We start from the raw sequence: 72,089 nt of genomic DNA, 5'->3' as shown, positions 1-72,089 counted from the left end.
GACTTCAATGACCTGAACGCTAAGATGCTCGAAGTATGACTTAGGCGATCTAAGGAAGGTTTCAGGCGACCTTTGTCATATCTGATCAATTCATACAGGTGATTTCCTTGATGCTTAATTTCAACTGGGCTTTACTCGGGCAACGAACCTGACCACATATACAATGTTCTTAGGATCAAAGAACCTTCATTAATTGCTTGCCAGCTGTACCTTGAACAAGACACTTGAGCTCATGTTTTTTAGGTATAACACTTTTTAATTCAGGTCCATGGCACCGATTAGCTCCTACCCAAGAAATGCACGATCGAGATGACATCCTGGCCAACTTAACTGGTGCTGAAAAGAGATGCAAGTACTTAGTTACTGTAGCAAATTTGTGTCTGGTCAGTCTTTAGCAGCCTCATCTGGTCCAAAAAGAATTAACTACTGAAAGTGCCACAGGGAAGGACACAGATGAACAGACATTCTCTGAGCATTCTAAGGTTGTATCTCAACTATCCAGGCCTTGAGCAACGGGTGTCAACATCCGGGAGCCTGGTGAGACCTAACGACTAGCTCCCCCTCCTCCATCCTATGGCAAAGGAAAATAGAAGATGACTGAGAGACCTGCTTGTGTGGACTATTCGTCTTCAAAATATGAAAATGTTATTACTAGCGTTTTAAATATTAGTAATAACCATTGTTCAAACAATACCTTGTTTAATTTTCCCCTATCCCTAGTTACTTGTTCTATAGGGATGGTAATCTTAATCTATTGACAAGTAACTGTGAAGTAAAGTTTTCTAAGGCAGGTGACTCTTATATTAATAATTGAAGTAGCTTAGATAATGTAGCTACTAGAGCATGTAGTTCGGGTATTACTGCTAGATAACTTATTTTTCTCATTTATTGATCTATCATTTGCTATCGTATTACTAACCCATTGTTTTGTGCAGATGTGTCTGACGTCTTTGTCATTTACACTTTCAGAGGAGTTGTTGCTAGGTCCAAATGACTAGCAAAGAAAGATGTGGATGGCTTGAGTAAGGTCTTCCTAGCAAAGAAATAGAGAATAGAGGAAACCACTTCTCCAACTAGGGAATCAACTCCCCTTCCAACTAGGGAATTAACACCTCCTCCATCTCACCCTCAGGTATCGACATCCGAGCAGGTAGACCCTACTAAGAATTCTGAGCTTCTAAAGAATGCTTCCAGTTAGACGACCGATAAGCTCAAAAATATGGACAAACATAGACTAACCAAACAAGTGTTTTCCACCTTGCCAGGTCTTGGCCTCGACGAGGTTCTTTGCCAAAGCTTCAACGAGTTTGTAATTGTAAATTAATTCCTCATTCTTTGTTAAATGAAATATCCTTCAAAAGATTATATTAAAATTAATATTCTTAAATTTTTCGATCGCAGGCTCTCCTCACTCTAAACAATGGTTGAAGATGAGTTGAAGGCCTAGTTGATGATAAAAAGAATTTGTTCGTGGAGAAAAATCAGGTTTCTAATGACCTCAAAAAAAGCCAAAGGATCATTGGAGTAGGCCAAATGCATTGACAAAGAGAACAAGGATGAAGCTTTAAAGTTGGAGAAGGATCTCACGAGAGTCGAGATGAGTTGAACAAGTTGGAGAAGAAAGTCTTCGAGATGGAACAATGAATAACGACCCTTGAGAAGGACAATCAATGCAACCTGGAGCGCTTCAAAGGGGCTCCATTTAATTTCTTTTATATGTTTGGAAGTGTAATCAGAATGCTGATTTTGACTATCTTCTAGAACATGTAAAGCAGGCCGAACTGGAGAAATGTGTTGATCGACATGCCGAGGAGAGTGGCCCTTCTGCTTCTCCGAATGAAGAGATCTATTTGGAAATGGGCTTCAATGCTGAGGATGAAGTTGACACGACTACCGACCAACATTCTCCTACTGATTAATTATTCTGTTTCTTTTTCTTGTAATAATTTTTTTGAAACATTCAAACAACATGTTCGTGATGTTAAGACAATAAGATGCTAATGCAGTTTTCCCTTTCAGTTTTTCAATACATTTGAGCAGTTTTGCTTGCAATGTAAAGGAAATCTCGTTTGAATTTTAACGTTTACAAAATATGCATATTAAAATTCCTACGCATATGACCGAACTTAGCGTAACACTCTATGTGATTTTACATGCTTTCACTCATTTTGCTCATGTATTTACATATTTTCATATGATTTTCTTGTGCCTTATATCTCGTGTGCCCCCAAGTGATCAAGGGGCTTAAGGTGCTCGGTCACTTGCCATTGACCTAACCTGGTCAAACATATTTTGATCGATAAAACTAACAAGAAACCTTATAATTTAGCAAAACAACACACCAAATAGGAAATACTTGTATATAAAATACAATAATTGGAAAGAAACAACTGGTCGTGCACAGTTCCTTTTATTAACTCGTAAAAAATTGACCAATCATATATGTACAATAAAATTTCATATGAATGACCATAATTGGTCTTACACCTATAAGTGACCAGACATAAAAATAAACAGCCCTTGTTCAAAACTTGTAAATAAGATGATGCACTTAAATACAAGCCACTCCTTTAAAAAGTGATGTTCATTGGTAGTACTTTCCTAGGTATTCCACGTTCTAGTACCGATGAATTAGATCACCATTTAACTGAGCAAGCTTGTAAGTTCTTGGTTGTAGAACTCTTCAACTTGTGTTTCGGGTACTCCAGCAGCCTGGTCGCAAGTATTCAGGAAAACGCATCGTAGCATTAAGCCTCCAACAACAAAATTTCTTTCTCGGACTGTGGAATTAAATTATTGAACTACCTTTTGTTGGTGGGCAGCTACTCGTAGTTGGGCTTGTCCTCTTTGTTCCTCGATCAAGTCCAATAATTATGACAGTAGTTGGTGATTTAAACTCTGGTGGTATTATCCTCCGATGTGATGGAGGGTTTAATTTAACAATCAACATGGCTTCGTATCCATATGTTAGTGAGAATGGAGTTGTAGCGTCCAAAATTTGCTAATAAGGCTTAGGGCCTTAATTAGCGTGCCTGGAAGGCAATAATTGATTTAATTATGTAATATGTGAGTTTGATGATTTGTGATTAGAAATGCATGTTTAGGTGAATTAAATATGCATGTGGGCCCCATTTGGCTATCAGGGGCATCTTTGTAATTTTAGCCCATTGAGGGCATAAATGCAATATTTGTGTATATTATGATCAGTACCACGAGTGAGTAGTGATATATTTATGATGTGCGATCCGAGACGTTCCTAGGGAGCAGTTTAGCTAGAAAGTCACAACGGAGTCGAATACCCGGCTCGGGAGGAGCCTAGGGGTATTTTGGGAATGTTATATGTGTTTGGGATTTATCGAGTAATGGGTAGTAATTTATTAATGATTTGGATATGTCAGGATTAAACGTGGAATTATGGGAACACTCGAGGAGTTAGCGGAATATGGAAAATGGCATAATTTCCCTTGAGGTTAGTATAGGAGTTTAATTAGAAGGAGGGGCAAAGTGGTAATTTGGCCTTAAGAGTGGATAGACTTAGGCAGCTGGGGTTACCCTTAGTCTCTAACACATTCTGGAAGGGAAAGAAAAAAGCTAAATTAGATAGTCTCTCTTAGCTCTCTCTCTCTCTCTTTCGGTTCACACTTTCTCTCTTGGGAGCTTGGGAATTTTGGAGAAAACTTGAGGGCTTGGGCTGAAGAATTGGTGGAGTCAAGCTTGAGGAGTTTAGGAATTAGTTCAGGGCGAAACTATCTCAAAGGTAAGAATCAGAACTGGTTTTCTGTTGAGTTTCCTTTGTTTTTTTTGAAGTTTTGGAGGTTGGAACCTTAGATGATGGAATTTGAGTTGTAGTAGGATTTTGTTTAGTTTGTTTAAGATTATGTGCTACTCTAAGTTTGGTATAAGTGATTTAGGGCTGAATTCTGGCTTTAGCATATGTTTGGGTTGATTTGCAGGGGATTTAGAAGTCTAAAAATGGAGGTGATTTCTAGGTTTCGAGCTTAAGCCGTGGCCCTGTTCATCGGGCGCCATGGCCCGCTTGAGTTTATAGGCCAGGGGACTTTGGAAAAAATTACCCAGGTGCCGCGGCCCGTGTCTCTCAGCAGAGAGGCATTTTGCCTCTGACTTGGGGCACGCCGTGGCCCTCAAGGGGTCTGGGCCGCGACCAAAATGCAGAATTTTTGCCTTTTGAAGGATTTTAGCTTGGGAACTCATACATTATGGCTCAGGAAGGTTTCTACTACCCAGTTTGGTAGAATCCAAGGTCCTGGAGGCTAGATTTATGTCTTGAAGCTATTTATTGGATTATAACTTGATGAATGGCTATTATAAATATGTTGTGAATAGGTTTTCAATGAGGCTTGTGTTAGAGGACTATGCTCGAGATAGCGGTGCTCAGATAGCTTGGGACACATGTAAGAAAATCGTTGTACCCATAGAGCAGGGCGTGGCCCTATTGCTTGTATTGTAGGGCATGGCCCTATGGATTGAATTACAGGGTGTATCCCTATTGTTTATGTTTAGTATATGGTTAAATAACTGTTGATATTATGTTGTGTGATACATATTTGTGAGTGAACGATGATGGCCGGGAACGGCGAAGGCCGAGAGCGGCAGGAAGCCGTGCACATCAAGGGGCCAGGAACAGTGTCGAGCATGTAGAGTGCAAGTCATTAGGGTGAGACCCTCCTTGGATGCTGGAGTCATCCTCTCGGTGAAGACTGCAAACCCAGGGCTTGGTAAAGCGCCCGAGACGGCATGACCATTATGTGTTTAGCCTGTTGGCTGCTTTGTTATATGCTGTTGATAGATATGCATATGCTAATTGTTTTGTGTTAAGTTTTCTTGCTAGGCTTATGCTCACGGGTGCTCTATGGTGCAAGTAAGGGCAAAGGAAAGGTCGACCAACCATGAGTATGGAGAGCGTGGAGCGACGGGTACATGTTCGACCTTCCTGGCTGCCTGGGCTAGGGTTATTTTGGGAAAATGTAAGGTATTGGTACACATTTGTCGCCTAAGTCGACCCTAAATGTATTTAGAGATGTAAAGTATTTTCTAAATAATATTATGGGACCCCAAATGTTCAACTCTTTATGTTATCAATGAATGACCACATTTTTATATTAAATGCCTTTAAACGATTTTCTTTTCATCACAATTTATCTACACTTTTAACCTAAAACCTTGATTAGCGAGTAAATGGCATGTTGTGAACTCACTTAGTAACGGCTCTAAGGAAGTAGGGCGCTACAACTTGGTGTCAGAGCAAGCCAAGGTTTATGGTTCCTGGAGATTGACCAAACATGTACGCTTGCTGCCAGTGACAATTTTAACTTAGGGTTGGTTGGTAATTGTTTAATTATGTGCTTGATTATTTGTTATAGTGCCCTGTTTGCCTGATTATTTTAATAGAGCATGATCAATGAGTTGACATATGCATGATGCTAGGGCATGGCCCCCTTGATTGTTGTATGTTGTCTGTTATGTGGATTTGCTGGTTGTGATTGGTTGATGTGAATTGGGAGGTGGTTTTGGATGTGGTTATCATGCCTGATGATCGCCGTCATTGATTGCAAGCATATTGTTGTGATGCCTCGACGATCATTCAGACTCTATGCAATAGGGCCGAGGATGACAATTAGGGTCAGGACCCTCCACCTGCCCCACCAAATTGGCGACCGTTATTTGCCGAGATGGAAGCTAGACTTCACTGAACAGAAGAAGAGATTCGACTATTGAGGCAACATGCCCCTCCTTAGGGCATTGGGTTGCAGGTTCCACAGGCTAGGGCACCAGTGCCAGCCCTGCATGTTGTAGAAAATAGATGGGAACCCTTGTATGAAAGGTTCACGAAGCAGCATCCTCCCACCTTCGAGGGTGGACCAGACCCATTGCGGGCAGAGTAGTAGATGAACATGATTTCTTCCATCCTGGATTTTATGAGGGTGGAAGGGAATGAGGGAGTAGCTTGTGCCAGCTACATGTTGAGAGAAGATGCCCACATCTGGTGGGATATTGTGTTGCAGAGAAGGATTGTTGTGGTTATGACCTAGGAAGAGTTCAAAAACATTTTCAATGAGAAGTATTACAGTGTCACAGTCCGAGCTGCGAAGGTTGATGAGTTTACCAACCTGACTCAAAATCGAATGACAGTTACTAAGTATGCTTTGATGTTTGACCGGTTGGCAAAGTTCGCTCCAGATCTGGTATCGACTGACATGGCACGAAGGGATTGGTTTATGCAGGGATTGAATGTCATGATTGCCCGTGATGTTAAGATAACCTTAGATTCGGGGACTACCACTTATACCCAGGTAGTGGATAAGGCCCTTACAACTGAGGGGGCCAAGGATCAGATATGGAGATAGGGCGCTTCTAGGCGTGATGCTCGGAGGAAGGTGCCTCCTTTTATTGGATCTGGTAGAGGTAGTGGCCCCAGTGAGCAAAAGAGAAAGGCCACATACTCTTTTGTTCCTCCCGGCTCAGATAGGAGGGCACGGGGTGCTTTCAGTGGCCATCAGGGCAGTGGAGACAACTGGAGGAGTTTCCCAGTGTGTCTTCAGTGGAGACGAAGACATTAGGGAGAGTGCAGGATCAGGGCCTGCTTTACTTGTGGATGTATTAGTCATTTGAGGAAGGACTACCCACAAGCCAAGAAGGAAGAGCCGAAGCAGAGCGACAGTCTCACTCCTGCCAGAGTGTTTAACTTGACTCAGATTGAGGCTGAGGCTAGCCCCTCCGTTGTGACAGGTCAGATCTCTAGTGCTGGTTCTTCTTTTGCTGCATTGACTGTTTCATGGGCTACTCATTCATTTATCTACGCTAGAGTGATAAATCAAATGTTTAGACCTAGTGAATTGTATGCTAGGGGATTTCAAACTTTGTTGCCAACTGGGGAACTAGTAGTCTCTAGGAGATGGGTTAGAGCATTGCCAGTAGAGATAGACAGTAGAGAGTTGTCTGTTGATCTGATTGAGTTAGCGATAGATTACTTAGATATGATCCTGGGGATGGATTGGTTATCGAAGTACGGGGCGACGATTGACTGCAAGCGCAGGATGGTGACCTTAGAACCGGAAGGGGAGGCACCATTTGTATTCGTGGGGACAGTGAGTGGACCGCGAGTACCTATGATTTCGGCCCCGTGGGCTAGAGACCTGATGTACGAGGGTTGCATAGGATTCCTATCAAACATTGTGGATACCGCTAGAGTTGTGTCAGTTGGGCCGAGTGAGGCCAAACTGGTATGTGAGTTTCCAGATTTGTTCCCTGCAGACTTGCCAGGGTTGGCACCACATCAGGAGATTGAGTTTGTTATAGAGTTTGCAACGGGGGCGGAGCTAGTATCTAGGACACCTTATAGAATGGCATCGTCAGAGTTGAAGGAACTGAAGATTCAGTTGCAAGAGTTACTAAATTTGGGATTCATCAGACCGAGTTTTTTTCCATGGGGTGCTCTAGTGTTGTTCGTCAAGAAGAAGGATGGACCCTTAAGGAGGTCTATTGACTACAAAGAACTAAACAAGTTGACTATTAAGAACAAGTACCCACTACCTAGGATCAACGACTTGTTTGAACAGCTACAGGGGAAGAGAGTGTTCTCTAAGATTTAACTTTGGTCAGGCTAACACTAGTTAAGGATTAAAGAGGAGGACATACCAAAGACCACTTTCTGCATGAGGTATGGACATTACGAATTCTTGGTTATGTCCTTTGGATTAACCAACGCCTCAGCAACCTTTATGGATTTGATGAATAGAGTGTTCAAGGACTATTTGGACAAGTTTGTGATCATGTTTATTGATGACATACTAGTGTACTCTCAGTCACAGATAGAGCACGAGCAGCATTTACGCTTGGTGTTACAATGGTTGAGAGAGCATAGATTGTATGCTAAGTTCAGCAAGTGTGAGTTCTGGCTACCACAAGTAACATTTTTGGGTCATATTGTTAGTAAGGACAGGATTCTGGTGGACCCAAGCAAGATTGAGGTAGTGAGAGATTGGCTTAGGCTGAACAGTGTATCGAAGGTTAGGAGCATTTTGTGATTGCCAGGGTACTATTGACGGTTCATCGGGGGATTCACTAGAATAGCCACACCATTGACCGAATTGACGTGGAAGAAGACTAAGTATGTATGGACAGATAGATGTGAAAACAGTTTTAAGGAATTGAAGCGGCGACTGATCACCGCTTCGGTTTTGAGTCTGCCTCTAGACAATGAGAAGTTTGTGGTTTATTGTGATTCTTATAGATAGGGTTTGGGGTGTGTACTGATGCAAGTCGAAAAGGTGACAACCTACGCATTGAGATAGCTGAAGGAGTATGAGCAGAGATATCCCATACATGATCTAGAATTGGCAGTGGTGGTATTTGCACTTAAGGTTTGGAGATATTATTTATATGGAGAGAAGTGCGAAATATACACTGACCATAAGAGTTTGAAGTACTTCTTTACTCGGAAGGATCTGAATATGCGCCAGAGAGGTTGGCTGGAATTAGTAAAGGATTATGATTGTGATATTCTGTATCATCCTGGGAAAGCCAATGTGGTGGCCGACGCACTGAGTCAGAAGGGCCCATTACAGTTTTCAGTTCAAGGCAGATATCTGATAAGTTAGCTGAATAGATGACTAGAGCGGGTATAGATTTGGTGGTTGGTTAGTTAGCCAACGTCACTCTTCAGTCTACGCTCCTTGAGAGGATCAAGGAGGCATAGGAGGAGGATCCCGAGTTGAGAGAGCGTCTCATCCGGAGTGGCTAAAAATTTCTCTATCTCAGAGATGGGACTACTGAAGTGGCAGATTTGTGTTTCGATGGACTCTGGTATTCAGCGAGAGATCTTGGACGAGTCTCATACCACTCCCTATTCTTTACATCCGGGTATGACAAAGATGTACCAAGATTTGAGAACTTTGTATTGGTGGTCGGGAATGAATAGGGATGTGGTGGATTATGTGGCCAAGTGTTTAACTTGTCAGCAGGTAAAGGTTGAACATCAGAGGCCAGCAGGGTTGTTGCAACCTCTAGGAATTCTAGAGTGGAAATGGGAGGATATCACCATGGACTTCGTGGTTGGGTTACCAAAGATCGTGGGACAACATGATTCAGTATGGGTGATTGTGGACATATATACTAAGTTCGCCCACTTTTTTCCTGTTAGGACAACTTATTCTGTGGAGCAGTATGCTGGGTTGTGTGTGAAGGAAATTGTATGACTTCATGGGGCTCCGAGGTTGATAGTGTTCAACAGGGGCTCCACCTTCACCTCCCAGTTTTGGGAGAGCCTGCAGAAGGCTATGGGCACGTAGTTGCGGTTTAGTACTGCTTATCATCCTCAGACGGATGGACAGTCTGAGAAGATGATTCAGATACTGGAGGATATGTTACGAGCCTATGTACTTGATTTTGGAGGATCTTGGAGTAAGTATCTCCCTTTGATTGAGTTTTTGTACAATAACAGTTATTAGGCGACTATCGGAGTGGCTCCGTATGAGATGCTATATGGGAGGAAGTGTAGATCACCTATCCATTGGGATGAGATGGGTGAGAGGAGATATATGGGTCCTGAGGTCATTCACACTGTAACGACCCAGATTCTCAAGACTCGATAATGCGAAAATATAAATGTTTTCATTTAACAAAATGTCTCAAAAACCCATAGAAAAAAAAAACTTTTTAAAAAGTCGTATGGCCATACTTAACATTTAGTTACAAACATGTTTTATAAAGATTAGAGTGAGCCTAGTTTAGGAAAATTACACAACATTTCCAAAAATAAAAAGGCTTCCCAAAAGGTCGGTCCACATGTACATTTGCAAGGAAGACTCCAGCGCTCACTGCTCTGCCTTGCCCTTGCTCTTACCTACAACATGAAACAACTAGGTAAGCGAAAACGCTTAGTAAGATCAACTTCCAAACAAAGCAGATAGAGAAATAGGGATCCGGACCCATCCGGACCCTACACAATCAATTTCAAGAACGCTAAAGCGTCCTGGCAAACTTATGGTCATGCCTGATAACCAATGATAAATTAATTCGTAACTAGATAAAAATCCTGCACTCAGAAAAATCCCAGAACAAGTAGATATATTATATCACAACTATATCTTATCAACAATTATATCCCTGCACTCAGAAAATCCCAGAGCAAGCAGATATATTATATCACAACTACATCTTATCAACAATTATATCCCTGCACTCAGAAAATCCCAGAGCAAGCAGATATATTATATCACAACTATATCTTATCAACAATTATATCCCTGCGCTCAGAAAATCCCAGAGCAAGCAGATATATTATATCACCACATAATTCGAGACCAACGCTCGACAATTTCCAACAATTCATGCGTAACGCGCCCTCCAACATAATTGCTAATCTGTAAAAGAGAACTGAGTCCCCACACTAAGATCTAGCCAATAAATATTCTCATCAAGGGTAACTATCGTGTTACCTAGGGCATCGCTACATATTCAAGAGTGTAATCCAATTTACACGATTTTTCAGAGACTTCTATGTTAATCAGTGGTGCTGGTGAGCAGCTGCCCCTAGGGTGTTCAACCTCACTCAATCTTGGCAACCCCTAGTATCTCTAGGCACTCTCATGGAATGGCCAATATTCACGGCTGCTATCCGGGAATAACTTATCAGAGCACTTGCTCGGATTCTAACCGTCCAATGATTAAGTAAGCATGAGGGCCCCTAGGTCCCATTTATCTTGGCGCCCCTAGGTTTAACCAGCTTATCCTCATCTCATGGCCACTCGTCACGGTAATGAATCGGACATAAATAAAATCAAGCAGTGTGACGGGGATCAACCGTCTAGGATATGACGGACTTCTACCGTTCATATTTTCTAAATCAGCACTCACTAGACTAACGTCTCTAAGCAACTTTCTATGACAGCCTATATATATGCATGTATCCCTATACTAACATACAAGACAATAATCATTTCATGTTGCAGCCATACAATATAAGTTGACTTACTTGGAGTCCTTAGCGCTCAGCAGGTTTTCACCCTCCAACGTTCAGTCCAGTTACGCTTAGCCAATACTGTAGTTATCCATACAGTATACTCGGATTAATTATGGCACTCATAATTCATTATTATTATTTTGGGCAGTTGGGTCATTTTAATAAAAGTCATTTGTAAGGATTTATAATCCTTATTTGGTTTTAAACCTATTAAGGAAAGTCATACAAAATATTCGAGACTAAACCCTAAGTCTCGGGGAGACCTATCCTAAGGTCTCGATACCTAGGCTCGGGTATCACAATGGTATTTCCCCACAACCCGCTAAAAATCTTACTCTTTCAAGGTATCACTATTAACCCGCACTTTCGACTAGTCGGTTAAAATATGTAAGATTTTAGTCGGTATTATATCCAGAAAATACAAATAAATTCCTTAATTATTTTTAAAGAAAATAAACTCTTTAAATTTTCCTTTTATTTTTCTTAAGGTTTTAATATCTAAAAACCGTTTTAAGAAAATTGCCTAATTTGTCTTAATTAGGAAAACCGTTATAAATTTCTCATCTTGACTAATTAATTTTCCCAAAAGCAATTAATCAATTTTACTTACTAGAAAAATAATTCATTTAAACTCAAAGGGGTAATTTTAGTGAAAATATGATTTCAAGACTTACCAATTTATATCTTGAAATAAACAAAATTTTACGTTTTACCTTATGTTCCAAAATCTCATTTTTACACTAAGTGTGAAAAACCTATTTTTCACATTTTTAACTACATACTTCGTTAGTTCATAACTTGAAATTTACTTACCCAATTGTTACCAAAATTTCCCAATTCCATTTTTGTTATGCCATTTAGGTCTTTGTAAAATCTTAGGTCAAAATGAGCATTTTTGATTGGTGAAATCATTTTCCAACAATGAGGTAAAAATGACCTTATTTTCAAGTCTTTATTTTTTCCAAACTTTGACAGTTAATAACATTCAAACCGTTCAATATTTTCTTACCAAATTTTACAGTGGACTAATAGGTTATGCCAGAAATATGTCCACAAAATTTTAGAAAAAACTGGGTTCATTTACCCTATACAGTGGCTGTCCAAACTTGGTTCCGAAAATGAGAATACGAAAAAACAGTTTTTTTACCTAAACTTTGAAATAGCATAACTTACTCATTTCTAAACATTTTTTTAGTGTTTCAAAAGCTCAATTTTATGTACTCAATCTCAACAACATAACAGTACAATTTAATTTTACAAAAACAATATACAGTGGCTACTTGACCCCTTGGAAGTCACAGCTTAAAACATGTTTTGTTTTAGGGTATCCTACAAAACCCTTGGGGGTTTTGGTTCCCATTTTCAAAAATCAATACACATGCATCATACAAATTATTAAACAACTACCATAACCTTATTACATCATCAACAAGAAACTCTAAGCATTAGATATACAAAATAATGCTTAAAACTAAAAACCCTACAACAAAATCATCAAAAGTAAACTTTTTACCTCTTTGGTGTTCTTGCTTAAGGTTTGGACCTTCCTATAAGCTTTGACTCCTTCAAAACCTTTCAAAAACCCTAACCAACTTCCTCCAACAACATAGGTAATTAGCTATTTGAAACTCTATGATTAAAACTTGACAAAAGTCTAGATTAATGAAACTTTACCTTAGGGAAAACCCTTCCTAGACCAAGACTTAGCTTCCAAGTTTCTTTGGTGTTCTTGGGGTTGAAAATGGAGAGAACACTTGAGAGAGTCTTCAAAAATCAAATGAGAGTGAATGAGGGAGGGAGAGTGGTCGGATTTGGGGGTTAGAATGGCTCACACAACTCTTCAAAATATCACAAAACACTTGAGTGCTTTTCTACCCACTTGCCCACTTGACTTCTTAATTAAATGGAATTTGAATTTTATAAAATTGGGTTCACACCACTCTAAAATAGAACATGGACAGCCACCATTTTCCATATATGTGACCATTAATTTTTTTTATTTTTTTTATAAAGGTTAATAAAGGTTTATAAGAAGAAAAGTCCAAATTGACTTTTGACACATTTTTTCACTCTTATTAAGTTTTAATCACCAAATTTAACATTAATTAATTAAATTAAATGTCTCTCACATTTAATTTAATTAATCACATAATAAAATTTAACCTAAGGTCCATTCATGGAATAAAATTCCCCATTTCGGCAAAATTAGGCATTTAACACAAAATGCCCTAAAATTTCCATTTTATTTTAGGTTTATTATTTTTGACCAAACTTTAACTTTTATGAATGTATTTTATGCCCAAAATATAATTGCCATGATTTTTCGTTTTATTTTCCGAGATTTTTACCCGATCAGGGTTTTTGTGTCGGTCCAGGACCGAAAGTCTTATCTTGACTTTTAAAATCACAAAATTCATATTTTGGCTAGCAATAACTCATGGAATACTTACAAACAAAATATAATATTATTTAAAATAATATTCTTAACCCGGGGGAAAAATATCGACCCGAGTCGTTTAAAGGTACCCGAAAACGTAGGACGTTACACACACTACAAGAAAATACTATATTAATAACATGGGATTTGGACATTATTAAAAAAATGCTATTATAAAAATTGACAATGGGGAAAAATGTTAAAAAAAAAGCGTCTAATCACGATTGAAAATAATAGCAGGAATGTGAAAAAAAGGCACACCTCTTTCTTTCTTGCCTCCCAAAATTTCCAGTTGTCCCCTCTCACTTCCTAACCTAGATCTCTCTCTCGCTCTCTACCTCTCTCGGTGTAAAGAAGACAAAGGAGACAACAAGGTGACCAATACGATGGAATGACTCTCTCTGTCGCGCTCTCTCTCTCTCTCCCTCTCTTGTTGTTGCAGGTGATGAGCATGGATGGGTAGTTTTCCGTCATGGCCGGCTTGCGTGGGTGGTGGTGTGACGGGGTTTGCGTGCTATGGGGCTTGCTTGTTACATGATTTATGCGAGCCATCTGATGTTTCAAATCTGTCGTCAACCTCATAGTCTCGTTGCTTGGCAGGAGTAAAAACCACCAGGTCTCAATCTTCCATCTCTGTATTTTTTTTCCTTTTGTTTCTCAAGAAAATTCTTGGGGAAATTTGTGTTTTTGCAAGTTTGTACATTATTTTTAATTATTTATAGGCTGTTACAATACTTCAGTAGTCTAATCCAAATTCTACATCCCAAAATCAGATACGATTTGGGGTTTGTAGATTGAAGTTGTTTCCGTGTCTTTGTGAAAGTCAGATATGATTTGGGGTTTGGGAATTGAATATTGAGGTATCTCATGGGTATTTCATTATGCTTTTTTAAATCTCTGATTTACACTCCCTTCAATTCGTTCTCAATGTAAAGTGGCTAGAAAATTTGTATAAGAAGATATATTATCATCTGATTATGTTTATTTTTGTAGGGTCCCTCAACACATGATCAGAGAGAGCTAGATATGTGATATGATATTGTTAAAGGTTTCTAAGATTAGCATTTTTACTTATGTGGGATCCCATTATGTTTTGTGAACAAATGTTTGAATAAAATATAGGAATTATGAATCTTGGTTTTTGACAAAAAAAAAAAATATATGATGATACTTTGTTCATTATGTTAGTTCATGTTTTTTTGTCATTTTCATTTCATGTTTTCTGTCATATGGGAATTAAGCTAAATACAAATTCCAGTAGAAACAAAGATGGATGTTTGGAGTGGGTTAAAAAAATTGTTCCAACTCATGGCATTTGTGTTTTATAGTGTGTTTATTTCTTACCATAAAGTGTGATGACTTTCTGGTTGACATGTGCAGTTATGTAGAATCGGCTCTTACATCATAGGGAAAAGAATTGAGAGTCTATGATATATATATATATAGAAAGTAAAAAAAACTGTTGTGTTGCTCAATTCAAAACTCTTTAAATCCCTGCTCTTTCTCTGTACCCCAAAGCCCATTCTCACAAAAAATCTCTCCCAAAACATTGTTACATCTAAATGAATGAGATTCTTTGGTATATATATATAGAAAGAGTAGTTGAACTAGAAAAATTGTTATGATAGTTAAAATATATGGTAGCTAGTTAGAGTTGGGTTTGAGCTGTTTCTGATCTTGTGTTGTTGCAGATTGTTGGGTAGGCATTTTGAGAATGATAAAATTTAGAACTTATATTATTCAATATAAAATCACTTACTTCTTACTGATGGTGAATTTGTTTTATTGATATATTGTTAGTGTCAAGAATCACACATTTGGCTCCAAATGCAGAATATTAGATTGGATTGGATCTGGTGAAATTATCGCAGAAGGCTATTTTGTTTCAAGTGACCCAAAGGATGAGGCTCACCATGTTCCTCTTGGGCCTAGTGCTATGAAAGTGGGGATAGATCTTGTGAGAAAGAATGACGCATTTTTGTGGAGGCCTTTAAGAGTTATGTCCACTATAGAAGATGCTATAGGTAGTATAATTGCATGGCCAGTTGAAGTAATAATTTTTTTTTATGTACTCTTTTAGTTTACTATTAACTTTAAGTTCAAGTATTAATTATTTAAATTATTATGTAGCTAAGCAAATCAACCCACAACAAAGACAAGTGCGCAATGGATGATGAATTGAAGGATGGAGCAAATTTCAGGGTTTACTTTTTGTGTATCTTGCTATGTTTTTGTTTTTCATTTTTGAAGTAAAAGATGTTCAAGATTATAGAACTTTATTATGTATGCTTTCAAACTTAAGTTAGAACTAAGATCTCATGAAGTAGCCACAGTCATGGTTTGAATCTTGTTTAATATAATACTTATGATTCATCAATCTATTTAATATTACATTTTGTGGTTAATTTTGATATTTTTTTTTTATCCAAATACGATAATAAAAAACCTTTTCATTTTAAAAGACATATAATTATCCTTACACAACACAATTAAAAATCTATTATCTAGACTAAAATAACAAAATTTTATTACTGGACCATTAATATGGCATTTATGGCTATTTTGGATACATATTATAAGTGTAATGACCCAACTATTTCTAAGACCTTGGACCATTAAAACTACTAGACATAGCTACTAATTTAACAAAACATAGATAAGAAATAATTATAACTTTATTAAAAACTCCAAAGAAAATATTGAAATACATAAATGAGCGGTATGGGATCCTATTATTTTAAAATAAAAATAACTTTAAATTAAATGAAGTTGTTTACAAAGGAAAATGCAAAAAATACATAAAAACATAATTTAAAGAGACTAAAGATAACGTCGTCCTCAAATCGACACACAGCCCATCCATTCCATTCATCCTCAAAACAAAAGCTAAGCCACCAAGAATCCTTCCGCCTCCGTATCTAATTTCCTGCATCACACTAAAAAAAATAAAGGAGTGAGCCTAATGCCCAGCAAGGAAAATCTACTAAACAATCATATAATATAAAACATAAACATAAGAATATATCAAAACATATACTATAAAACATATATCACAACTCTGACCCATGTGCATGGTAAACATTAGGGTTTGCTAGCTAAGCAACTATGAGCCTCAAAATACATTGAGGTTTGCTAGCTAAGCAACTATGAACCCTAGATAACATAAAAACATTGGGGTTTACTAGCTAAGCAACTATGAGCCTCAAAATATATTGAGGTTTGCTAGCTAAGCAACTATGAGCCCCAAGCAACATAAAAACATATTCATATATATCATAACATAACATATTATGACATAAACATATCATAACATATAAGCATATAGAAACTATCCTATTTTCCTTACCAACACCGGGATATTTGAGAACAAGGATGGGACTTGGAACACTCCTAAAACCAACAATAAGAATGGTGAGTATTTCTAAAGAAAAGAGATGAAAAGAAGAGAACTAAAACCACCAAGAAGAAGCTTACCGAAAAGAAACCTTATGTTCAAAGAACTTAAATACCTAACCAAGAATCGAAAACAACAAGATAGGATTTGAGTGAAAACTAAAGAAATGAACTTAAGAATAAGAATACCTTTTGATGTACTAGAACCGATCTACTCCTCAATATTGAAAACACACTATATCTCACTTCCCAAGTGTTTATAAAGCTTAAGATGATAAAGCTTTTTATCCCAAACCCAAGTGTATCACTCTATAGTAACCTTAGCAGCTTGAAGGCTCTGAACACAACTTGAAGAATGAGAGGAAATGGCTGGGTACTAGGTCCTATTTATAGAGTTCAAGGAGTGAAAATACCTCTTTTTTGGCTTGAATAAAATAATGAATATTAAATGAAAAATAATTGAATATTCGGTCAATAGATGCTTAAGACTCGGTCAAAGACGTTTAGAGGCATGTCAAGAGGTTAAGGGATGAATCAAGCTCGGATTCTATGATGTTTGAAATTATGGTCCTAGGGCCTAGGCGATATATTGCCTGGCCCTATGTCTTGAGTGATCATGGTTTCGTTCGTGCAATGTCAACGTGTTTTTCGTATCTCCCGTGCTGCGATATATCGCCTCCAAGGCTGCGATATGTCGGCATACGTAGATAATTTAAACGCATTTTTGCACGATTTTAGGATAATTAGAGTTGATTAATCAGGTTTGACTGAGTCATACATGATTCTAGCCAGTTTTGGAAGGGTATAGTGCTTCTAGAGACTTCTATTATTGAATTATCCATTTAAAATTCTTAAATCCTCAAATAAACAATATTGTGACAAGTGTCATGCTCTTAATGGTTCTGGAAGATTCTAGAACTTTCTATTATTTAAACTATAAATAAACATGATTATGACAAGTGCCATGCTCTTAATGTTTCTATCTAAACCTTAGGTTATAATTAAAATATTTCCATGACCAAAAATATTAATAAAACCTTATGTTATAATTAATATTTCTAAACTATAGGTTAAACTTATAAAATCCATAACTATTGCTACAGTGTCCTACTAAGTCCCGGTTTGAACCAAAATCCACAAAATCTAAAAAACTACAAACTATTACTAACTATCCAGCTAGCTAAGTAAACATTTTGGGATTCTACAATTCTCCCCTTCCACAAAGAATTTCGTCCTCGAAATTTACATACCAAAAAATTCCGGATACCGAGCTTGCATGTCCTCCTCCAACTCCCACGTTGCCTCTCGTTCAGAACTATTACCCCATAGGGCTTTGACTATCGAAAAACTCTTAGACCGTAATTCCTTCACCCCTCTATCTAGGATGCTAACCGGTCGTTCCTCGTAACTCAAGTCTTTCTGGAGTTCTATTGTATCATACTTGAGGACGTGAGATAGGTCTGACACATATTTACGCAACATTGAGATATGGAACACGTTGTGGCTATCTGCTAGAGTTGGCGGTAGGGATAATCAATATGCAATTGCCCCCACTTTGTCCAATATCTTAGAAGGACCTATAAACTGGGGACTAAGCTTGCTTTTCTTCCCAAACCCCTTCACACCTTTCATAGGAGATATCTTTAGGAAGACTTGATCTTTGACTTTGAATTCCACATCACACTGCTTGGCATTCGCATAGCTTTTCTGACGGCTCTGAGCAGCGAGCATACATTTTCTAATCAGCGTTACTGCTTCCTGAGCTTCTCAAACAGCTTCGGGGCAAAGAAGTTTCCTTTCTCCTACCTCATCCCAATGTAATGGTGATCGACACCTTCTTCCATAAAGTAACTCATAAGGTTCCATCCCGATCATTGCCTGGTAGCTATTGTTGTAGGAGAATTCTATCAGCGACAAGTACTTACTCCATGATCCTCCGAAATCAAGTACACAAGCGTGCAACATATCTTCTAAAATTTGTATGGTACGCTCGGACTGTCCATCAGTCTGAGGATGAAATGTTGTACTAAGACTTAACTTGGTACCCATGGCTTACTGCAAACTTCCCCAAAATCTCGATGTAAACATCGATCCTCTATCAGATACTATTGTCTTAGGGATTCCATGTAGTCGTACTATTTCTTGGACATAAACGTCGGCGTATTGATCTGCTGTGTACGTAGTCTTGATAGGCAAGAAATGACCTAACTTGGTTAGTCTATCTACTACTACCCAAGCCGAATCATGCGGATTATTTGTTCGTGGCAAACCCGTCACGAAATCCATGGCTATATCGTCCCATTTCCATTCTGGAATGCTAAGTTGTTGCAATAAACATGCAGGTCGCTGATGTTCTGCTTTTACTTGCTGGCATACTAAGCATTTAGACACATACTCCGCTACATCCTTCTTCATTCCTAGCCACCAATACAGTGCTTTAAGATCGTGAGTCATCTTGGTCAACCCTGGGAGAACTGAGTATCGGGTATTGTGCGCTTCTTCTAAAATCTTCATCTTAATCCCTTGATCATTCGGCACGCATACCCGATCCTTATATCTTAATAACCCCGGTCCTGATATCAAGAAATCTGTGGCCTTGCCTTCTTTAACTGCATCCATATGTGCTACTAATGTGTCATCATGTTCTTGCCCATTCCGTATATCTTCTAACAGACTTGACTAGATGGACAAGTTAGCTAGTTTACAAATAAATACTTCTATTATGGCATTGATCAGCTCCTGCTGTAGCGACTTTTCTATTCCAGCTAACGCTGCTAGACTTCCATAACTCTTCCTACTTAGCGCATCATCAACTACTTTTCCCTTCCCCGAGTGGTATAGGATTTCACAGTCATAATCCTTTACTAGCTCTAACCACCTACGCTGCCTCATGTTGAGCTCCTTCTGAGTGAAGAAATACTTTAATCTTTTGTGGTCCATATAAATCTCACACCGTTCTCCATAAAGATAATGGCGCCAGATCTTCAACACAAAGACCATCACTGCCAACTCCATATCGTATGTTGGATAGTGTTGCTCGTACTCCTTCAGCTGCCTTGATGCGTAAGCTATTACCTTGTCATTCTACAACAGTACACAACCCAAACCTTGCTTCGACGCATCGCAGTAGACTACAAACTTGTCGTTGGGTGTCAGTACACAAAGTATCGATGCTGAGCACAACTTATCCTTAAGCAACTAGAAGCTCTCTTCACATTTATCATTCCAGTTGAACCTCTGTTGTTTCTGAGTCAGGTTGGTGAGCAGAGTGGCTATCTTAGAAAATCCTTCTACGAACCTCCGATAATAGCCTGCAAGTCCCAGAAAACTTCTTACCTCTGATGCGTTCTTTGGTATTGGCCAATCCTTCATAGCTTCTACTTTAGATGGGCCTACTGCAACTCCATCTTTGGATAGAATGTGGCCGAGAAATGCTACTTGTGAAAGACAAAATTTGCACTTCTTGAACTTGGCATAAAGTTGATGGTCCTTCAGTCGCAACAAGATCAACCTTAAATGCTCCTCGTGCTCGTCTTCGTCCTTTGAGTACACCAAAATATCGTCGATGAACACTACGAAGAATTTATCCATGTAATCCTTAAAGACCTTATTCATTAAATCCATAAACGCGGCTGGATTTTTGGTAAGACCGAAAGACATAACTAGAAACTCGTAATGCCCATAACGAGTTCTAAAAGCTGTCTTAGGAATATCCTCTTCCCGTACCTTGAGCTGGTGATACTCGGACCGTAGATCAATCTTTGAGAACACAGTCGCTCCTCAGAGTTGATCAAACAAGTCGTCAATCTGGGGTAGCGGGTACTTATTCTCAATCGTCACCTTATTCTGCTCGTGGTAATCTATGCACATTCGCATGCTTCCGTCCTTTTTCTTCACAAATAGAACCGGTGCTCCCCATGGAAAATGGCTCAGTCTAATGAAACTTAAGTCTCTTGTAGCTGCGTCTTTAACTCCTTGAGTTCGGTAGGTTCCATTCGGTATGGTGCCTTGGAGATAGGCTTGGTGCCCAGTGCTAATTCGATTGTGAAGACAATTTCCCGAGTCGGCGGTAGCCTTGGTAAGTCGTCAGGAAATACTTATGGAAATTCCTTTACAATGTGGATGTCTCGAACCTTTAGTGGTGTTTCCTTTACCACATCCGTGACGCTGGCTAAAAACGCGTGACATCCTTTTTCTATCATCCTCTGAGCTTTGAGAGATGAAATAAGCGGTGTGCGTAGTCCTGAAACTTATCCCATAAAGCATAGTCTATGACCGTTAGGAGTCTCGAATATCACTTGCTTACATCTACAATTGATGGTTGCGCCATGCCTTGCTAGCCAATCCATTCCTAGTATCACGTCGAAGTCTTTAATATCCAGTTCTATCAGGTCTCCTTCTAGTTCTACGTCGTCAATTTTGATCGGTACGTCTCATACTATCCGTGATGATAGGACTACTTCACCCGAAGGCAACTCTGTTACAAACCTAGTTCTAAATCTTTTACAAGGTTTATCTAATTTCTCTATCATTCCTAACAAGATATACAAGTGAGTCGCTCCCGAATCAAATAATACAGAACATACATTATTGAGGATAGAAATTTGACCTGTGACTACTTTATTGCTAGCGTCAGCTTCTCCTTGGGATAAGGCAAATACCCTGGCAAGAACCATCTTGTCATCCCTTTTTCCCTCTGGCTTGAGCTGGGGACACTCTTTCTTTCGGTGACTTTCTTGACCATAATTGTAACATTCCTTGGTGTTTGCACAACACTCACTAGAATGTTTTTTTTGGCACTTAGAGCATCGCGGGTATTCTACATAACCCGACTTATTGCCTCTGTTGTTTGTCCGTGCTCTTTTATCGTTATCGGACTACTTGTTGTCATGGTTCTGTCTCTTCTGACCATTACTATTGTTGTTGGACTGATGGTTGTTGTGGTTGTTGTTTCGACCATTATAAGGTTGACTTTGTTGTTTAGGCTCAGGCTTACTGGCCTCCTCTTTACTAACATTCGCCTGAAGCCTTTCTACTTCTATTTCTGTTTCTAGAACATCGTCATAGGTAGTATTTCTCGGGTTTGCAAGCTTAACCCCTAGCTCAATCTTTGGTCGAAGTCTTCTAACAAACTTGGTCACCCTCAGAAAGTCCGTTGGAATCATTTCCAGTGCAAACTTGGCTAATCGGTCGAACTTCCGAGCATATTCTGCTACTGATAAGTTCCCATGCTTTAGACTAGCGAACTCCTCGACCTTTGTGGCAATGACTGCCGAATTGTATTACTTTTTGTGGAACAGCTCCACAAATCTGGTCCAAGTCATGGTGGCGACATTGTGAGTCTGTTGAACTAAGTCCCACCATATTCTAGCATCCTTCTTTAGTAGAGACGAAACGCAGGATATGCGGTCCACGTTGTCGAGATTCCTGTGTGCTAGGATCGACTCCACATTTCTAAGCCATTCTTCTGCCTCGAAAGGATCTGTTGTCCCTTCAAAGTTCAGAGCGTGTTGCTTACGAAACCGCTCATAAATTGGCTCCATGTGCTGAGCTGGGTATGGCGTATAGTTCGCCATTGGCCATCCCCCATATGGACCAACTTGTTGGGGTACTGGAGCCATTTGCTGAGGTTATGGTTGCAGCAGAGGCGGAGGCAGAGGCTGAGTCTGTTGTCGCTGTTGCTGCAGCAATTCCTCAACCTGCTGTCGAAGTCTGGCAATTTCTGCAGTGTTTTCAACCAGCGGTGGTGCATTTCGGTTGGCAGTAGATAACACTCCCCTTCTGCAAACTAGAGGGGATTCATTGCTCTCAGGAGCGGCATTGGAGGCATTGGTATTGGTGTGTGCAGACCTTTTGAGCGACATCTTCAGCTGAGTTCTAACAGTTGAGAAAAACATGTTAGAACTTACCCTAATAGGCTCTAAGGCAAAAACTTAATCTAAGCAAACATAACTCAAACCTATTAATTATGACTTCTTATGAAAAATTATATAAGCCTTCTTTGTCATTAGGGTGTGTTTCTATACTTAGAAAAAAAGCCATCTTTATTATTTTCTAAGTCTGTTTCTAATCATCCTATATTACTTAATTCTCAGGCTCGAAACTAGTCGTTGTTTCAAAGTTAACAATATTGAGGAAGGGCTGGGATTAGTAAAATCGTTCCCACTACTATGGCCCCCTATCTCTCAATATAGAACCCGGTTCATTGATTTGTATCCACCCTCACCAAACTTGGTCATTATTTATTAAATTTATTATTTATTATGATTGCAAAAGAAAAAAAAAATCAAACTCATACATGTCATCAAAATAACAATGATATTTATTTGGAAAAACAGTTTTCACTAAGTACAATCATAAATGCAAATATAATAAATAAAATAAATAAAGAAACTAATCTATTCTAAAAATCAGGATCTTCTACATTTGATCCTTCATCTAACATATCATCATCTATCTCCTCATAATCATCATTTTCATGAGCCTCAAAATGTCCTCTAGGAAGATTTGTAAAGATTCTATTATTTTGCTCTTTTGTGAATTGGAATTCCATCTTAGAGGTAAACCTAAGTATGAGAAAATAATATCTCATAGCTACTGGTAATTCATCTTCATCATCTATAGTCTCCCATATTTCTTCTAAAGTTGCAATTATAATAGGAAAATCTTTAAAAAGTCTAATCACTAAAACATATTGCTCAGTTTCTCTCATCATGATTTGTTTAGTTGTTTGGAGGTGACCTATCTCATTGTGGAATAAAAGTAATCTCTGAGTGATTCTTTCCAATACTCCTACTGTATTCCTTGGTTCTATAATTCTTTTCAAAGCCTTAATGGCTTGGATATCCCCATAGGTTACGACTCCATCCATTCTTAACTGAAAACATAAGGCTAAACTGTTAGCTAAACACATAAACAAAATAACTATAACATATTCACTTACCTTGACGGTTAGATTTGGAGCTTGAGCGTGTGTATCAAGGAGAACTTCATGCAAATGGACCATTGCTCTTATACCAACTTTAATGACCCAACTATTTCTAAGACCTTGGACCATTAAAACTACTGGACATAACTACTAATTTAAATAAAACATACATAAGAAATAATTAAAACTTTATCAAAAACTCTAAAGTAAATATTGAAATACATAAATGAGCGATATGGGATCCCATTGTTTTAAAATAAAACATAACTTTAAATTAAATGAAGTTGTTTACAGAGCTAAATGCAGAAAATACATAAAAACATAATTTAAAGAGACTAAAAATAACCTTGTCCTTAAATCGACACGCAACCCATCCATTCCATTCATCCTCACACACAAGCCAAGCCGCCAAGAATCCTTCCGCCTCTGTATATAATTTCCTGCATCACACTAAAAAAAATAAAGGAGTGAGCCTAATGCCCAGCAAGGAAAATCTACTAAACAATCATATAACATAAAACATAAACATAAGAATATATCAAAACATATACTATAAAACATATATCACAACTCTGACCCATGTACATGGTAAACATTAGGGTTTGCTAGCTAAGCAACTATGAGCCTCAAAATACATTGAGGTTTGCTAGCTAAGCAACTGTGAGCCCTAGATAACATAAAAACATTGGGGTTTACTAGCTAAGCAACTATGAGCCTCAAAATATATTGAGGTTTGCTAGCTAAGCAACTATGAGCCCCAAGCAACATAAAAACATATTCATATATATCATAACATAACATATTATGACATAAACATATCATAACATATAAGCATATAGAAACTATCCTATTTTCCTTACCAACACCGAGATATTTGAGAACAAGGATGGGACTTGGAACACTCCTAAAACCAACAATAAGATTGATGAGTATTTCTAAAGAAAAGAGATGAAAAGAAGAGAACTAAAACCACTAAGAAGAAACTTACCGAAAAGAAACCTTAAGTTCAAAGAACTTAAATACCTAACCAAGAATCGAAAACAACAAGTTAGGATTTGAGTGAAAACTAAAGAATCATATAGAAATGAACTTAAGAATAAGAATACCTTTGGATGTACTAGAACTGATCTACACCTCAATATTGAAAACACACTATATCTCACTTCCCAAGTGTTTATAAATCTTAAGATGATAAAGCTTTTTATCCCAAACCTAAGTGTATCACTCTATAGTAACCTTAGCAGCTTGAAGGCTCTGAACACAGCTTGAAGAATGAGAGGAAATGGCTGGGTACTAGGTCCTATTTATAGAGTTCAAGGAGTGAAAATATCTCCTTTTTGGCTTGAATAAAATAATGAATATTAAATGAAAAATAATTGAATATTCGGTCAACAGTTGCTTAAGACTCGGTCAAAGACGTTTAGAGGCAAGTCAAGAGGTTAAGGGATGAATCAAGCTCGGATTCTACGACATTTGAAATTATGGTCCTAGGGCCGATATATCGCCCACCCTGGGCGATATATCGCCTGGCCCTATGTCCTGAGTGATCGTGGTTTCATTCGTGCGACGTCAACGTGTTTTTTGTATCTCCTGTGCTGCGATATATCGCCTCCAACGCTGCGATATGTCGGCATACATAGATAATTTAAACGCATTTTTGCGCATATTTAGGATAATTAGAGTTGATTAATCAGGTTTGACTGAGTCATACATGATTCCGACAAGTTCTGGAAGGGTCTTGAGCTTCTATTATTGAATTATCCATTTAAAATGCTTAAATCCTCAAATAAACAAGATTGTGACAAGTGTCATGCTCTTAATGGTTATGGAAGATTCTAGAACTTTCTTTTATTTAAACTATAAATAAACATGATTATGACAAGTGTCATGCTCTTAATGGTTCTATCTAAACCTTAGGTTATTATTAAAATATTTCCATGACCAAAAATATTAATCAAACCTTATGCTATAATTAATATTTATAAACTATAGATTAAACTTATAAAATCCATAACTATTGCTACGAGTGTCCTACTAAGTTCCGGTTTGAACCAAAATCCACGAAATCTAAAATACTACAAACTATTACTAACTATCTAGCTAGCTAAGTAAAGATTCTGGGATTCTACAATAAGTGTAACAAAACATTATGATTTATATAATATAACAAACTAAAAACGCTATCAAAATAATCCATTATAACAGTTGAAAAGTGTTATGCAAAAAGTTTATGATTAAACTTCAAATTTATAACCAATTACTCTAACTAAACGTTATTATTTGAATATGATAGAAACAAAAAATGTGTTATTGAATACTTTATGATAACATCGAACATAACATTCAAAAACTGTTATAGAAAAGACGAGACTTTTAATAACATGGACTATGTTAGCGTTTTGAGAAGTGTTATGAATACTTCCGGTTAGCAGTTTTAAGTGTTATGAATATTGTTTTTTCTTGTAGTGTCAGAGGACCAGTGGGGCAATTGAAAATATTAGAACTCGAATGCTCACCTCCCAGAGTCACCAGAAGAGTTACTCAGACTTGCGACGTAGGAGCGTTGAGTTTCAAGTCGGTGATGATGTATTTCTCAGAGTTTCTCCCTTGAGAGGAGTGAAAAGGTTTGGTGTGTGGGGCAAGCTGAGCCCTAGGTTTATTGACCCCTTTGAGATTGTAAAACGGGTTGGAGAAGTAGCTTATAAACTGGCAATGCCTCCAGCTCTATTAGGGGTTCACAATGTGTTTCATGTATCCATGCTCCGGAAGTATGTATCAGATTCTACGCATGTGCCAAGTTATGAGAATTTGGAGCTGGATCATGGTTTATCGTACGAAGAGAAGGATAAAGTCTTGCGGAGCAAGACCATTGCCTTGGTGAAAGGTCTGCGGAGGAACAGTAATGTGGAAGAGGCGACTTGGGAACTTGAGATAGATATGCAGGATCGATATCCCGAGTTATTCAGGTTATTTCGAGGATGAAATTTCTGTAAGGAGGGGATAGTTGTAGTGTCCCAAATTTGCTTATAAGGCTTTGGGCCTTGATTAACGTGCCTGGAAAACAATAATTGATTTAATTATGTAATATGTGAATTTAATGATTATGTGATTAGAAATGCGTGTTTAGGTGAATTAAATATGCATGTGGGCCCTGTTTGGCTATTAAGGACATATTTGTAATTTTATCCCGTTGAGGGAATAAATGCAATATTTGTGTATATTGTGATTAGTACCACGAGTGAGTGGTGATATATTTGTGATGTGCGATCCGAGATGGTCTTAGGGAGCAGTTTAGCTAGAAAATCACAATGGGGTCGAATACCCGGCTCGGGAGGAGCCTAGGGGTATTTCGAGAATGCTATATGTGTTCGGGATTTATCGAGTAATGGGTAGTAATTTAGTAATGATTTGGATATGTTGGGATTAAACGGGGATTTATGGGAACACTCGAAGAGTTAACGGGATATGGAAAATGACGGCAATGCCCTTGAGGTTAGTATAGGAGTTTAATTAGAAGGAGGGGCAAAGTGGTAATTTGGCCTTAATAGTGGATAGACTTAGGCAGCTGGGGTTACCCTTAATCTATAACACATTCTAGAAAGGAAAGAAAGAAGCAAAATCAGATAGTCTCTCTTAGCTCTCTCTCTCTCTCTTTCGGTTCACACTTTCTTTCTTGGGAGCTTGGGAAATTTGGAGAATACTTGAGGGGTTGGGCTGAAGAATTGGTGGATTGCAAGCTTGAGGAGTTGAAGAATTAGTTCAGGCTAAAACTATCTCAAAGGTAAGAATCATAATTGGTTTTCTGTTGAGTTTCCTTGTTTTGTTGGAGTTTTGGGCATTGGAACCTTAGATGATGGAATTTGAGTTGTTGTAGGATTTTGTTTAGTTTCTTTAAGATTATGTGCTACTCTGAGTTTGGTATAAGTGATTTGGGGCTGAATTCTGGCGTTAGCATAGGTTTGGGTTGATTTGCAGGGGAATTAGAAGTCTAAAAATGGAGGTAAATTCTGGATATCAGGCTCGAGCTGCGGCCCTGTTCATCAGGCGCCGCGACCCGCTTGAGTTTATAGGCCAGGGGACTTCGGAAAAAATTGTCCAGGCGCCACGGCTCGTATCTCTCAACAGAGAGGCATTTTTCCTCTGACTTGGGGCACGCCGCGACCCTTAAGGGGTGCTGGGCCGCGACCCAAATGCAGAATTTTGGTTGTTTGAAGGTTTTTAGCTCGGGAACTCAAACGGTAAGGCTCAGGAAGGTTTCTACTACCCAGTTTGGTAGAATCCAAGGTCCCGGAGGCTAGATTTATCTCGAAGCTATTTATTGGATTAGAACTTGATGAATGGCTATTATATATATGTTGTGACTAGGTTTTCAATGAGACTCGTGTTAGAGGACTGTGCTCGGGATTGTGGTGCTCAGATAGCTTGGGACACAGGTAAGAAAACTGTTGTATTCGTAGAGTAGGGTGTGGCCCTATTGCTTGTATTGTAGGGCATGACCCTATAGATTGAATTGCAGGGTGTAGCCCTATTGTTATGTTTAGTATATGTTTTAAATAACTATTGATATTATGTTATATGATACATATTTGTGAGTGAACGACGAAGGTCGAGAGCAGTAGGAAGCCGAGCGCGGCAAGGGGTCTGGAACGACGTCGAGCACGCGGAGTGCAAGTCATTAGGGTGAGACCCTCCTAGGATGCTGGTGTCATCCTCTCAGTGAAGACCGAAAACCCAGGGCTTGGTAAAGCGCCTGGGATGGCATGACTGTTATGTGTTTAGCTTGTCGGCTGCTTTGTTATATGCTATTGATAGATATGCATATGTTAATTATTTTGTGTTGAGTTTTCTTTCTGGGCTTCGGCTCATGAGTGCTCTATGGTGCAGGTAAGGGCAAAGGAAATGTTGACCAACCATGAGAATGGAGAGCGTGGAGTAACATGTACATGTTCAGCCTTCCTGGCTGTCACGACCAAGGTTATTTTGGGAAAATGTAATGTGTTTGTACAGATTTTTTTCCTAAGTCGACCCTAAATGTATTTTGAGATGTAAAGTATTTTCTAAACCGTATTATGGGATCCCAAATGTTCAACTCTTTATGTTTTCAATAAATGACCACATTTTTATATTAAATGCCTTTAAACGATTTTTTTTTCATCACAGTTTAGCTACACTTTTAACCTAAAACCTCGATTAGCGAGTAAATGGCACGTTGTAAACTCACTTAGTTACGGCTCTAAGGAAGTAGGGTGTTACAGAAAGTATGGCCAATTGCTGTTCGGTGAGTTTTTCTGGCCATGCTCCTTTAGCTTGTTTGAGCCTTTTCTTGAGAGTATATTTTAGAGTCTTATTTACGACTTTGACTTGTCGATTTGCTTGTGGATGTGCAACTGAAGAGAAACTTTTAGCAATCCTATATCACTCACAAAATTCTATAAATAGGTTTCTATGAATTGCATTCCATTATCCAATACAATCTTTTTTGGCAGTCTATAGTGAAAAATATTTTTTTTTACCACAAAGTCAAGGACTTTCTTTAATGTGACTGTTGCCAGCGGTTCAAGTTCATTCCATTTTGTAAAGTAGTCGATAGCTATGACTGCATACTTGACTCCACATTTTCCTGTTGGTAAGGAACCGATCAGATCCCCAGACTGTGAATGGCCAAGGGCTTTGTGTAACGACCCTAAAAATATGCAAGACCAAATCATGTGGAAATTTAAAACTTTTTTAATTTTAACTCATTGTACCGAAAATCCATAAAAAAAACTTTTGAAAGATCGTGTGCACACACTTTTAGTTTAGCAAACAGAAATACAACTTATCTTCCATAGAGTTATAACAAAACAATTATCCCAAAAGAAATAACAAACTTCCAGCTTTTTCTTTTCAAAATGGTGATCCATCAAAAACCTCCCCAAGTCGGGCCACATGTACATATCCACAAGTAGACTCCATCGCTCACTACTCCACTTTGCTATTGGACTTACCTACAACATGAAATAACTAGGTAAACGAAAACGCTTAGTAAGAATAGCCTTGCACACAAATATACCCAGTAACAGGTTGCCCTATCACTACCGACCGTTAGGGTATTGGATAAATTCAAACCCTATCATACAATTCTCAAACAATAGCCAAATTAATAATCAAATACTTGATTGTACCTAACAAACAACATTACACATATCATGATAACCTGCACTAAGAAAATCCCAGAACATTTAAGATATATAACACATATCATAACTAATCAATAGATTAAAAGCAAGGGATTCATGTGTAGAGTCCAAGAACTTTACTTAGCTAAGATAGATAATAGTATGATAGTATTTATAGCATTATCTTTGTTATTGTGGATTTTTGGTTCAGACCGGGAATTATTTGGACACTCATAGTAGTACTTATAGATTTTCTAAGTTTAACCTATAGTTTAAGAATATTAAGTATAACCTAAGGTTTGATTAAAGTGACTGATATTAAGGATTATATTATTATATTATAAGGTTTAGACATCAACCAATAGGATTTTAAGCACATGTTTTGAATGGTAATTAAGGATTAAGATTTTTGAGGATTAAATATAATAAGGAGTAAAGTTTGAATGTTATAGGGTCAGTCAGCAGCTTTGAGTACGTTGAGGGCTTAGTCAAGGCTGTTTACTCCATTCAAACCTAGCTAAAAATGTGTAATTTCGTGTTTAAATATTCAGCGTATGCCGATATATCGCAGCTATAGGGGGCGATATGTCGCAGCACGTAGATACGGAAAACACGAAACGATGCACGGTCGCCTCGGGCATACTGGCCCAGGCGATATATCGCCTACAGGGGGCGATATATCGCCTCCTTCAGCATGGATTCAAACTCTTTTGAATTCATTTCCTTTCAGCCATTCAAACTCCTTCAACAGTCCAGCATCTTGTGAACGAGTCTTCAGCCTCTGCTGAACGATTATTCAAATGATTTTCACCTAAAAAGCCATTATTTTTATTCAAGTAAAATCAAGATATTTTCATTCCCAAACTCTATAAATAGGACCTAGTACCCAGCCATTATTCACCATTTGCTCTAAGTTCAGAGGCTGCTAGTGTTAAGTGAGTGAGAGAGTGTAAACACTTGGTTTGGGGAAAAACTATAAGCTTAAACATCATAAGCTTATCAAACACTTGGGAAGTAAGTGAGTGTTATAGTATTTCGGTGGATGTTAGATTGATCTTGCAATCTTTGAGGTAAACCCAAAACTCTAGTCCTTTCTGTATTCTATGTTATTTCTTTTCTCAAAACCTTCTACTCAGTCCCCTAACCTTATTCTTATTTTGGTTAGGGAATCCAAGCTCTTAAGCATATAAGTTGGTAAGTATGTTTTTATGGTTTAGTCTTTCCATCTCTTTCATTTCATCTCCTTTCTTTAGACTCACTCTTTCTTATGGTTTTAGGAGTGTTCCAAAAGTCCCAACTCCGTCCATAATCCCGGTAACTTTGGTAAGGAAAATAGGCTAGAATTAATATGTTATGTGCTTATGTTATCTATATGTTTATGTTATTAAAAGTGTTATGATATGTATATGTGTATGTAGGCTTGGGCATATGACCCATATGACTAACAAGACCCCAAATGGGTTATGGGCATATGACCTACTTAGCTAGTAGGACCCCATAAATCCCATGGGCATATGCTTGTTTAGTCTATGGGACCCCAAGTAATAATGGCCATTATAATAAGTGTATTATGTGTTATGATATGTCTTTACGTTATTATGAAATTGATGTGTATGACTATGTGTTAGATTTTTCCTTGCTGGGCATTAGGCTCATTCCTTTCTGTTTATGTGCAGGAAATAAGCTTTAGAGGCGGAAAGATTCGTGACGCTTAGAGGATGTGTATCGATGGTGAATGGAGTCAAGGGGCCGAGCGTTATTCGATTCGAGGATGTAGTCTTCTTTATGTTTTTTTTTATGGTTTTAAATGTATTTCCGCATTTTCTATGTAACTCTTTTTAGTTTTTAAGTTATTTTTGTTTTAAAGACAATGGGTACCCATATCCTACTTATTTTATGAAAGTAACCTTTGTTTCCATAAGTTTTCAATAAAATTATGGTATTTCCGCAAAAATGTAAGTTTTATGTATAGATTCGTTAATGGTCCAAGTAGTCTAGATTAGTGGGTCGTTACAGTTGGTATCAGAGCAAACGGTTCCTTCGCATGAACTTCTCTTCGATACACATGCTCAAAGCTCCGAATCGGACCGCCAAGTAAGTGTTTAAGTTACAAGTTACAAGTTACTTTGTCTATGTGTATAGCTAACGACTTTAGTGTTTATGTCTCAGTTAAGAATGAATGGAGCTTTAAGCAATGAGGATATCCGAGCCATTAAGGCTTTAAAAAGAATAAGGGAGCCAAGAAACACTGTAGGAGCACTAGAAAAGATCACTCGAAGATTGATCTTGTTCCACAAAGAGATAGGTCACCTTCAAGAGTTTAAGCAAATCATGATGAGAGCTGCAGAACAATATGTCCTAGTAATTAGGCTTTTAAAAGATTTTCCTTCAGCAATTTTAACTTTAGAAGAAATATGGGAGAATATAAATAATGATGATGACTTACAAGCAGCCCTAAGATATTATTCTCTCATACTTAAGTTCACCTATGATTTAGAGTTTCAATTCACTAATGAGCAACAACATAGGATCTTCTTGAATCTTCCCCGAGGAAATTTTGAGGCTCAAGACAATGATGATTATAAGGAGATAGATAATGATATGCTAGATGAAGGATCGGATGTAGAAGATCCCGATTTTTAAGAATAGCTAGTTTTTCATTGTTTGTTTTGTTTATTTCTTTATTTTATGATTGTAATAAGTGAAAATTATTTTTTTCCAAATTAATTTCATGTTATTTTATCATCATGTATGAGTTTGATTTTATTTTCGCAATCATCATAAGTAATAAATAAAATGAATAATGACTAAGTTCAGTGAAGGTGGATACAAATCAATGAACCAAGTTTCCTTATTGAGAGTTAGGGGGCCTTAGTAGTGGGAACGATTTTACTGATCCCAGCCCTCCCTCAATATTGTTAACTTTGGAACAAAGATAAGTTTCGAGCCTGAGAATTAAGTCATATAGGATGATTAGAAACACACTTAGAAAATAAAGATGACTTGTTTTTCTAAGTATAGAAACCCACTCTAATAATAAATAAAGACCTATATAATTTTTCATAAGAAGTCATAATAAATAGGTCCGAGATATGTTTGTTTTAGAATAAGTTTCTGCCTTAGAGCCTATTAGGGTAAGTTCTAACAAGTTCTCGACTGTTAGAACTTTTGGTGAAGATGTCGCTCCGAAGATCTGCACGCACCAACGGAAACGCCTCCAACGTTGTTCCAACGACCAATGATGCCCTCCAGTTCGCAGAAGAGGAGTGCGTACTACTACTAGCCGCAACGCGCCGACACCGTCAGCTGACAACACCGCGGAAATCGCTAGACTGCAACAACAAGTCGAGGAACTCTTGCAGCAACAACGTCAACAGGCGCAGACTCAGCCCCAGCCTCCGCCGCAACCGCAGCCGCAGCTACAACAAATGGCCCTAGCACCCCAACAAGTTGGTCCATATGGGGGATGGCCAGTGACGAACTACGCACCACATCCAGTACCGAATATGGAGTCAGTATATGAGAGGTTCCGCAAGCAGCACGCTCCAAACTTTAAAGGGACTATAGACCCCTTTGAGGCAGAAGAGTGGCTAAGGATGTGAAGCCAATTCTTACGCACATGAATTTCAGTAATGCAGACCGCATATCCTGCGTCTCGTCATTACTCAGGAAGGATGCCAGAATATGGTGGGACTTAGTTCAGCAGACTAACGATGTCACCACCATGATATGGACAAGATTTTTGGAGCCGTTCCACAAGAAGTATTACGCCTCGGCAGTCATCGCTAATGGTAGAAGAATATGCTCGTCAGTTCAACAGATTAGTCAAGTTTGCACCAGAGTTGGTCCCAACCGACTTTACGAGGTTGACCAAGTTCGTCAGAGGACTTAGACCAAAGATGGAATTAGGGGTTAAGCTAGCAGACCTGGGAACTACAACAAAAAGGATTCAGAGGAATGCTAAGAGGGATTAAACGATGGTTCCAGACCAAAGTCTTTGCATTGACCCAAGGAGGAACCCATGCTAGTAACAAGGATTTACAGGTCAGATCCTATCCTCGATAGTATATGTTCTAGTATTGCTTGATTGGTAGCTGTATACTCGTAGATCTCGTTAGGAATGATAGAAAAACTAGACAAACCTAGTGAAAGATTTAGAACTAGGTTTGTAACCGAGTTGCCTTCGGGCAAAGTAGTTCTATCATCACGAATAGTACGAGGCGTACCGATCAAGATTGAGGACATAGAACTAGAAGGAGACCTGATAGAGCTAGTGATCAAGGACTTCGACGTAATACTAAGCATGGATTGGCTAGCACGGCATGGCGCAACGATCGACAACAAACGCAAGAAGGTGATGTTCGAGACTCCTGACGGCCAGAGACGATGCTTCATGGGACAAGCTTCAGGACTACGCACACCGTTAGTGTCATCTCTCAAAGCTCAGAGAATGATGGAGAAAGGATGCCAAGCATTCTTAGCCAGCATCACGAATGTGGAGAAGGAGACATCACTCAAAGTTGGAGATGTTCGGGTTATACAAGAATTTCCAGAAGTTTTCCCCGATGACTTGCCAGGATTGCCGCCAAATCGAGAAATAGACTTCACGATAGAATTAGTACCCGGCACCGAGCCTATCTCTAAGGCACCATACCGGATGGCACCTACGGAACTCAAGGAGTTAAAGACACAGCTATAAGAACTCCTAGACTTGGGTTTCATTAGGCCAAGCCATTCACCATGGGGAGCTCCGGTACTATTCGTGAAGAAGAAGGACGGAAGTATGCGCATGTGCATAGACTACCGTGAGCTGAATAAAGTGAACAAATACCCGCTACTTCGGATTGATGATTTGTTTGATCAACTCCGAGGCGCGACTGTATTCAATTTACGGTCCGGGTATCATCAGCTCAAGGTAAAGGGAGAAGATATTCCTAAGACAACCTTTAGGACTCGTTATGGACGTTACGAGTTCTTGGTTATGTCTTTGGGTCTTACTAACGCACCAGCCGCGTTTATGGACTTAATGAATAGGGTCTTCAAAGACTATTTGGATAAATTCGTCGTTGTGTTCATCAACAATATCTTAGTATACTCCAAGGATGAAGTAGAGCACGAGGAACATTGAGGATGATTTTGACGCGATCGAACGAGCATCAACTTTGCGCCAAGTTCAAAGAAATGCGAATTTTGGCTTTCGCAAGTGGCGTTCCTCGGGCACATCATATCAAAAGACGGAGTTGCAGTAGATCCATCGAAGGTAGAGGCCATGAAGGATTGGCCTAGACCAAAGAACGCGTCAGAAGTAAGAAGCTTCTTAGGGCTAGCAGGTTACTATAGAAAGTTGTAGAGGGCTTTTTCTAAGATAGCCACTCCACTCACCAACCTGACCCGGAAGCAACAAAAGTTTAACTGGAACGATAAGTGTGAAGAAAGCTTCCAATTGCTTAAGGATAAGCTTTGCTCAACACCAGTACTTAGTGTCCCAACACCCAACGACAAGTTCGTTGTCTACTGTGATGCATCAAAGTTAGGATTGGGATGCGTACTGATGCAAAATGACAAGGTGATAGCCTACGCGTCACGTCAGTTAAAGGAGTATGAACAACGCTATCCAACTCACGATATGGAGTTGGCAGCGGTGGTCTTTGCGTTAAAAATCTGGCGCCATTATCTTTACGGAGAACGGTGCGAGATTTATACGGACCACAAAAGTTTAAAATACTTCTTTACTCAGAAGGAGCTTAACATGAGGCAGCGCCGGTGGTTGGAATTAGTAAAGGATTACGACTGCGAAATCCTATACCACCCGGGGAAGGCAAACGTAGTTGCCGATGCACTTAGCCGAAAAAGTTATGGGAACTTAGCAGCCTTATCCGGAATAGAAAAGCCACTGCAACAGGAGCTTATCAGTGCCGGAATAGAAGTGGTTGTAGGCAAGTTGGCTAAACTTGTCTATCCAATCGAATCTGCTAGAAGACATACGGAATGGTTAGAGACATGATGATTCACTAGCAACGCACATGGATGCAGTCAGAGAAGGCAAGACTACAGATTTCTCAATATCCAGTCAAGGTTTATTGAGATATAAGGATCGGGTATGCGTGCCAGACGATCAAAGTATTAAGAAGACAATCCTAGAAGAAGCGCACAACACCCCATACTCGGTTCATCCAGGGTCTACCAAGATGACTCATGACATCAAGGCAGTCTATTGGTGGCCAGGGATGAAGAAGGACATAGCGGAGTATGTATCTAAGTGTCTGGTATGCCATCAAGTGAAAGCAGAGCATCAGCGGCCTGCAGGTTTATTGCAACCGCTTAGCATACCAGAATGGAAGTGGGACGATATAGCCATGGACATCGTAATGGGTCTGCCAAAGACGAATAAGCAGCATGATTCCGCTTGGATAGTCATAGATAGACTAACCAAGTAGGCTCATTTCCTGCCTGTTAAAACTTCATGCACGGCAGACCAATATGCAGACATCTACATCCAAGAGATTGTACGATTGCATGGAATCCCCAAGACGTTAGTGTCAGATAGAGGATCACTATTTACGTCAAGATTTTGGAGAAGCTCACAGCAAGCTATGGGTACTAAGTTAAGCCTTAGTACAGCTTTCCATCCTCAGACAGATGGGCAGTCTGAGCGTACGATTCAGATCTTAGAGGTATGCTACGCGCGTGTATACTTGATTTTGGAGGATCGTGGAACAAGTACTTACCACTGATCAAGTTCTCGTACAACAACAACTACCAGTCGACGATCGGGATGGCACCTTATGAGTTGCTATATGGAAGAAGGTGCCGATCACCGTTGCACTAGGATGAGGTAGGAGAAAGGCAGCTTCTAAGGCCCGAAGCTATTAGACAAGCTCAAGAAGCAGTAACGCTTATTAGACAGCATATGCTGGCTGCTCGAAGCCGACAGAAAAGATATGCGGATACCAAGCGACGTGATGTGGAATTCTAAGTTGGAGATCAAGATATCTCCTATGAAAAGTGTCAAGCAGTTCGGAAAGAAAGGCAAGCTTAGTTCCCGATTCATAGGTCCTTTTAGATATTGGACAAAATGGGAACAGTTGCATATAGACTAGCCCTACCGCCAGCACTAGCTGATAGTCACAACGTCTTCCACATCTCAATGTTACGCAAATATGTGTCAGACCCATCTCACGTCCTCAAGTACGATACCATAGCGCTCCAGAAAGACTTAAGTTACGAGGAACGACCGATTAGCATCCTAGATAGATGGATGAAGTAGTTACGGTCTAAGAGCTTTCCTATAGTCAAAGTCCTATGGAGCAATAGTTCTGAATGCGAGGCAATGTGGGAGTTGGAGGAGGACATGCTAGGCCGGTATCCGGAGTTATGTGATAAGTAAATTTCGAGGACGAAATTCTTTTTAGTAGGGGAGAATTGTAGAGTCCAAGAACTTTACTTAGCTAAGATAGATAATAGTATGATAGTATTTATAGCATTATCTTTGTTATTGTGGATTTTTGGTTCAGACCGGGAATTATTTGGACACTCATAGTAGTACTTATAGATTTTCTAAGTTTAACCTATAGTTTAAGAATATTAAGTATAACCTAAGGTTTGATTAAAGTGACTGATATTAAGGATTATATTATTATATTATAAGGTTTAGACATCAACCAATAGGATTTTAAGCACATGTTTTGAATGGTAATTAAGGATTAAGATTTTTGAGGATTAAATATAATAAGGAGTAAAGTTTGAATGTTATAGGGTCAGTCAGCAGCTTTGAGTACGTTGAGGGCTTAGTCAAGGCTGTTTACTCCATTCAAACCTAGCTAAAAATGTGTAATTTCGTGTTTAAATATTCAGCGTATGCCGATATATCGCAGCTATAGGGGGCGATATGTCGCAGCACGTAGATACGGAAAACACGAAACGATGCACGGTCGCCTCGGGCATACTGGCCCAGGCGATATATCGCCTACAGGGGGCGATATATCGCCTCCTTCAGCATGGATTCAAACTCTTTTGAATTCATTTCCTTTCAGCCATTCAAACTCCTTCAACAGTCCAGCATCTTGTGAACGAGTCTTCAGCCTCTGCTGAACGATTATTCAAATGATTTTCACCTAAAAAGCCATTATTTTTATTCAAGTAAAATCAAGATATTTTCATTCCCAAACTCTATAAATAGGACCTAGTACCCAGCCATTATTCACCATTTGCTCTAAGTTCAGAGGCTGCTAGTGTTAAGTGAGTGAGAGAGTGTAAACACTTGGTTTGGGGAAAAACTATAAGCTTAAACATCATAAGCTTATCAAACACTTGGGAAGTAAGTGAGTGTTATAGTATTTCGGTGGATGTTAGATTGATCTTGCAATCTTTGAGGTAAACCCAAAACTCTAGTCCTTTCTGTATTCTATGTTATTTCTTTTCTCAAAACCTTCTACTCAGTCCCCTAACCTTATTCTTATTTTGGTTAGGGAATCCAAGCTCTTAAGCATATAAGTTGGTAAGTATGTTTTTATGGTTTAGTCTTTCCATCTCTTTCATTTCATCTCCTTTCTTTAGACTCACTCTTTCTTATGGTTTTAGGAGTGTTCCAAAAGTCCCAACTCCGTCCATAATCCCGGTAACTTTGGTAAGGAAAATAGGCTAGAATTAATATGTTATGTGCTTATGTTATCTATATGTTTATGTTATTAAAAGTGTTATGATATGTATATGTGTATGTAGGCTTGGGCATATGACCCATATGACTAACAAGACCCCAAATGGGTTATGGGCATATGACCTACTTAGCTAGTAGGACCCCATAAATCCCATGGGCATATGCTTGTTTAGTCTATGGGACCCCAAGTAATAATGGCCATTATAATAAGTGTATTATGTGTTATGATATGTCTTTACGTTATTATGAAATTGATGTGTATGACTATGTGTTAGATTTTTCCTTGCTGGGCATTAGGCTCATTCCTTTCTGTTTATGTGCAGGAAATAAGCTTTAGAGGCGGAAAGATTCGTGACGCTTAGAGGATGTGTATCGATGGTGAATGGAGTCAAGGGGCCGAGCGTTATTCGATTCGAGGATGTAGTCTTCTTTATGTTTTTTTTTATGGTTTTAAATGTATTTCCGCATTTTCTATGTAACTCTTTTTAGTTTTTAAGTTATTTTTGTTTTAAAGACAATGGGTACCCATATCCTACTTATTTTATGAAAGTAACCTTTGTTTCCATAAGTTTTCAATAAAATTATGGTATTTCCGCAAAAATGTAAGTTTTATGTATAGATTCGTTAATGGTCCAAGTAGTCTAGATTAGTGGGTCGTTACATCATGCCTAAACCCAGTTCCAGCATTTATGTCCTGGCTCCAACCCGGACTATAATTTTACCATGTCCTAGCTCCAACTCAGACCATATTACTATTGTCTTGGCTCCAACCTGGACTATATACTTACCATGTCCTGGCTCCACCACGAACTATTTTACGTTAAGGTTTTGGCTCCAACCTGAACCTACTTACCATCTAGACGCAGAATGAATACACATTGCAAAGGTAGGCATTAAGCATACCCTGGTCTTAACGGCCCAAACAAAACTAGTGTAATCTACTACTATAGGCACACACTAGTATATTCATGTTGTAGAAAAGAAAGAGAAAAGCTAACTTACTTGGAGTCCTTAGCTCCCAGCTGGATCTTTAACACTGCTATTCCTTTTCCTTTTTCGCGATTAATGTAATTAATACAGTGTACTCGGATTAAACTATGGCATACTCTTGTAGCTAGGATCTATTTTTACGTTATTTTTGAAAAGAAGGGAAATCGGACCCTTAACTTAAAAATGGTAAAAATAAATTTATAATTTAACTCAAACTGATTTGGAATTGGTTAAGTCTCCAGATCCTTAGTTATCTTTGCCAAATAATATTTCTTTTAATTTCTAAAACTCTACTTCCACTATTTAACTTAATGCGTAAAGTCTCCTTTTTAAAATTTTTCCCTAAGTTGAGTTTTTTGGAAAAATCCCTTAAACTATCGTTCACGTGTTTTGTGTCATAAGGATGGGAGCTAGGCAAAAGCCTCGCATCAAAACTTGTTTCAGGTTAAGAAAACTAACCTCTCAAAAATCATTTTTAGTTAATGTTTGAAATCACTATCATTCAAATTTTAGAAAAAATTCGAAATATTATTTCTCTTAAACCGTGATACATTTTTCTCTAAAATTTTACAGAAGTCCTTATACATATCTTAACTAATTCTCCTCAAAATTTTATAATTTTTGGGATGGCAAAACTTATTCAAATTTATAATGCAATCTGGACAGTGCCTGCTGCCTATAAGTTTTTCCCAGATATTAAGCTAACTTTGAAAATTCACTTCTCTTACACCATAGCCCAGTTCTTACTAAAATTTTACAAGAATATTTATAAATATCTAAATTAGCTTCCTTGAAAATTTCATAATTTTAGGAATAATAAAACTCATCAAATGTTTAAAGCAATCTGGGCAGTACTTGCTGCCCAGAACTTTTGTTTCCAAATTCTAGGGCAAACTTTGAAAAATCATATCTTTTATACCTTAACACATTCTCTACTAAAGTTTTACAGTGACCCTTATACATGTTTAAAATAACACCCTACCAAATTTCATAGCTTTTTTATTAGTAAAATTTTTTCAAAAGTCAAAAAAATTTGGGCAGTGCATGCAGCCTAGAAATTTTCTAAATTTACATCAAAATGGAAAAATATTCATAACTTAGGTTTAAAAATACATTTTTATGATTTTCCAAAGCCTATCATCAAGTACTCACAAGTAAATATGAAACTACACAAATATTTTTCACTGACAGAGGCAGTAGAGTGTGATTTGACCCGTTGGACGCCAGACCACATAATTTTGGCAGCATGCATTTTTACACAACCTAACATCAATAAGCATTGCTAGCATAACCCTAGCCACATGCATGTAGGAAAATCATCATACGACACTTAAATCTCAAACATAAGCATAAAATAAGCCCAAAAACTATTGAAACACCCTATACAATCAGATCTACAAGAATCACCACAATATATAAAGAACTCAACCATAGATTCTACTTTTCGAAGCCCTAGCTTGGAGATGTGTTCCTTAGCTCTTCAAGACCTTCCCTTAGTGCTCTAAACTCTCAAAACAAAGCCCCACATTCCACATGCATATTTTTAAGTAAAGGATTAGGGTAGAAAAATTAGATGAGGAAGAAAACATGCAAACTACCAAGATTCCTTGCTTCAACTAGATCACCAAAGTGCTATCTCCTTGAAGTACTACCCGTACAAGCCTCTCTTGAACCATAGAATGCAAGATCAAAGCCATGCATGGCTATTAGATCATATGCATGCAACATAAACCCTTAGGGTTTCTGGTTTGAAGAGGAAGAGAGGAGAAAAATATAGTAGGGTTCAAAACTTACTCTTCCTTAGTGTGCTCTTGAGCTTCTCCCCTTCTTCAATGGGGAAAGAGTGCTCTTGCTCTTGGAGAGAAAATGGCAGCAATGGAGAGTAGAGAGAGACTAGGGCTTCGGTTTTGGGGAGAGAGAATGGAGAGAGCTATTTTCTTGAGGAAAAAGAAAATTAAAAAAAATTAATGATTGGACGTGTAAGAGGGAAATGATTGGGGGTTTAGCCAATGGGTGGGTAAGACTTTTACTCTTCCTAGGGTAGGTTTCCTAGGATCTTGAGAGCCCTAGGCATAGCCCTTGCCACTCACCCCTTTGTCTCTCCTCCCTTGGAAAAGACCTTTATGCCCTTGCTCATCTTTACTCCTCTCCTTAGGCACTTAAGGGTCCTTTGGTAAATTTACTTATCTAAAATTTCCTAAATGTTACCCTATAGTTTTTAAATATCTCCAAGCTTAATTAATTAAATTAAATGTGACCAAAAAATAAAATTTGCCACATATCAAATAATTTTGGTAATTTTATCAAATTGACCAAAATGCCCTTAAAGACTCGAGTAAGAAATTCTCAGTCTTTAGCCCAATTGATTGGAATTCAAACCTCAATCAATTTTTCTTAAACTTATTGACTAGACTATAAAGTCTCAGTTCCTAGAATTTTTTCTTTTATATTCCATAGTATTTCTTATTTTATTTAATCTGAGATTTTTCTCCCATTAGGGTTTATTCATTGGTTCGAGACCAATCTTTCTTTGCATAAAGCTAGATCATTTATCGAATAAGTAAAGCGGCTATAAAATTCACTAATCATCACAAAGTCATATAATATCATTTATCAAAATAATATTTCACATAATGCTTCACCGGCTCCAACTGGCTATTAACGGGTGTTCAAAACACGGGATGTTACACTTTACATCTGCTTAAACTCATTTGGGGCATTTCGAGGAATCTTGGAGAATCTCTGACACATGTCACATTTTCGTACATACTCCATTGCATTGTTATTCATTGTTGGTCAGAAGTACCCTTGCTGTAGTATTTTCTTTCACAGACTGTACCCCTCAGTGTGGTCACCACAAAACCCTTCGTGTACTTCTCCTAAAAGGCCCTTTGATTTTTCTTTGGCGACACACCAAAATAATGGTAATGAGTAACCTCGTCGATATAAGACTCTGTTCATTAATATGTTGGTATTAAATTAAATAAAATCAAGGATGCAATGGAAGGTGGGGAAGGGGAATTTTTTAAGAAATCATTAATATCAGCTAGGATCAATACATATATCTATACATTAAATCAACACATATAAGGAAAAGGAAATTACATGTTGAAGTCTATCAAGATTCCTTGAGTCTTTTAGTATAATCAACGATCTTCCTATCGAGTGAAGACTCACACCTTACCCTTCCAAGTCATTCCTCTAACACACAAGGACATGTGTGGGCACGTAGGATTCATAGGTAGATTATTTAAGCTCTGTAGATGTTCTCAACATATGAGATCTAGAGAGTTTGGAGAAGAGGGAAGCTTGTAGAAATTTCTAGAATTTTGAGGCCTAGAAAATTCTATCGATACTTTTTTGAGAGAGTCTGATAGCAACAATTAACAACTTCCCTAAAAGAATCGCTTATTTTTAGGCTTATAAAGATAAAATAAAGCAATTTTATTTTTCTTTAAATTTTCTAATTCAAACTGATATGTTATAAATTAATTTAGTAATTTATTTAAATTAAATTTAAAACTAATAATTAAATAAACAAATAAATTTTAAATTCAATGTTCATATTTCAGGGATAGGCTGGCACCAAAGTGGCACCACTATTATAACCTCCTTATTTTTTCCCATTTGTTTATTTAATTAATTTTAAGATAATATATTTATTCCCAAAAATAAATATCATTTAATTAGTGAACCCTTAAGGGAACAAGAGGTAATTATAAGGGTAAAAGAGTAATTCTTGATCATATTATAGATTTGAGCTCAATATCTATTCAATCACAGAATTAACCCTTAAGGGAACCAATATTCGATCTGTTAGGAAATCATGAATTACTTTATTGTAAATTATTGTTCCCAACCATTCATGATATTGAATCTCCAAAACAAAAGTCACTATCCTCATTATATTAAGAGAGCTTCACGAATGAATCCAAAGTTCCAATAAACATGAACATGAGTTCATGATAACTCATGATTTAGACTGATCTACAAATGATCATCTATTAAGATATGAATTAAATCTTTATGGAAAACGGTAAGTTTATAATATGGAATTTTCTAATATTTATATAAATTATTCAAACAATAAATATAATATTGAAATATTAGAAAAATGGACTTTTATATAAATAAATAAATAAAAATGTATTTTGACATGCTTTTAGGCACAAATCCTAACAATCTCCCACTTGCCATTAAAGAAAGTGAGACATCTCTCTCAATCTCATATTGCGTAAACTCTGGCAGTTAGCTCTGTGGTAGCTTTGGAATTAATCTTCAGTTGAGGTAAACTCTAGACTATGATTTTGACATTGAAATTATGAGTTTATTTGGCTGTTTTAGCGTGTTCTTGAACCTTTAAGCTTGAGAATTGACCTAGTGTTGTGGATGAGGTTGTTGGGAATTGTGCCCTGAAAGTATATGTAGTAGACATTGTTTTAAGAAATAAATAAATAAAGTGAATTCATTATGCATATATTTTATGGACTATATTATTCTGCGATAATATTAAGTAAATATGAGAAAAATTCCTAAGTTCATATATGTGATCTCAACCACGTATTGGTACGAGAGGATTGTGTTTGAGATAAATGAACTTGAATAGTTCGCAGTAAAATAAAATTATGGAATCTTTAGATTAATTACTACAAGTACGATCCACTAGTATTATGAATACATGTGATCTAGATCCGAATTACTAGTGTAGTAGGACACTTTAGTGGAGGTACTTTATATATTAGAGAATATATAGAACTGGACCAGATATGTTTATTAATACTTAGTTAAATACTGTTTCGAAGTATTAATTAAATATATCAAGTGATGATCATATACAAATAGATCTTAATCCTGAGGTTACTATGAACTCCTGTTTATGTTATCTAAGTTCTTTGATTCACTCATCAGGGTTTGTTAGAATGATCAGGCTAGAAACTTTTGTTTTGGACACTACTACAAAAAAGACTTTTTAGGACTAGCATTGCGAGTCCTCTATTTGAGAGCCTTAAAAACTGAGGTTTTTAGGACTCGCATTGTGAGTCCTAAAATGTTTTCCCTACTACTACAAAAAAAGACTTTTTAGGACTGACAATGTGTGTCCTAAAAAATTTAGTTGAGTACCTTTTAATTAATTATAATTTTATTTTATAAATCAATATTTAGGTAAAATGCACATTTTTTTTAAATCCCACTATTGTCTAATGACTAATAAATATATAAGTATATATTTAAAATATATATTATAGAAAATTTTAAAAACATTACTATGATTAAATGAATAAATACAGTACATATGAACAAAATCAAAGCATGAAGATACAATCTAATACAAAATCAGAAATACAAAACCAGAAATACATAAGTAATGAAGATTCAATCTAATACAAACACAACACAAAACAAAACAAAAATAAATCAACAACAAAAAAAAATGAGAGATTGTATATATTTTTTAAAATGAAGACCCAAGACTGCCCTTGTTAGCCACCACTGCCGCGAGCTACAGCTGCTGCCAGCCACCTCCGCGAGCCACCTCCGCGAGCCACTGTTGCAGTGAGCCCTTAACCCCTCGTGAGCCACAGTTGCAGCAAGCCCCCACCAACCATGAGCCTTCGTCCGCCACCACTGTGAGCCTTCGTCCGCCACCAACCGTGAGCCTTCATCCACCACCGCAAGCCAGCCTTCGTTCGCCACCACCGTGAGCCTTTGTCCACCACCGCAAGCCTTCGTCCGCCACCACCGTTGCCACCGGCGTGAGTAATGAAGGATGGGAAGCTAGTGAGAGAGAATGAGGAAGAAAGAAGATGGGAGGAGGAAGAGGATGAGATGGTGAGGCTGGCGGCTAGGGCTTCATTTAGAATGAAAAAGATAAGGAGGGAGAGAGAGATAGCACGTGGAAGAGGGAAGATGATGGGGTTTTAATAATAATAATAATAATAATAATAATAATAATAATAATAATGGTAAATGGGCTATTTTTTTTAGTATTAAGGACTCCCAAAGTAAGTCCTTAAAATTATTAAGTAAAACACTTATTTTTTAGCCCAGATTTTTTTAGGACTCGCATATTCTTTTAGGACACTCATTGCGAGTCCTAAAAGAGTATTAAGGACTCCCAAAGCAAGTCCTTAAAATTATTAAGTAAAACACTTATTTTTTAGCCCAGATTTTTTTAGGACTCGCATATTCTTTTAGGACACTCATTGCGAGTCCTAAAAGAGTATTAAGGACTCCCAAAGCAAGTCCTTAAAATTATTAAGTAAAACACTTATTTTTATAGCCCAGATTTTTTTAGGACTTGCATATTCTTTTAGGACACTCATTGCGAGTCCTAAATTGTGATTTTTTAGGACTCTCAATGAGTGTCCTAAAAACTCTATAAATATTTTTAAGGACTTGCATTTAGGTGCGTGTCCTAAAAAAGTGTCCAGTAAGGGGTATTTTGTAGTAGTGGGGAACTCATTAATGTAAATGGCTGGGGACATATTATACATATAAGAAATCTATACCTTATCGCAAGAGATTGAATAATGATTCTCTTAAGGGTTGACTTTTGGGACTGAATGGTTATTGAGCTCAAATTCATAATTTGGTTATGAATTAACCTTCACTAGTAAAGTCAATGGTACTTAAGAAAATAAGATATAATTAAAAGGGTAAAGCGGTAATTTTATTTTTAGTTAATTATGAACCATTATTAGAGGGTTAATTTGTATGTAATGATTATATCAATGGACGCTTTACTGTTATAAAGTACTCAATAAATGAAATGTCTATAATTACAAGAGTGCAGTCTCATATTTATAGTGGAGTAATCATGAGATTAATAAACTAAGATTATTTAATTAAAGAGTTTAATTAATAATCACAAATTTATTGGAGCTTGAAATCATAAGTCTATAGGTCCACTCAGCGACTCTATCAACACTATTCAAGGCAAGAGTTGATATGAAGGGTAAAAAGGTAAAAGATATATTTAAGAAGAAATTTGTTCTTCGAGCCAAATATGCAATTATGTAATAATAGTGATTAATTACTTAATTACAAATTAGTTGTAATTATCAACATTAATTAATAATTAATTATTGTGTAATTTTCAAAATTATATAAATAATTAATTATAATTTTTGAAGTTATAATAAAATAAATATTAAAATTTTGAAATTAATATTTAATTAAAATTGGTTTGAATTATTTAGTAGAATTAATTAAATATCTTTATTTGAGTGGGAGATAATAATTTGACAAGTTCAAATTAGATTTGAATTTAAAAGATTAATATTTATTCAGATAATTAATTATATGTGATAATTAATTAAATAGATAATAGATTCAAATTTGAATTAATTATCAAGTTGTTGGATTTTATCGGATAAGATAGTTTGTGAAATTGATTTACTACCTAAGAATCAAGATTATTGAAGAAGTAAAACAAGATTTAAAGAAATGACAAAGAACAAGTAAAAGAATCACACCAAGCAGTTTTTACAAGGTTCACCACTACTCAAAGTAATGGCTAATCCTTGGGACCTAGTCCAGAAAAAGAATTCCACTAAGATATAAAATGCAAGTTCTACACAGTATCTCTGATTTTACAACCATAACAGTAAATCATCTATACTTGTCTCTCTTGCAAAATTCATTAGCTTGATCTATTTGAATCTTTACACTTGAACTTTTGCAGATCTAACTTTCTTCCAATACTTCGCCTGAAGAACAACACTGCCAGCCATGGATGAACACCCTTTCAAAATCAAGTTCTTCAACCTGTAAAAGAAAGACAACAAAAACAACCCGCACAAAAACCAAAAACTCACAAAGCTGAGAAAAACTAATTAACCCATCTAGATCTGAGTTCTAACCAACTCAAATACCCAGCCACGTTGAAAACAGAAAATCGTTAGGAAAACTAATTAACTCAGCACACCCAAAAACTCGAAACCTAAAAACACAGTCAATTAATAATAACAGACACATTAAACTAAGCCACGTAAGCAACAGACAAATAATTATGACAATATCAAACTTTCAGATGCAACTGGAAAAATAGCAGATGAACCGAAATACTATCAAAATACAAAATACAGATGCAACTGAAAAAGTAACAGATGAATCATAAAATTGCCAAAATACAAAATACACAAAGTAAGACACTTACAGTTTGAATAAATAATTAAATAATTGTGGAAAAAATCTTAGACCCTATTTTGTAGGGAGCTACACGCACCAAGGGGTCCCAGGGACTCACTTGGGCGTATAGCACATTAAAATATCAAGATTGGATTTTTCACTTCTATTTAATTAATTAATAGATAAGTCAAAAGTTAGTTTTGATGTTTGCATTATTAAAATAATTAAATAATGGTTGAGAAAATAAATCCCCCTATTTTATGGGGTATTGCATGAGACATACAGTCCCTGGACTGTATGTGGCATGCAGCTATAGAAATCAGGGATTGGAATTTTTCACTTTTATTTATTTAATTAATTAATTAATGAAAAATTCAAAAACATAGTTTTGATATTTTCATTAATAAGATAATTAATTAATTAAAAGATAAATTGTAATCGGTTACATATTTGTTTTTTAAATTTAAATATTTTCTATATAAGTTAGACTTATCAGAGTGTAACAATATACTAAATTATTCGCTCTAAGAAAAGAACGATACTTTCCATCTCTCTCTGAAAAAGTTACAGAACCAATCTCAGGCTTATTCTCTTGATCTCATGTGTTGAGTACATGAAGATGAATAAGAAATATACCATCCTTTATTCTCTAAGTGCTCACACACTTCTTGAGGTGTAGAGAACGCTATGGAAGATCTTGGTGTGAGTACCTGGGAGTAGCTTGGATAGGAAGATCATTTATTTTACGAAAAGGTAGCAAGGACACTTGATTGGCATCGAGAGGTATGTACTTTATTCTTTTCTTGTTTATGATTAATGTATGCATATTAATGGATATGCATATTTAAAAGTAGTTTAAATATGTTACAAATATTTTGTTGTACACTGGGCCAACCCATCACACAATTCCGTTGCGTATTAGGAAACTCGTTCCTAACATTTTAAGACTAGATTTCTGTTGAGTTTTGTTGCTGTGAAGGTGTTAGAACTATTGTGGTAATTGAATTATTATTTAGGGGCGAATTTGGGTTAGTTTGGATTGAAATTGGCTGCAAAAAATGGATGAAATTATGGGTTCGAGGAACCAAGTTGCGACTGTGTTCTTGAGGGGCCGCGACTCAGCCTGAGCCCAGGGCCTTGGGATGGCCTCTATCTGGGGGCGCGTCGCGACTCTCAAGAGCACGTCGCGGCCCGTGTCCCTTGACAGAGAGAGGAGGCTTGCTGATAGGAGGGGCGCGTCGCGACCCTCAAGGCCAAGTCGCGGCCCGCCTGGGGATTTTGGCCTTTGGAATTTTTTTTTTTAGAATGAGAACTTTTTCCTTAGGGCTCAACATCGAATCCACTACCCAGTAGTGGATATTCAAGGCCCCGGAGGCTAGGACTTGGTTTGGAAGCCTTTATTCGATCGTTGTTGATGGAGTCCTATTTTATGGTTGTGACTAGGTTACCGCTAGGGGCTCAGAACCGGGATTGTGCTCGAGGGTCGTTCTTATCTACACTTTACTCGGACCTGAGGTAAGAAAACTACACCCAATATGTGTTATATATGATTAGGGCTTAGCCCGACTGTTATCAATTATCATGATAAGGGCTTGGGCCCGGAGGACATTTATATTTAAGCTTTTGCTTCACATGCTGGTTGATATCTACTTCAGTGCTTTATGAATTTTGTGTGAATTCCATGGTTAGGGCATGCGGCCCCGTTAAATAGGTATGATTAGCATTGTGAGAATGATTATTCGATGGTGTTATGTGATTAACATGCATATGTGCATATTCTGTTGGGATATGCCTATCCATATCTATTTTTGTATTGAGCTCTGTAATCCTGGATCTGGGCTTGACTTATTAGTCAACGGTGACAATAGCGCACTGGTCGAAAGGCTTATGCCTAAACCAGCAATGTACTAGTGATTCAGAGCTAAAGGCGTTGGTCGACTCTAAGGTCAATGGTAAACCAAGGGGTTGGGCTAGCTCTATGGTTAGTGATTCAGAGCTAACGGCGAGGGCCCCAGGTGACTCTATGGTCATGTAGCTAGGGCATAGGCCCCAGGGTTGGCTATAAAGCCAACTGTTTAGGGCAGCATCCCCAAGTTGGTCCAATGACCACTTGTTTGTAACTGAATGACGATATCTGTACGTTGATATTGCTAGCCATGTTAGATGGGTATCTAGAGGTTTATATTATCTTTTTATGCACATGTTGAGTTTTCTTACCGAGCCTTGGCTCACGAGTGCTTTGTGGTGCAGGTAAGGGGAAATGAAAGCTTGACCAACCATGAGTTGGAGAGCTTCGGTGGCGACATGTACATATGCGGCTGCTTGACCACCACGGCCGGGAATATCTCTGAGGAACTAGGGTTGTAGCCCTGTTTTTGTCGCTTAGGCCGGTGGAATGTAACTTTTGATGTATTTATACCTTTTTTAAAAGTTTAGCTGTAATATTTTGGGATCCCACGTTTGTATGAAACTTTTTAAATAAAATTCAACAGTTCTTTTGACCAAAAAATTTAACCCTAACCCTTGACATTAACCGTAGTTACACATTTTAATCCAAATGATTTGGCTAGCAAGTCTGACACAATTTAAAGTACACAGTGTAATGGTCCTGGATTAGGAGGACGTTACAACTTGGTATTAGAGCTGCCAAGGTTTAAGGGTTCGTGAAGACTACCTGGGCATGTACACTCGCCACTAAAGACAAACTCAACTCAGGGTTCGGTAACTATTATGTTTTCATATGTTTAAATGCTTAAACATGATATGAATTCCTTATCTGCATGCCTGTTCAGGAAGCATGAGATAATCTGATAAGGCTTGGCCCTAGATTGCTAAATGAATGATAAAGAACGTGCATATTAGCATCATTACTGCTTGTGAATTCAAGGGACCCACTTGTGAGCGTTATTATCTGTATGTAGGCCATGAAATGCTTATTAGAACTATTAACACTGGTTGGGAATGAAAGAACATGCTTATTAGCTATGTTAGACTTGTGAAAATATTTGGATATGTTTATGTGCATTGTTAATTGCGTATGGATATCAGGAAGTGTTCATTAGCCCTATGAATGAATATATTGCGTGATGTCATGCTTATTAGCATTGTACTTATTTGTTATCCGTTGATCTTGGACCGTCAGGCGGAAAGAGGTATAGTTATTACTTACCTAACGACTAATTTGATCTCTGTAGGGTGGATTGGGTAACAGTATGAACCCTCAAATATCAAAGGTATAGTTATTACTTACCGAACGACTAATTTGATCTCTGTAGGGTGGATTGGGTAATAGTATGAACCATAAAAGATCAGAGAGATTGATTGGCTAGGAGTTACAGACTAGTGAAAGGAATGACCAGGGATAGGCCCCACCACCAGCACCAGAAAACTGGAAACATGTGCTTACTGACATGCACGGCATATTAGAGAGGCAGGAAGTTGAGATTCACCTCTTGAGACAGTAACAGGTTCCAGCAGGGAACCTACAGCCTGCAGTACCAGCAGTGATACGACTAGAGGTACCAATGGCAGTGTACCCCAAGCAGGGGGAGATAGGTGGGAACCCCTGTATGAGAGGTTCAGGAAGCAACATCCTCCAGTCTTCGAGGGCGGTTTAGATCCACTGAAGGCTGAGCAGTGGATGACCATGATAATCACTATCCTGGATTTTATAAGGGTAGGTGGTAATGAGAGAGTGGCCTGCGCCACTTATATGATTCGGGAGGATGGCCGAATATGGTGGGAGGTGGTATCCCAAACCAGAGCAGTTAGCACCACGGAATGGGAAGAGTTGAGAATTCTGTTCAATGAGAAGTACTACAATGATGTAGTTAAAGCGGGGAAAGCTGAAGAGTTCAGCAGGTTACTTCAGGGTAACATGGCAGTGACTGATTACGTCCTGAAGTTTAACAGGTTAGCAAATTTTTTCGGGGATCTGGTGCCCACTAATGGGACCAGAAGAGAGAGATTTCTTCAGGGGCTACAACCTATGATAGCCCGGGACTTTCGTATTACTACTATGCATAGTGACTACCTATGCACAGGCTGTGGAGAAGGCGCTTACAACTGAGAGTGCAGAGAATAAGATTTGGCGTGACAATGTAGGCAGAAGGGATTCTAGGAGGCCGGGCCTCCATTCTCAAGTTTTAGTAGGGGTGGAGGCCCCAGTGATATGAAGAGGAAGATTCCGGATACAGTTTCAGCTTCAGGGCCAGATAGAAGGCCACGGGGCATTCAGACGCGCCGCCAGAGTGGTGATGAGACATGGAGGGCATTTCCAGAGTGTGCTAGGTGCAGGAGGTACCATATTGGGGAGTATCGGGTGAAGGCCTATTTTGTTTTTGGTAGTACGGGGCACCTGAAGAAAGACTACCCGAGAGCTAGAAAGGAGGAGCCAAAGAAGGTGGATAGCCTGACACCAGCTCGGGTGTTCACCTTGACCTAAGCAGAGGCCGAGGCTAGTCCCTCGGTAGTTATAGGTCAGCTTTCTAGTCCTGGAACGTTCTATACTGTTCTTATTGATTCAGGTGCTATGCACTCTTTTGTTGCAAGTAGGATTATAGATGGGTTGTGTAGACCATGTGACTTTTATCCTGTGGGGTTTGGTACAATGTTGCCTACTGGGAAGTTAGTGGTTTCCAGGAAATGAGTTAGATCACTACAAGTTACAATGGATGGCAGGGAGTTATCAGTTAACTTGGTAGAGCTAGAGATGATCGATTTTGACATAATTCTTGGTATGGATTGGCTAGAGAAGTATGGGGCAACGATAGACTGCAAGAAGAAGATGGTAACCTTTGAGCGCGAGGGTGAGGACCCCTTTGTATTCATTGGCACTATGCATGGACCCTGCATACTTATTATATCTATACTTAGAGCTAGAGACCTATTGCAAAGGGAATGCATAGGGTTCTTAGCTAGCATGGTGGACACCACTCAGGTCTTGCCAGTGGGACCAAAACAGACCCGATTAGTCTGTGAGTTTCTGGACGTGTTTCCAGAAGATCTGTCAGGGTTACCTTAACACAGGGAGATTGAGTTTGTAATTGAATTGGCGCCAGGGACAGAACCAGTGTCTAGGGCACCTTATAGGATGGCTCTAGCTGAGTTGGGGAACTAAAGGTTCAACTACAAGAGTTATTGGACTTGGGTTTTATCAGACCCTATTTTTTTCCATGGGGTGCACCGGTCCTATTTGTGATGAAAAAGGATGATTCTCGGAGGATGTATATTAATTACAGAGAACTGGACAAGTTGACTATCAAGAACAGATATCCTCTGCCATGGATTGATGATATGTTTGACTAGTTGCAGGGTAGAACGATATTCTCTAAGATAGATCTTCGATCTGGTTATCACCAGTTGAGGATCAAAGAGGAGGATATACCGAAGATAACTTTTCGCACCAGGTACAGACATTATGAGTTTTGGTGATGTCATTTGGGTTAACTAATGCCCCAGCAACATTTATAGATTTGATGAACAGAGTGTTCAAAGACTGCCTGGACCAGTTTGTGAACGTCTTTATTGAAGATATATTGATATACTCTTGGACAGAGATAGAGGATGAGCAGCACCTCAGATTGGTGCTACAGAGGTTGAGAGAACACACATGCTATATGCAAAGTTCAAGAAATGTGAGTTTTGGTTGCCGCAGGTGACTTTCTTAGGTCACATAGTCAGTAAGGATGGAATTAAGGCAGATCCGGCAAAGATTGAAGCGGTTAGAGATTGACCAAGATCGAAGAATGCTTCAGAGATTAAGAGTTTCTTGGGATTGGCGGGGTATTATAAATGCTTTATGGAAGGGTTCTACAAGATTGCATCATCACTGACAGAGTTAACCTGCAAGAATCAGAAGTTTGTTTGGTCAGACAAGTGCGAAGATAACTGCCATAAGCTCAAGAAGAGTTTGATCACCGCTCTGATTTTGAGCTTTCCTACAGATCAAGATAAGTTTGTAATTAAATGTGACAGTTTGAGGCAGGGTCTGGGTTGTGTACTTATGCAGACAGGGAAGGTGATTTCCTATGCATCACATCAGTTGAAGGAATATGAGCAGAGATACCCCACACATGACGTAGAGCTTGCAGCAGTGGTTTTTGCACTAAAGGTATGGCAACAATACTTGTATGGTGAGAAGTGTGAGATTTACACTAACCACAAGAGTTTAAAATACTTCTTCACCCAGAAGGATCTGAATATGAGCCAGAGACATTGGTTAGAGCTAGTAAATGATTATGATTGTGAGATCCTCTATCACCCTGGGAAGGTCGACGTGGTGGCAGATGCATTAAGTCAGAATGGTCCGTGATAGTTATATAGTGCCAGACAGATATCGAGGAGATTGGCTGATGACATGACTAGAGCAGGGATTGAGTTAGTAGTGGGTCGGTTAGCCAATATCACTTTACAGCCTACTCTCTTGGAGAGAATCAAGGAGAAATAGTTAGATGATCCACAGTTGGGGCAGATTAGAGGAGACGTCCTAGCTAGAGTAGCTAAGGACTATACAGTGTCAAGTATGGGCTTGTTGAGATACAAGGATAGGACTTGCATTCCGAAGGACACCAGGATCAGACGGGAGATTCTGGATGAATCTCATACTACCCCTTATTCTCTTCATTCAGGCACCACGAAGATGTACCAAGATCTGAAAGCTTTATATTGGTGGCCTGGGATGAAGAGGATGTGACATAGTATGTGGCAAGGTGCTTGACCTGTCAGTAGGTGAAGGCCTAGCATTAGAGGCCGGTAGGACTGTTACAGCCTGGATATCCCAGAGTGGAAGTGGGAGGATATCACGATGGATTTACTGGTGGGATTGCCCAGGACAGTGGGCCAACATGATTCTATTTGGGTCATCGTGGATCGATATACGAAATCAGCTCATTTTCTACCAGTGAGAATGAATTACACGGTTGACCAGTATGCAGATCTTTATGGGACTCTGAGGTCTATCGTGTCTGATAGAGACCCTATCTTAATTTCCAAGTTTATGGAAAGTTTGTAGAGGGCGATGGGTACACAGTTGAAGTTCAGCGCAGCTTATCATCCTTAGACTGATGGTGAATCTGAGAGGACTATCCAGATATTGGAGGACAAGCTGAGATCATGTGTGTTGGACTTTAAAGGGTCTTGGAGTAAATATTTGCCCCTGATAGAATTTTCTTATAATAATTGCTACTAGTCTACCATTGGAGTGGCACCTTATGAGATGATGTATGGTTGGAAGTGCAGATCGCTCATTCACTGGGATGAGATGGGTGTGAGGAAATATTTAGGACCTGATGCAGTTCAGAGAACCACCGAGGCTATCGAGAAGATTAGAGCTTGGATGCTTGCATCTCAGAGAAGATGGAAGAGTTATTCATACCCAAGGTGGAGGAGCGTAGAGTTCCAGGTGGGGGACTATGTCTTCCTTAGGGTTTCACATCTGAGAGGGGTGAAGAGGTTCGGGAAGAAGGGCAAGTTGAGCCCTAGGTTTGTGGGACCGTTTGATATCATGGAGAGGATCGGGCAGGTGGCCTACAGGTTGGCTGCTCTATCTGGTGTGCATAATGTATTCCATACTTCCATGTAGAGGAAGTATGTGTCAGATGGAACTCACGTACTGAGTTATGAGGATCTAGAACTAGAGGCAGACTTGTCCTATGAAGAACAACCAGTTCAGATTCTAGACAGGAAGGACAAGGTCCTGAGGAACAAGACTATACCTTTAGTTAAGGTACTATGGAGGAACAACAAGGTCAAGGAGGAGACCTGGGAGCTGGAGGCGGATATGAAAACTTAGTATCCCGAGCTGTCCAGGTAAAATTTCGAGGACAAGATTTCTGTAAGGAGGGGATAGTTGTAACATCCCAACATTACCTAATAAGGCTTAGGGCCTTGATTAGGGGGCCAGGATGGAAATATATGGAATTATGTGCTTATTTGTTGTATTTAATTGTAATAGTGTGGATTATATGATTATATAGTTAGTTGAGCATCTTTAGAAATATTAAATATGCATGTGGGTCCGCTTCTTATTAGAAGGGCAATTCTGATAATTTGGCTTGTTGCGGGTATAATTATATATATATGTGCATATATGTGATATATGTGAGAGACCACATTATTATGTGGGTTTATTTGGGTTACTCGACACGAGGCGATCCTAGGGAGCAAGTTAGCAGGAAATTCACAACAGGACCCAATACCTGACTTGGGGCGAGCCAAGGGGTATTTTGGGTATTAGACATTTAATTGGGCTATCGAGTTATGGAAATGAATAATTGGAGATATATTTGAAGTTAGTGAGTTTAGGAGGGAATATTGGGGAATTTGACCATTTTTCCCTCGGGGACGTTTTTGGTACCCCGAGCCTCAGGATTGACTTAAGTCACTTAAGCTTAGGTAACTAAAGACAGAAACACAAAACACTTCTCCCAAACCAACTCTTTCTATCTCACCTCACTTTCTTCTTCACTAAGCATCCTCTAGTTAACCATTGAAGAACTAACGAGGAATTTGGGCTAGAAACACAAGAATTGAAGCCTAAACTTGGAGAGTTAGCTCTGTTGCAGCTTGTGGAATTAATCTTCAGTTGAGGTAAACTCTAGACTATGATTTTAACATTGAAATTCTGAGTTGGTTTGGTTGTTTTAGAGTGTTCTTGAACCTTTAAACTTGAGAATTGTCCTAGTGTTGTGGATGAGGTTTAAGACTAGATTTCTATTGGGTTTTGTTGCTGGGAAGGTGTTAGAACTATTGTAGTAATTGAATTATGGTTTAGGGGTGAATTTGGGTTAGTTTGGATTGAAATTGGCTGCTGAAAAAGGAAGAAATTCTGGGTTCGAGGGGCCAAGTCGCGTGTAACGACCCAAAATCACTAATAAGGCTTAAGGGGCCTTGATTAGTGTTCCTTGAGGTCATAATTGGTTTTTTGTGTGATTTAATGGTTAAAAGCATGATTATATGGATATGTGAAATGCATGTTTATGAGTATTAAATATGCATGTGGGCCATGTTTAGCTTTTAAGGGCATATTTGTAATTTTGGCCCGTTGAGGGCATAAATGTGATTATATGTCATAAATTGTTGAGACCAAATTATTATGTGGATATATTTGCAGCATATGGCTCGAGACGGTCCTAGTGAGAGGATTGGCGAAATAGTCACAGCGGAGATTTATACCCTGCTCGGGGGAGCCTAGGGGTATTTTCAGGAATTTGGAGGATATCTTGGGAATTATTAGATATTGAATAAATAGTTAGTAAGTAATATGAGGATAAGATTAATTGGTAAAATTAGGAACATTTGGGGAATTAGTGGGAACTGGGGGAAATGACTCATTTACCCTTAGAATAATTAAAGGATTTAGGATTATATGAAGGGGCATAATAGTCTTTTGGTGGGCAAGTGATATGTTCAGTTTATACTTAGGATTAATGTAGAAGATAGCAGAAACTCTCAGTTCTTATCCTTCTTCTCTGTTACGATTTTATGCTCTCTCTTTCTCTCTCATTTACGCTTTGAGGATAAGAAAGAAAAAGGCAGGGAATTTAGGCCTAAGGTGGGAATTCCTTGAGGAAATTGAAGAACTAAGGAGCTGAAGAACTTGGGTTTGAAGCTTGGAGACCTAGGAATTTAAAGGAGCATAGGCTGGGGAATTGAGTTGGTAATTGAAAGAATATAGAAGGGAAATTGGAGAGGATTCAAGCTGGAATCGGTGTGGATTCAGCCATAGTTGAGGTAAGGTTTCAATTTTAAACTTCACTGTGTAGAGCTAAGTAGTTTGGAACTTAGAACATGTGTTTATTCTGGATTTTTGGGTGATTATGGCTGATGAATTGGGATAGTAGTTTTTGTATAATTGCAAAGATTTGGTGTTTAAAAATGTGTGGTTTATTCTTGAATTCGTAGCTAGTTTGATTGTGATTGTTGAGTTATTTAGGTAAATTTCTGGGATAAGTGTTGAGGTTCTTGGCTGGAAAAAAAAAAGGAGAAAACCCATATTTTCTGGGTTTGGAGGGGGCGTGCCGCGACCCAGCCTGGGGCGTCGCTGCGCGTGTGGCCACTTTGGCCTGGGCGTGGCCTCTGACTTGGGTACGTGCCGCGACCCACTAGGCCAAGTCGTGACCCACCTCCCCCTTTTGGCTTGGGTCTTGGTCTCTGACTTGTGGGCAAGTCGCGACCCACTAATCCTAGTTGCGATCCGCCTATGGATTTTAGCCTTAGAACTATTTTTAGAATTGGTAAGGCTCGGGGGTTCAAACCTAGGCGCTCGGGAAAATTTCTACTACCCAGTTTAGTAGAAGTTGAGGTCTCGGAGGCTAGTTTCTGTCTCCTAAGTGTTTATTTGGATTGGAAATTTATGGATACCCGTTGACCTTTGTGACTAGGTTTATCACCAAGGCTCGGGGCTCAAGATCGTGCTCGGAATCATTCCATTATCTCTGATCGAAACTAAAGGTAAGAAAACTGCACCCTTGCATGGTTGTGTTGGGACTGAGATTCCCTATATTTGAATACAAATGTTGTATGATTATAATATGCCATGTGAGCATGAAATAAACGACCTAAGAGAGTCAGGGCTGATAATTTGCGCACAGGATGCTCCTTGGCCACTGAGAGCTGGGTTCATCTAGATAAACACTGGACTCGGCCTAAGCGAGCCGGAGTTAGTGGGTTAAACAAAGGCTGCCACCTAAGGGCGTTGACCCTGAGTATTGTATGATGATTATCATAAATTGTTTACTGTATTTAATCTGATGCTTATTGCTTGTTGAATATCTGGAGGAATGCTTGGTGATTCATTGACTGTCATCACTGATTATGTGTCTACTATGGCAGGCTAAATATTTGGTTAGCTGCCTTGTGAATTATTTGATTATCATAATTGATTATGCTATGTTGTTATTGTTTTCTTGCTCGGCCTTGGCTCACGGGTGCTACATGGTGCAGGTAAAGGCAAGGGTAAGATGGGTCTACAATGAGTTGGAGAGCTCTGGGGCCGGGGTGTACATTGTCAACTGCTCATCCGCCACGGCCGAGGGATTCTACAGGGATAGAAAACCTAAAATGTGTATTTTTCCATTAGAGTGGCTTTTGATTATATATAACTTTTGGAAGTTTGTAAATTTGTCCTTTAAACCCTGTTTTTGGGATCTCATGTACTAAACAGTTATTTTAATGAAAAATATCTTTTTATGAGAAAAATATTTTAACCCTAACTTGATTATGATTTTAGGATCACATCTTTATTCAAATGAATTCATTAGCAAGTCATGCACTATTTTAAACACACAGTGTAACAGTCTTTTTTATCTAGGACATTACATCGCGGCTGTGTTCTTGAGGGGCCGCGACTCAGCCTGAGCCTAGGGCCTTGGGATGGCCTTTGTCTGGGGGCGTGTCGTGACTCTCAAGAGCAAGTCACAACCCATGTCCCCTGACAAAAGGAGGAGTCTTGTTGATAAGAGGGGCGCGCCGCGACCCTCAAGGCCAAGTCGCGACCCGCCTGGGCATTTTGGCCTTGGGAAGTTTTTTTAGAATGGGAACTTTTTCCTTAGGGCTCAAGATCAAACCCACTACTCTATTTAATGGAAACTCGAGGCCCCAGAGGCTAGGACTTGGTTTGGAAGCCTTTATTCGATTGTTGTTGATGGAATCCTATTTTATGGTTGTGACTAGGTTACCGCTAGGGGCTCAGAATCGGGATCATGCTCGAGGATCGTTCTTCTCTACGCTTTACTCGGACCTGAGGTAAGAAAATTGCACCCAATACGTGTTATATGTGATTAGGGCTTGGACCGACGGTTATCAATTATCTTGACTAGGGCTTGGACTCGAAGGACATTTATATTTAAGCTTTTGCTTCACATGTTGGTTGATATCTTCTTGAGTGCTTTATGAATTTTGTGTGAATTCCATGGTTAGGGCATGCGACCTCGTTAAATGTGTATGATTAGCATTGTGAGAATGATTATTCGATGGTGTTATGTGACTAACATCCATATGTGCGTATTCTGTTGGGATATGCCTATCCATATCTATTTTTGTATTGAGGTCTGTAATCCTAGATCAGGCTTGAATTATTAGTCAAGAACGATAATAGCGTGCTGCGCGCTTGTCGAAAGGCTTAGGCCTAAACCAACAACGTACTATTACGTTGGTTGACTCTAAGGTCGATGGTAAACCAAGGGGTTGGGCTAGCTCTATGGCTAGTGATTCAGAGCTAAAGGCGAGGGGCCCAGGTGACTCTATGGTTACGTAGCTAGGGCAGAGGCCTCGAGTTTGGCAGCGGCCCCAAGTTGGTCCAATAACCACTTGTTTGTAATTGAATGAAGATATCTGTAGGTTGATATTGCTAGCCATGTTAGATGGGTATCTGGAGGTTTATATTCTCTGTTTATGCACATGTTGAGTTTTCTTGCTGAGCCTTGGCTCATGGGTGCTTTGTGGTGCAGGTAAGGGGAAGGGAAAACTTGACCAGCCATGAGTTGGAGAGCTTTGGTGGCAGTGTGTAAATATGCGGCTGCTTGACCACCACGGCCAGGAATATCTCAGAGGAACTAGGGTTGTAGCCCTATTTTTGTCGCTTAGCCCGGAGGAATGTAACTTTTGATGTATTTATACCTTTTTTAAAAGTTTAGCTGTAATATTTTGGGATCCCACGTCTGTATGAAGCTTTTTTTAAATAAAAGTGAACAATTCTTTTGACCAAATTTTTTAACCCTAACCCTTGACATTAACCTTAGTTACATATTTCGAACCAAATGATTTGGTAGCAAGTCTAACACAATTTAAAGTACACTGTGTAATGATCCTGGATTAGGAGGACGTTACATCTCCCAATTATAGCTCCTCCACCAAGAGTGAATATTGACCTAGATGTCGATTTACAATTGTCTTTGTCTGATTTGAAATCAGAATCAGCGTATCCAGTAGGGTTCAACTCACCCCCTGAATATACAAGCATATAATCTCTCGTTCTCCGAAGATACTTGAGAATGTGCTTTACCACAATCCATTTTTCCAAACCAGGAATTGATTGATAACGACTTACAACTCCCACTGCATAGCATATGTCGCGCCTAGTACACAACATAGCATACATACGACTCTCAATTGCTGAAGCATGGGGATACTTTCTCATGTCCTATTTTTCCTAAGGTTTCTTTTAACATTGATAAACTTTGCAGCACTTTATTTATATAATTTTATTAAGAAAGTGCCAAGAGATTGTTTTTCCTATCCCTTAGGATTTTTGTAACGCCCTACTACCTTAGAGCCGTTACTAAGTGAGTTTAAAACACAACTGTGCAACTAACTAACTCTACGAGGTTTTCAAAGACCAAAAGTGTGACTAACCGGAAGTTAAGGCTGTAATCTTTGAAAATTCTTAGTTTCATTGAAAACTTTAAGTATCAACATTTGGGATCCCAAAAATAAGGTTTACAAAATATTTACAACTCAAAAATAGATTTACACTTGATTGACTATCAAAAGAACAAGTTAATACAGGCATATTCAAAATGCCCCCAACCAAAGCAATCGGGCAGGCCGAACATGTACGCGCCGCCCCCACGCTCTCCATACTCATGGCTGGTTGACTGACCCCTTGCTTTTACCTGCAACACAGAGCACCCGTGAGCCGAAGCCCAGCAAGAAAACTCACACAGTAAATAACATATGCATATAATATAGTTAACATATAATCCACTGATAAACTGGAAAACCATCAGACTGAACAAACACGGCCATGCCGCCCCAGAGGCCTTACAAAAGCCTGGGGTCTCGGTCCTTACCATAAGGATAACTCATGTATCCATTGGGTCCCACCCTGACTATAAGCACCCCATGTGCTAGGTGTTACTTCTGGCCCCACGGCCGCTCTCAGCCTTCGCCGCTCTCGGCCTTAGCCGTTCATTTCATTATAATCACACATATAGTACATCTTGAAATAATCATTCAATCATATAATAATTCATTTAAGGTTATACATCAGCACGTAATACAATCTAGGGCCATGCCCTGCAATAACACTATGGGCCCATGCCCTGTTCTCGAGTGCTACAGTTTTCTTATCTGTATCCCGAGCTTTCCGATGCACCAAGGTCACAAGCATGGTCCTCTAGCATGAGCCTTTCCGAAATCCTAGTCACAACACACATAAAACACATTTAATACCAACCAAACCCAAAACCACTTCCCGGGACCAATCCCGTACTCTCGGGACCTCTAATTCCTTAAAACAATACATTGGAACCATCCCTCGTGCCCCCGGGCAAAAGCCCTAAAAATCCAAATTTTTGGCTGCCAAAATGGCCTAGGGCCGCGGCACTCCCCTCAAGGGCCGCGGCGCCTAGCGGCTAGGCCATTTCCTGAAGCAACCTCGGGCCGCGGCGCCCAATAACAGGGTCGCGGCGCTCCTTCGCAAACCCAGATTTTTGGGTTTTCTCTTGCGTTTTTCCCGAGCTACAACCTCTCCAAATCATCCCAAACAAATACCTAAACCCCAAGATCAATTTAAAACTTCAAATGAACCATCTAACAACCCATAAACACTAGTATCAAGATCAAAACACAATCACACCCAAAAATCCACCCTTTCATTTCTAATTTCAGCAAACTCAAACCAAAACTTAAAAACTTAACTCATGCTTTAAATTTCTCAAATAAAAACAGAAACAAGCCTTAAATTTGCAATAAATTCTTACCTCAAGTGGAGAATTTACCCCTAAGCTCCCTTGATTCTCCTCCTAAACTCCCACTTCAGCCCCTTCTACTCTTCTTCTTCTTCTTCTTCTTGCCCTAGTTTTTCTCTCTAGCTTTTCTTCTCTCAATTTTTAACAGAACCCATAATATGACTAAGTGTCTAAACCGAGCACCCCTATATCCCAGCTGAAATTTGTCTAAACCCCCTTCCAAATGACCATTCTACCCCTTTTAATAATCATTTCTTAACTAAACCTCCAAGGGTACTCAAGTCCTTTCACTTCTATTTCAATTCTACCATTTCCATCTAAAACTTGTTACTCAAAGCAGTTACAAACGGTTACACAGGTTACTCAATTGCCAATAACTATAACCATTAGTTCTCAATTCAACTTACGAAATTCCTAAAGTACCCCTAGGCTCCTTCCGAGCCGGGTACAAAATCCCGTTGTGACTTTTAGACTAATTCGCTCACTAGGACCGTCTCGACGCGTGCATCACAATAAAAACACCACACTCACGTGGTACAAATCACATAATACAATTATCACATTTATGCCCTCAACGGGCTAAAATTTCCAGTTTACCCCTAACATACAAACGGGGCCCACATGCATCTATATACCACCTAAACATGCATTACTAATCACATATTCATTCAAATTCATATATTATCATGTAAATTCATTTATTTCCCTCCAGGCACGCTAAATAAGGTCTTAAACCTTATTAGCAACTTGGGGTGTTACAATTATCCCCTCCTTACAAGAATTTCGTCCTCGAAATTACCTGAACAACTCGGGATGCTGCTCCCGCATATCAGACTCAAGCTCCCATGTCGCCTCTTCAGTCTTGCTGTTCCTCCACAACACTTTAACCAAGGAGATGGTCTTGTTCCGCAAGACTTTGTCCTTCCTATCAAGGATCTGAATAGGCTTCTCCTCGTATGATAAATCCTGATCCAACTCCAAGTTCTCATAGCTCAAAACATGAGTAGTATCTGATACATACTTCCGGAGCATGGATACATGAAACACATCATGAACCCCTGATAGAGTTGGAGGCATTGCTAACCTGTAAGCCACCTCTCAAACTTGCTCAAGCACCTCAAAGGGGCCAACAAACCTGGGACTCAGCTTGCCCCGGACGCCGAATCGTTTCACTCCTCTCAGGGGTGAAACCCTGAGGAACACATGATCACCAACCTGAAATTCCACGCTCCTGCGTCTCAGGTTTGAATAACTCTTCTGGCAACTCTGGGAGGCGAGCATACGAGCTCTAATCTTCTCAATTGCCTCATTGGTCCTCTGAACCATCTCAGGATCTAAATATCTTCTCTCACCTGTCTCATCCCAATTTATCGGTGACCTGCACTTTCTTCCATACAACATCTCATACGGAGCCACTCCAATAGTCGCCTGATAACTATTATTGTACGAGAACTCAATCAGAGGGAGATACCTACTCCAAGATCCCCCAAAATCCAACACACAAGCTCGTAACATATCCTCCAGTATCTGAATCGTCCTCTCAGACTGTCCATCTATCTAAGGATGATAAGCGGTACTAAACCGTAGTTGTTTGCCCATTTCCTTCTACAGGCTCTCCCAAAACTTGGAGGTGAAGGTGGGGTCTCTATCAGAAACTATCGACCTCGGAGCCCCATGAATTCGAACAATTTCCTTCACATATAGCTCAGCATACTGCTCCACAGTATAAGTTGTCCTCATAGGTAAGAAGTCGGCGGACTTAGTATACCTGTCCACAATCACCCACATCGAGTCATGCTGACCCACGGTCTTCGGCAATCCAACCACAAAGTCCATGGCAATATCCTCCCATTTCTACTCGGGAATCCCTAGAGGCTGTAATAACCCTGCTGGCCTCTGATGTTCAGCCTTAATCTGTTGACAGGTTAAGCATCTGGCCACATAGTCCACCATATCCCTCTTCATGCCTGACCACCAATACAAAACTTTCAAGTCATGGTACATCTTCGTAGAACCTGGGTGCAAAGAGTAGGGAGTGGTATGCGACTCATCCAGAATCTCTCGCCGAATATCTGGATCAATCGGAACACAAATCCGTCCTTTGAACTTCAATAAACCCATCTCAAAGATAGAGAAGTCCTTAATTGCTCCAGTTAGGACATTCTCTCTATGTTCAACTAACTGGGGATCCATTCCCTGTGCTTCCTTAATCCTATCAAGGAGCGTTGGCTGAAGAGTAATGTTGGCTAACCTACCAACCACTAACTCTATACAACTGTCCTAGGCCCCTCCGGCTCAATGCATCAGCCACTACATTAGCCTTCCCAGGATGGTATAGGATATCACAATCGTAATCCTTTACCAACTCTAGCCACCGCCTCTGGCGCATATTCAAGTCCTTCTGAGTAAAGAAATACTTTAAACTTTTGTGATCAGTGTATATCTCGCATCTTTCACCATACCGATAGTGTCTCCAAACCTTAAGTGCGAATACCACTGCAGCTAACTCCAGATCATGCGTGGGATATCTCTGCTCGTACTCCTTTAATTGCCTTGATGCATAAGCTATCACTTTCCCAGCCTGCATCAACACACAACCCAGACCCTGTCTAGAAGCGTCATAGTAGACCACAAACTTCTCATCATCTGTCGGCAGGCTCAGCACTGGTGCAGTAATCAATCGCCGCTTCAAATCTCTAAAGCTGTTCTCACATCGATCTGTCCACACATACTTGGTCTTCTTTCTTGTCAATTCTGTCAATGGAGTAGCAATTCTGGAGAACCCCTCTACAAACCGCCGGTAGTAACCTGCTAGTCCAAGGAAACTTCTAACTTCAGGAACACTGTTTGGTCTAGGCCAATCTCTCACTGCCTCTATCTTACTTGGGTCGACCAGTAACCCATCCTTACTGATAATATGGCACAGAAATGAAACTTGCGATAACCAGAACTCGCACTTGCTAAACTTAGCATATAGCTTATGCTCTCTCAGCCGCTGCAACACCAGGCGCAGATGATGCTCATGCTCTGTCTCTGACTGGGAGTACACTAAGATATCATCAATAAATACAATCACAAACTTATCCAGATAATCTTTGAAAATTATGTTCATCAAATCCATAAAAGCTGCTGGGGCATTGGTTAATCCAAAGGACATAACCAGAAATTCATAATGCCCATACCGTGTCTGAAAAGCAGTCTTTGGTACGTCCTCTCCTTTGATCCTCAACTGATAATAACCTGATCGGAGATCAATCTTTGAAAACACTGTACTCCCCTGAAGCTGATCAAATAAATCGTCAATCCTAGGCAATGGATACTTGTTCTTGATGGTCAACTTATTCAACTCCCTGTAGTCAATGCACATCCTGAGCGATCCATCCTTTTTCTTAACAAATAACACTGGAGCACCCCATGGCGAGAAACTCGGTCTGATAAACCCCAAATCCAGTAGCTCCTGCAACTGAATCTTCAATTCCTTTAATTCTGCCGAAGCCATTCTGTAAGGTGCCTTGGACACTGGCTCAGCTCCCGGAACCAACTCTATGACGAACTCAGTCTCTCGCTGTGGCGGTAATCCTGGCAGATCTGCTGGAAACAAGTCTGGAAACTCACAGACCACTCTGGTTTCATTCGGTCCCACTGCCGCCACCTTAGAGGAATCTACAATACTCGCTAGGAATCCTATGCAACCCTCCTGCATCAGGTCTCTAGCCTTTAGTGCTGAGATCATAGGCACCCGCGGTCCACTCACCTTCCCCACAAACACAAAGGGTACCTCGCCTTCTGGTTCGAAAGTCACCATTCGTCGCTTACAGTCAATTGTTGCTCCATACCGCGTTAACCAATCCATTCCTAGTATTATATCAAAATCGTCCATATCTAGTTCAACTAGGTCAACAAAAAATTACCTACCATCTATTACTACTGGTAATGCTCTAACCCATCTCCAAGAGACTACCAGTTCTCCTGTTGGCAATAAAGTCTGAAAACCCCTAGCATACAAAATACTAGGTCTACAAAGCTGATCAATCACCCTAGCAGATACAAATGAATGAGTAGCACCAGAATCAATCAATGTAGTATACAAAGAACCAGCGCTAAAAATCTGACCTGTCACAACTGAGGGACTGCCCTCCACCTTAGTCTGAGTCAAAGGGAATACCCTAGCAGGAGCGAGGCTGTCTCCCTGCTTTGGCTCTTCTTTCTTAGCTTGTGGGCAGTCTTTCTTCAAATGATTTTTGCTCCCACAAATAAAACATGCCCTAGTCCGGCACTCGCCCTGATGTCGTCGCCAGCATTGAGGACACATCGGAAAGCTCCTCCAGTTGTCATTTCCGCCCTGACGGCCACCAATAGTACCGCGAACCCTCCTATCAGAACCATAAGGAACAAATGAATCTGCTACTCTTCTTTTCTGCTCACTGGGACCACTGTCCCGACTAGGCCCAGAAGAAGGAGGCACCGTCCTCCTGGTATCGCGCCTAGCAACGCTATCCTTCCAGATCTAATCCTCAGCCCTGTCTGCAGTAAGGGCTTTATCCACTACCTGAGCATAAGTAGTCTCTGGAACCAATGTAATACTCACGTCACGGGCGATCATCACATTCAATCCCTATATAAACCTATCTCTCCTGGCCGCATCAGTCGGCACTAACTCTGGCGCAAACTTCGCCAATCTGTCAAATCTAAGGGCGTACTCAGTGACTGATAACCTGCTTTGAGTCAGGTTGATAAACTCATCAGCCTTCGCAGCTCAAACTGCTACACTGTAGGATTTCTCATTAAAAATGCTCTTAAATTCTTCCCAAGTCATAGTTGCAGTATGTAACGTCCTACGTTTTTGGGTACCTTTAAACGACTCGGGTCGGGATTTTTCCCCCGGGTTAAGAATATTATTTTAAATAATATTATATTTTGTTTGTAAGTATTCCATGAGTTATTGCTAGCCAAAATATGAATTTTGTGATTTTAAAAGTCAAGATAAGACTTTCGGTCCTGGACCGACACAAAAACCCTGATCGGGTAAAAATCTCGGAAAATAAAATGAAAAATAATGGCAATTATATTTTGGGCATAAAATACATTCATAAAAGTTAAAGTTTTGGTCAAAAATAATAAACCTAAAAGAAAATGGAAATTTTAGGGCATTTTGTGTTAAATGCCTAATTTTACCGAAATGGGGAATTTTATTCCATGAATGGACCTTAGGTTAAATTTTACTATGTGATTAATTAAATTAAATGTGAGAGACATTTAATTTAATTAATTAATGTTAAGTTTGGTGATTAAAACTTAATAAGAGTGAAAAAGGTGTCAAAAGTCAATTTGGACTTTTCTTCTTATGAAACATTTATTAACCCTTTAAAAAAAAAAAAAAAAAAAAAGAATTGATCATATATGGCAAAGGGTGGCCGGCCATGTGGTCTTTTAGAGTTGTGTGAACCCACTTTTATAAGATTTAAGTCCCATTTAATTAAAGGTTAGGGATAAAAGCAAGTGGGTAAAACACTTGAGTGTTTTTAGGGTAAATTAGATAGTATATAACTCTTCAATCCCTCCCCAACCGACCATACCACTCTCTCACATTCACTCATCTGATTTTTGAAGACCTCTCAAAGTGTTCTCTCCATTTTTCAAGCCCCAAAACACCAAGGAAACTTTGAGGCTAAGTCTTGGTCTAGGAAGTATTTTCCCTAAGGTAAACTTTCACTAATCTAGGATTTTGTAAAGTTTTAAGCATAGAGTTTTAAATAGCTAATTGACTATGTTGTTGGGGGAAGTTTGTTAGGGTTTTTGAAAGGTTTTGAAGGAGTCAAAGCTTATAGGAAGGTCCAAACCTTAAGCAAGAACACCAAAGAGGTAAAAAGTTTACTTTTGATGAGTTTGTTGTAGGGTTTTTAGTTTTAAGCATTATTTTGTATATCTAATGCTTAGAGTTTCTTGTTGATGATGTAATAAGGTTATGGTAGTTGTTTAATAATTTTTATGGTACATGTGGACCGACCTTTTGGGAAGCCTTTTTATTTTTGGAAATGTTGTGTAATTTTCCTAAACTAGGCTCACTCTAATCTTTATAAAACATGTTTGTAATTAAATGTTAAGTATGGCCATACGACTTTTTAAAAAGTTTTTTTTTCTATGGGTTTTTGAGACATTTTGTTAAATGAAAACATTTATATTTCCGCATTATCGAGTCTTGAAAATCCGGGTCGTTACACAGTATCCCTTCGATGCCTTACTACAGCCCACCATATTCGTTCATCATCTCTAAGCATATAGCTGGCACAATCAACCCTTTCCTTTCCTTCAACCCTCATGAAATCCAAGATTACAGAAATCATATTCATCCACTGCTCAGCCCGCAGTGGGTCTGTTCCACCCTCAAAGGTAGGAGGTTGTTGTTTTCTGAATCTTTCATACAGAGGTTCCAACCTGTTCTCAACCACAGGCTGAACCGGAGCTAGTGTTACACTCTGCTGTAGTGGTAACCCGGTGACTTGTGGAGGAGCCTGTTGCCTCAACTGACTAAGCTCATCTTTTGTTTTCTTCAATCTAGCCTCCATTTCGGCAAAAATCTGCTGCCAGTTCTGAGGAGCAGGTGGAGGGTCCTGACCCTGATTGTCATCCTCGACCCGAATGCCGCGGAGTCTAGATGATTGTCGAGGCATTACAACTAAATGCCTGCAATCAGTGACATCCCTCATCAGGCATGATAACAAGATCTAATTCTACCTCTCAATCTCAACAACAACCAAGATCAACCATCGAAATAACATAAATATAGCATATAACACACAACGGGCCTTGCCCTGACATCATGCATATGTTATTTCACTCATCATGCTCATTACAATCTAAGCAGGCAAAAAAGGCATTCAAACACATATTCAAGTACATTAATCTACCATACCAATCAACCCTGAGTCGAGCTTTTCAATGGCAGCGTGCGTACATGTTCGGTCAATCTCCAGAACCAATAAACCTTGGCTCGCTCTGATACCAAGTTGTAACGCCCTACTACCTTAGAGCCGTTACTAAGTGAGTTTAAAACACAATTGTGAAAATAACTGACTCTACGAGGTTTTCAAAGACCAAAAGTGTGACTAACCGGAAGTTAAGGCTGTAATCTTTGAAAATTCTTAGTTTCATTGAAAACTTTAAGTATCAACATCTGGGATCCCAAAAATAAGGTTTACAAAATATTTAAAACTCAAAAATAGATTTACACTTGATTGACTATCAAAAGAACAAGTTAATACATCCATATTCAAAATGCCCCCAACCAAAGCAGTCGGGCAGGCCGAACATGTACGCGCCGCCCCCACGCTCTCCATACTCATGGCTGATTGACTAACCCCTTGCTTTTACCTGCAACACAGAGCACCCGTGAGCCGAAGCCCAGCAAGAAAACTCACACAGTAAATAACATATGCATATAATATAGTTAACATATAATCCACTGATAAACTGGAAAACCATCAGACTGAACAAACACGGCCATGCCGCCCCAGAGGCCTTACAAAAGCCTGGGGTCTCGGTCCTTACCGTAAGGATAACTCATGTATCCATTGGGTCCCACCCTGACTATAAGCACCCCATGTGCTAGGTGTTACTTCCGGCCCCACGGCCGCTCTCAGCCTTCGCCGCTCTCGGCCTTAGCCGTTCATTTCATTATAATCACACATAAAGTACATCTCGAAATAATCATTCAATCATATAATAATTCATTTAAGGATATACATTAGCACGTAATACAATCTAGGGCCATGCCCTGCAATAACACTATGGGCCCATGCCCTGTTCTCGGGTGCTACAGTTTTCTTACCTGTATCCCAAGCTTTCTGATGCACCAAGGTCACAAGCACGGTCCTCTAGCACGAGCCTCTCCGAAATCCTAGTCACAACACACATAAAACACATTTAATACCAACCAAACCCAAAACCACTTCCCGAGACCAATCCCGTACTCTCGGGACCTCTAATTCCTTAAAACAATACATTGGAACCATCCCCCGTGTCCCCGGGAAAAAGCCCTAAAAACCCAAATTTTTGGCTGCCAAAATGGCCTAGGGCCGCGACACTCCCCTCAAGGGCCGCGGCGCCCAGCGGCTAGGCCATTTCCTGAAGCAACCTCGCGCTGCGGCGCCCAAGAACAGGGCCGCGGCGCTCCTTCGCGAACCCAGATTTCTGGGTTTTCTCTTGCGTTTTTCCCGAGCTACAACCTCTCCAAATCATCCCAAAAAAATACCTAAACCCCAAGATCAATTTAAAACTTCAAATGAACCATCTAACAACCCATAAACACTAGTATCAAGATCAAAACACAATCACACCCAAAAATCCACCCTTTCATTTCTAATTTCAGCAAACTCAAACCAAAACTTAAAAAATTAACTCATTCTTTAAATTTCTCAAATCAAAACAGAAACAAGCCTTAAATTTGCAATAAATTATTACCTCAAGTGGAGAATTCACCCCTAAGCTCCCTTGATTCTCCTCCTAAACTCCCACTTATGCCCCTTCTACTCTTCTTCTTCTTCTTCTTCTTACCCTAGCTTTTCTCTCTAGCTTTTCTTCTCTCAATTTTTAACAAAACCCATAATATGACTAAGTGTCTAAACCGAGTACCCCTATATCCCAGCTGAAATTTGTCTAAACCCCCTTCCAAATGACCATTCTACCCCTTTTAATAATCCTTTCTTAACTAAACCTCCAAGGATACTCAAGTCCTTTCACTTCTATTTCAATTCTACCATTTCCATCTAAAACTTGTTACTCAAAGCAGTTACAAATGGTTACACAGGTTACTCAATCGCCAATAACTATAACCATTAGTTCTCAATTCAACTTACGAAATTCCTAAAGTACCCCTAGGCTCCTTCCGAGCCGGGTACAAAATCCCGTTGTGACTTTTAGACTAATTAGCTCACTAGGACCGTCTCGACGCGTGCATCACAATAAAAACACCACACTCACATGGTACAAATCACATAATACAATTATCACATTTATGCCCTCAACGGGCTAAAATTTCCAGTTTACCCCTAACATACAAACGGGGCCCACATGCATCTATATACCACCTAAACATGCATTACTAATCACATATTCATTCAAATTCATATATTATCATGTAAATTCAATTATTTCCCTCCAGGCACGCTAAACAAGGTCTTAAACCTTATTAGCAACTTGGGGTGTTACAATTTGGATTCCCAAAACATAGCTTGCTTCGCCTAAATGATTCATTTGAAACTTTTCAACTAACCAATTCTTCACATTTGATAGCATCTCTACATCGTTTCCAATAAGAAGAATGTCATCCTTGTAAAGAACAAATAAAATCAACACTTTTCCTTTGATATATTTATGTACACATGCTTCGTTGACATTATATTCAAAACCATATGTTTTAATTGTCTCATCAAAGGTGATGTTCCATGGTCTAGATGCTTGCTTCAATCGATAAATAGATTTTAGCAACTTGCACATCTTATGATCTTCCCCTTTCTTCACCAACCCTTCTGGTTGTACCATATAGTTACTCTCGTCAAGATAGACATTAAGAAAATTTGTCTTGACGTCCATCTGCCATATCTCATAGTCATAGGTGGCAACTACGAATAAGAGGATGTGTATGGACTTTAGCATGGAAACAGGAGAAAATGTCTCTTCATAGTCGACACCCTCTCTGTGTGTGTAACCTTTGGCTACAAGCCTTGC

The sequence above is a fragment of the Humulus lupulus genome, chromosome 5 (assembly GCF_963169125.1).
Source record: "Humulus lupulus chromosome 5, drHumLupu1.1, whole genome shotgun sequence".
Taxonomy (NCBI): Eukaryota; Viridiplantae; Streptophyta; class Magnoliopsida; order Rosales; family Cannabaceae; genus Humulus; species Humulus lupulus.
This window is presented reverse-complemented; position numbering follows the sequence as displayed.